Source organism: Ovis canadensis, chromosome 2 (assembly GCF_042477335.2).
Source record: "Ovis canadensis isolate MfBH-ARS-UI-01 breed Bighorn chromosome 2, ARS-UI_OviCan_v2, whole genome shotgun sequence".
NCBI classification, from domain to species: domain Eukaryota; kingdom Metazoa; phylum Chordata; class Mammalia; order Artiodactyla; family Bovidae; genus Ovis; species Ovis canadensis.
In genome coordinates this window covers 43,671,026-43,723,857 of record NC_091246.1, presented here as the reverse complement: position 1 = coordinate 43,723,857, position 52,832 = coordinate 43,671,026, and the positions used below count along the sequence as shown (strand labels likewise).

The 52,832-nt window shown below is 47.2% G+C and overlaps 1 protein-coding gene across 4 annotated transcripts; it reads left to right on the top strand.

Annotated features, from left to right (window-relative positions):
- The first annotated feature begins 287 nt into the window (after window positions 1-287).
- On the top strand, window positions 288-51,612 carry SLC39A14 (solute carrier family 39 member 14). 4 transcript variants are annotated; one of them, XM_069576017.1, is made up of 10 exons: window positions 338-491; window positions 1,420-1,468; window positions 34,193-34,470; window positions 37,737-37,923; window positions 41,311-41,480; window positions 43,413-43,535; window positions 44,259-44,447; window positions 44,598-44,805; window positions 45,890-46,074; window positions 48,506-51,612. In XM_069576017.1, the coding sequence occupies exons 3-10, from the start codon at window positions 34,207-34,209 to the stop codon at window positions 48,650-48,652; spliced, it is 1,473 nt and encodes a 490-aa protein (XP_069432118.1). In that variant the 5' UTR covers window positions 338-491; window positions 1,420-1,468; window positions 34,193-34,206; the 3' UTR covers window positions 48,653-51,612. The 4 variants fall into 4 exon arrangements, with proteins under 4 accessions (XP_069432116.1, XP_069432117.1, XP_069432118.1 ...); XM_069576018.1 differs by lacking the exon at window positions 41,311-41,480 and adding an exon at window positions 38,708-38,877; XM_069576015.1 differs by lacking the exons at window positions 1,420-1,468; window positions 41,311-41,480 and adding an exon at window positions 38,708-38,877 and having other exon boundaries at window positions 288-491.
- Window positions 51,613-52,832: the final 1,220 nt, after the last annotated feature.

Genomic DNA, 52,832 nt, shown 5'->3' with positions numbered 1-52,832 from the left:
GGAGCTTTCCCGAGGAAACCTCTGAAAGATGAATGGAATTTGCAGTAGGGTTAGAAGATGAAGCCGATAGAGCTAGGAGGTGACCTAGGATCTCAGCGAGCTAGGGGCTCGAGCTCAGGCTCCAAGGCGCGGAAAGACGCTGGCTTGCCCCGCAAGCCTGGGCAAGCCAAGCTCCTGTCGGGTCTAGCGGGTGGCTGGCAGGCAGCACTCAAATCGCCCTGCCACCGGCCGGAGCCCACGTGGCAAGCCCTGGGGACAGTGGGGTGGGGCGGGGCGAGGGCGGGGGCGGGCCCGGCCGTGACGCGCAGGGTATATAGCGGGGCATGCGCGCCACGCCGAGGAAGGACGCCGGCAGGGGGCTGAGGGCGCGCGGGCTCCCTGCGCGGGCACGTCGATCTAGCTGCGCTGCCGCTACCGCTGCTGCTGCGGGTCGCTCGGGGGACCTGGCTTGTGAGGGTGCGCGGGGCCAGGTGACGTCGGCCCAGCTTCAGGTGAGGGGGGAAGGACATGCGGGAGGGGCAGCTCCGTGCCCCGGGGATGGGGCATTGCGCGGAGGAGCAGTGCGCCTCCGGGGCTCGGGGTCACCGAGTGGGGGTGGGGGCACGGCTGCTCCAAGAACCCGAGCCCAGCCACGGTTTCGGAAGTCGCTCGGGCGGGCCCGGACGCTACATGGAGGCGACACCTGGCCGCGGTGCCACGACGAGGGTTCCTCAGTGGCGAGGGAGGGGAAGGTGCAGCTACGGCCCCTGGGACTGGAGAGCGCGGGATCTGGGCTCAAGAGAGGATGTCGGTATACGCACTAAAATGCTGAGAGGTGTCCTGGAGCCCATGGACTCGAGCACGGAGAAAAGCAAAGAGTAGACGAGCAAATCTGATGGGCAGCTCTCAGGATGGCTCTGATGGGACAGTAGTATCTAGACTTGGCTTTCCAGGAGCTGAGTGCCCACTTCACCTGGGCCAGACCACCTCGCAGCTGAAGACAAAAGCCCGGTGCTTCCCAGCTGGCCCTGAGCAAGAGCTGAATAGCAAAGGAGGGACTAACTAAACTCTGACCTGGCTCATCCTGTGGGCATGGGTTTTTAGCTATTTTTGGTTCCTACCGACCGGGTTAGGTGGTCTGGCGCAGGCTGCCCTCTCTTGGTGGGTTAAAGCAATGGGACAAAATACCATCCAAACAGTTATACCGTGTGATCCGGAGGTCCAGTTGAGTCACATTTTCCTCTGCTCTGGGTTGTCTTCCGTTCGGAGGATCTAGAGTCGGCTAGGGTCTGGGTATCCTGAGCATGTGAGCATGATTTGGTGAGGGGCTGACTTCTCTCCTGGGAACCTAAGATAGGGTGGGGGTAGGAGTAGCTTTGACCTGACCCTTCTTCTGGAGCCTGCCTGGGCTGGGATTTGCCTGGAGTCATTCTTTTCTAGGAACCCCAGGCTGCTTAGGTCTCCTGCTTGTGAAGCGGTTGGTAACCTGGTGAGTACTGGCCTAGCTACCTGGCTTCTGTCCACCTCTGCTCCTAACTTGCCCCATGTCTTGTGAATGGAGTCAGTGCTAAGGGCAGATTAGATCTGTGGTCTCTTATCCACAGCATCTACAATGAATCCTTAACTCTTAAAACAAGAGCCATAAAAACGGAGAGAAACTTGATGAAGCAAGAGAAAGAATGTCGAGAATTATAACTTTAGTAGGTGAAATTTTAAAAACTACACAATCCATTTCCTGTTGGATGCTCAGAGGTGAGTTTTTCATAAACTGTGATAGCCACTATATACTGGTACGCTTCCTGGTTTGCAGGTATGACTAGAGAGCACCAAACAGAATGATTGGCCCTGTCATTGAGGCAAGAACACTGCATTGAGGTACCAGAGCCCTGTGACTCTCAGTATTTCATCACTTCAGTTTGTAAATACGCAGTTCCTGATCTGTGCTTGGCTCTGCACTTGGCCACTGGAGAGTACAAAGAGGGTATGGGATCTGGCTCCTGGCTCCACTTGTTGGAGGGAGAAAGAACATCCATCCTTACATGAAGAATAAGGTAGCAACATAATAGAGGTCACATTGTTGTGTTTGGTCAAGTTCAGAGAAGACAGCACTCTACTGGAGATGGTACAAAGGTGGCAGAAGAATTACCAGCTTTTGAGCCACATGCATGTGCTTGCTTAGTTGTGTCTGACTCTTTGTGATCCCATGGACTATAGCCCAGGAGTCTCCTCTGTCCATGGGATTTTATAGGCAAGAATATTTAAGTGAGTTGCCATTTCCTCCAGAGGCTCTTCCTGATCCAGAAAGCAAACCCAGGTCTCTTGCGTTGGCAGGCGGGCTCTTTACCACTGAGCCACCTGGGGAGCCCTTTGAGTCACATGAAAGTGAAAGAAAGTGAAGTCGCTCAGTTGTGTTCGACTCTTTGTGATCCCATGGACTGCAGTCTACCAGGCTTCTCTGTCTGTGGGATTTTCCAGGCAAGAGTACTGGAGTGGGTTGCCATTTCCTTCTCCAGGGGATCTTCCTGACCCAGGGATGGAACCTAGGTCTGCTGCATTGCAGGCAGACACTTTACCCTCTGAGCCACCAGGGAAGCCCATAAATCTGTTCAAATCCTGCCCCATCACTTTCCAGCAGGAGACATTACTTCTGCAGACCTGTCCTCACCGCTGTGCAGCATGTTGTGGTTGTACCTGGAGCGTAGTAGAGGTTTGTTATCATATGAATCAACATTATCTTCTCTGGGGTGAAGTGGATGATTTAGGGGTCCTAGGAGCTTGGGTTGTAGGAATAGTGTGAGTCCAGGCTTAAGGTTGATTCATCTCGGGAATGTGGAGGCAACCTCGGTGACTTTCTGGGTAGGCTCCTTTTCTGTGGTGTGCCAGGCATTGGCATATTCAGTTCCACAGAGCCTTTTTTCCCCCACCTTTAGTTTTGCAAGCTATGCTGATTCTTTCAGGTAATGGAAGTACTGTTTTTCCGGACCGGTCATAGGCGGAAAGGACTAGCGACGTATGTGTATCTGCACGCATGCGCGCACGCGTGCGCATGCGCACTCGCTAGATCGGTCACTGGACTGGGATTTAGAACTGTTACACCTACTTCCTCTTTCTTACCTGTTTGTTTACACCTTAGTTCCAGGAGGAAGCCTCAATCCGGGTCCAGTATTTACAGGATATTGAGATCTAAGAGTTAGTGCCTTGAATAAATGTATATTTCTGGAAATCGGGACCTCCGAAATAATCTAGCCTTTTCGCGCTTGATGCCTGAAGAAAGCAACGCTTAGGCGTTTTTGCAGAACCGCCGATGGCAATAGGATATTGAACTTTAGGGACTTTGGAAATCTTCGAGTCTAGACCCTTTGTTTTACAGCTAAAGAAACTGGATCTAGAGAGGTTAACTGGTATTTCCAAGTCACATTACTTGCTACTGGCCAAGAGGCTCCATAGGGCCAGCGTGCATGCGTTCTCATTCGCTAAGTTGCATCCGACTCTGTGACCCTGTGGACTGTAGCCCGCCAGAAAAAGAGGTGCAACCTTTATTCATAAGTGTGATGATAAAACTGCTGGAAATCTCAGACATTTCATTGAAAACATGAAGAAAAAGGAGCCAGTTGTCCCTGTGCTTATTTGGGGGTCGGGAGTTCTCGGCTTGTGTGGATAGAAATTTATTATGGAGGACTCTTCTCCCTTCTCCTTTTTCCAGACTCCCTGGCAACACAGGAGGATGGGGAGTGAGTAAGGAAGGGTCATGCTGCTAGGGCCCTAGCCTGGACTCTCTGGATACAGTGGAACTTCTCTGAACTCTGAGGCCGGCGGGCTGGCAGACTGCCGGCCAGATAAGGAGTCCAGAGTGCACCAGCCAGGGGCTTCGTGCGCTGTCCGGGGCAAGCAGGACAGCCTCACCACAAGATCTCGGAGGCCCAGCTGTCTTCACCCTTACTGTGGCCATCGAGGCTCCCAGAGGGGACTCCTTATTGGGCCCTGGGTAAGAAGCAGCAGAGACCCCTGTGGACCCTCCCACGGGCGACAGGGAAGGTGTGGCCACAGAATCAGCCTGGAGAGAGCTGTTGGCATGTCCGCCCGTGGAAAACCAACTTACCTGCCTCTGATCTGACTGCATTATCAGGCCTCCTAATCTTTCTCCAACCTCAGGCCTGGGACAGTTCTGGGCTTTGGTGGAATGAGAATGTGACTGTCCTGAATTTATTACCATTGGGTCCCTAGAGGCTCTTAGTGTTAAATGTTATCTAAAAGTTGGGGATGTTTTTAAAATCCATGTTTTAAACTGTTCATTTTTTCTTAAAAGCATGTGCATGCATTTTTTTCTTCCCATTTTATTGAGATCTGACAACACTGTGTAAGTTTAAGGTGTACAGCATAATGATTTGATTTATATAGTTATGAAATGAGTACCACAGTAAATTTAATGAACATACATCATCCTAGAGGTAAAAGATAAGAGAAACAGAAAAAAAAATTTTTTTTTCTTGTGATAAGAAGTCTTAGGATTTAACTTTCTTCACGACTTTCACATATAAAAGTTTAGTGGTGGTTTAGTTGCTCAATTGTGTCCAACCTTTGTGACCCTATGGACTGTAGCCCACCACGCTCTATCCTTGGGATTTCCCAGGCAAGAATACTGGAGTGGGTTGCCATTTCCTTCTCCAAGGGATCTTCCCAACCCCGGGGTGGAACCTACATCTCCTGCATTGCAAGCGGATTCTTTACTGCTGAGCTACCAGGGAACCCCCAAATATGACCTGTAGCAGTGTTAATTATATTTAGCATGTTACACATTACTTCCCTAGTACTTACTTATCTTATAACTGGAAGTTTCTACCTTTTGACTGCCTTGATCCAATTCCCCCTCTCTACAACCTCTGTGTGCATATATATTTCTGTTTGCCAAAATTTTGATTTAGGGCTGAGGCTTTGTCTTTGGGTCTAGGTCTGCTAATTACACTTGCAAATTGTATATAAAAATCAAATCTGTATGTATGACCTGTGATTTCTGGTTTCTTTTATTACATTTTTTTTTAACCATATGTGAATTATGTCTCAATAAAACAGGAAAAAATTTTCCCTACGCTATATAGTCAGTAGTTCAAAGATTAGAAGGATAAAAAAGTTTAAAAAGCAACTACACACACATTAACTGCACCCCCACAAACTCCCACCCAGTACAGTAAAAAGTCTCACCTCTGCCCACCCCATCCCAGTTTTAGAAATGCTCTAAGTTAGCATTTTAGGCATTGTTTAGCACTTTGCTTTTTTCACCTAGCAACTATTCTGGATCTTTCCCTATCAGCCCAGGAAGCACTTTTACTATAGCTGCATATTATTCCAGGATAGGGAAGCACAATAGTTTTTAAACCAGCATGTGTTGCTTCCCTCTTTCCCCCAGTTTGGATTGTTTCCAATATTTTGTCATTATGTACAGTGCTACAGGGAATAACTTTACTAAATGGCATTTCCAATGTGTATGACTACAGAAGAAATTCGCAGAAGTGAGATTGCTGGGTGACAGGATATATACATCTGTTAATTAGTCTCCATTAAAAAATAATGATAGAGCAAGAATTTAAGACATTTGCAAATCAGTCCATGTGCAGAATCCTACTTTTTTAATGCACACACCTAATTTACAGAGGACGAGATGGTTGGATGGAATCACTGACTCAATGGACATGAGTTTGAGTAAACTCTGGGAGTTGGAGGTGGACAGGGAGGCCTGGTGTGCTGCAGGTCATGGGGTCACAAAGTCAGACACGACTGAGTGACTGGACTGAACTGAACTGAATTTAATCTTTTTTTCCCCCCATTTGTAACACATTTTTCGAGATGAGCAGTTCAAACTTTTTGATCCTAGGATTCCTTAGTCTTCCACTTATTGGCTAAACCTGCTATTTACCGTGTTAAAAATTAAAGCAAATATAAAAAGTTGTTTATTCATTTAAAATAATAGAAATAAGATAATTACATGGTAACATAAAATGCATGTTTTTATGGAAAATAACTTCTAAAAAGTCCAAAAAGTGGCATTTTTGTATTTTTGTATATCTTCAGGACTTCACAATAATGATTTATTAGATATAACAGATTATAGTAGATATAGAATAATTTTGCTGGTAAATACTCAGTGGAAGTCTGAAGAACAAACTGAGTTAATCTCTGAAAACACACATATTTATACCCTAAACTTCTACCTCGGAAATTTCAGAAAACTACACAGGCACACATTCATCATACTTCACATAGCCGCTGAAAAATGAGAGTGAAAAAGCTTTTAACATCTTAATTTTCTAATAAAACTAGTTTTTACCTCTCCAGCCTCCTCACGCAGTCTCAGTGTATCCAGGTGTCATCTAAGACCACGATATTGGGATTTGCCGTTTTAGAGCACTTAGTTTCATTTTTGTAGAAATCAAGTTTTCCTCTCTGCATCTATATTTCAGTTACTGTTTAAAACCAAACAGAACTGGCATAAAGAAGTTTGAAAAGAGGCACAGCAGACTCTCAGTAAATGAATCCTGGACAGTGACAACAGAGAGAGCCTCTTTGCTGCAGGGATGGGCCCAGCCAGCAGAGCTCAGCTGAGAGAGTGCCCACTCCATGAAGACAGGCAAAATACTGTTTCTGTTCCAAGGAGGCTTGTAAAATATGTGTTGAGATGAGCTGAGTACATGTTGGGAGCGTCACATGCTATTTGTGGCATTCTTTAGGCTCCATTGAGTGGAACAGCCAAGAGACACTGAAAGAGGCCAGTCGAAGGTGAGGCGACTGGGGGTCAGGAATGATCTGGGAAGGCTTCTAGAGGTGGAATTGAGCCAGGGGGTTCCTGACAGGGGAGCTGTGTGAATAATGACGTGTGTGGGCTTAGTTGCTCAGTCGTGTCCAACTTTGCGACCCCATGGACTGTAGCCCCCCAGTCTCCTCTGCCCATGGGATTTTTCAGGCAAGAATACTGGAGTGGGTTGCCATTTCCTTCTCCAGGGGATCTTCCCAACCCAGGGATCGAACCCACGTCTTCTGCATTGCAGACAGACTTCTTTTACTTCCCCATCAAGGAAGACCATGGATAGTGGCACTAAGATGTATGTTCCTGGATCACCAGGGTTCTGGGGTCTAAGGTACCAATAGTTTCTGGTAGGTATTAGCTGTTTATCAAAGACTTGCTGGTCTTTTCAGCCTTGTCTTGGGGTCAGTCTGCTCTTTTCCAGAAAAACACCATTGGCCCCAAATCAGCATCCTTTGCACCAGTCCACTTACTCCAGCCAACCTTGTGTCCTTGATTATCAAGAGTAATGCATACTTACTGAAAAGATAAAGAAGTATGGGAGAAAAAAGTGTAATCCTGAGGCTGTGAGGCAACCTCTGTTACTCTGCTCAATTATTTCCTTTTATTGTAAACTTAATTTTCAACTTACTTTAGACTTAAAAGTCACAAAGAATATAGCAGAGTTCCTTTATATCCCCTCACCCTGTGGTATAATCATCAAGAACAGGAAATCAATATTGGCACAAAACTTTAAACTGCAGGCCTCATTTAAATTTCACCACTGTTTCTGCTGGTGTCTTTTTTCTGTCCCAGGATCCAGTCTGCCATCCCACGTTGCATTCAGTTGTCATTTCTCTGCTCCAATTTGTAACCATCCCGTATCTTTCTCCCTTAGGATAGGGTCACGCATTTTTAGCAAGAATATCAACAAAAATGATGTCGCATCCTTTTAAGAGCATCATATCAAGGCATTCGTGGTGTTAGTGGTGATGTTTTCCTGGATCACTTGGTTACTTGGTGTCTGCTGGACCTCCACACTGGAAAAGTTATTCTCTCATGTTGAATCCTTCTCATGGTTCAAACCCCTCTGGCCAGGAGGAGCCTATCCCATTTAAGAGCTCACCTGATTAGTTCTGACTCATACAAGATCAATTTCCCTGTTTTAAGGTCAACTGATTTGGTCAGCTGACACCAACAAAACCCCTTTGGCAGATAATGTTACCTAATAACAGGAGTGATATCTCATATTTTCGGCTCCTGTCCACATACAAAGGAGAAGGTCATTGAGGCCTATCTTGGAATTCTGCCAACTCTAGCAGGAGAGTTTCAGATAAAAGATTGTTGTTGTTGTGTGTGACCCCATGGACTGTAGCCCACTAGGATCCTCTGTCCATGGGATTTCCCAGGCAAGGAATCCTGGAGTAGGTTGCCATTTCCTTCTCCAGGGGATCTTTTTGACCCAGGGATTGAACCCAGATCTCCTACATTGGCAGGTGAATTCTTTACCACTGAGCCACCAGGGAAGCCCCAGATAAAAGATATCAAGCCTTAATTCCAGCATCTAAGTATTAGTTTCCTATGCCCATCCTAACAAATGACCACAAACTCTGTGGCTTAAAAGAACAGAAATTTACTCTCAGTTCTGGAGGCCGGAAGATTGAAATCAAGGGGTCAGCAGGTCCACATTGCCTCCAAAGGCTCTTGGGGTACATGCTTCCTTGGCTCTTGCACCTTCTGGGGCCTCCAGTTGCTCCTTGTCTTGTGCCAGCATCGCTCTCCTCTCTGCCTCTGTCTCCACATGGTCTTTTCTGTGTGTCTGTGACCAAATCTCCCTCTCCTTTATCTTGTAAACATACTAATCATTGGGTTTAGGGACTGCTGAAGTTCAATGGTGACTTCATCTCTAGATCCTTAAATCATTATTTCTGCAAAGACTGTGTTTCTCAATAAGGTCACATTCTGAGGTTTTGGGGTAGACATGGATTTTGGGATCAAGACCATCCCCAGGAAAAAGAAATGCAAAAAAGCAAAATAGCTCTCTGAGGAAGCCAGACAAATAGCTGTGAAAAGAAGAGAAGGGAAAAGGAGAAAAGGAAAGATATACCCATTTGAATGCAGAGTTCCAAAGAATAGCAAGGAGCGATAAGAAAGCCTTTTTCAGTGATCAATGCAAAGTAATAGAGGAAACCAATAGAATGGGAAAGACTAGAGATCTCAATAAAGGACAGAAATGGTATGGACCTGACAGAAGCAGAGATATTAAGAAGAGGTGGCAAGAATACACAGAACTGTACAAAACAGATCTTCATGACCCAGTTAATTACGATGGTGTGATCACTCACCTAGAGCCAGACATCCTGGAATGTGAAGTCAAGTAGGCCTTAGGAAGCATCACTACAAACAAAGCTAGTGGAGGTGATAGAATTCCAGTTAAGCTATTTCAAATCCTGAAAGATGATGCTGTGAAAGTGCAGCACTCAATATGCCAGCAAATTTGAAAAACTCAGCAGTGGCCACAGGACTGGAAAAGATCAGTTTTCATTCCGATCCCAAAGAAAGGCAATGCCAAAGAATGCTCAAACTACTACACAATTGCACTTATCTCACACGCTAGGAAAGTAATGCTCAAAATTCTCCGAGCCAGGCTTGAGCAATATGTGAACCATGAACTTCCAGATGTTCAAGCTGGTTTTAGAAAAGGCAGAGGAACCAGAGATTAAATTGCCAACATCTGCTGGATCATGGAAAAAGCAGGAGAGTTCCAGAAAAACATCTATTTTTGCTTTATTGACTATGCCAAAGTGTGCCTTTGACTGTGTGGATCACAATAAACTGTGGACAATTCTGAAAGAGATGGGAATACCAGACCACTTGACCTGCCTCTTGAAAAATCTGTGTGCAGGTCAGGAAGCAACAGTTAGAACTGGACATGGAACAAGAGACTGGTTCCAAATAGGAAAAGGAATACGTCAAGGCTGTATATTGTCACCCTGCTTATTCAGCTTCTATGCAGAGTACATCATGAGAAACGCTGGGCTGGATGAAGCACAAGCTGGAATCAAGATTGCCGGGAGAAATATCAATAACCTCAGATATGCAGATGACACTACCCTTATGGCAGAAAGTAAAGAACTAAAGGGCCTCTTGTTGAAAATGAAAGAGGAGAGTGAAAAAGTTGGCTTAAAGCTCTGCATTCAGAAAACTAAGATCATGGCATCCGGTCCCATCACTTCATGGCAAATAGATGGGGAAACAATGGAAGCAGTGTCAGAATTTCTTTTTTGGGGCTCCAAAATCACTGCAGATGGTGACTGCAGCCATGAAATTAAAAGACACTTACTCCTTGGAAGGAAAGTTATGACCAACCTAGACAGCATATTAAAAAGCAGAGACATTACTTTGCCAACAAAGGTCCGTCTAGTCAAGGCTATGGTTTTCCCAGTAATCCTGTATGGATGTGAGAGTTGGACTGTGAAGAAGGCTGAGTGCCGAAGAATTGATGCTTTTGAACTGTGGTGTTGGAGAAGACTCTTGAGAGTCCCTTGGACAGCAGGGAGATCCAACCAGTCCATTCTAAAGGAGATCAGTCCTGGGTGTTCATTGGAAGGTCTGATGTTGAAGCTGAAACTCCAGTACTTTGGGCACCTGATGTGAAGAGCTGACTCATATGAAAAGACCCTGCTGCTGGGAAAGATTGAGGGCAGGAGGAGAAGGGGATGACAGAGGATGAGATGGTTGGATGGCATCACCGACTCAATGGACATGAGTTTGGGTAGGCTCTGGGAGTTGGTGTTGGACAGAGAGGCCTGGCGTGCTGCAGCTCATGGGACTGCAAAGAGTCAGACATGACTGAGCGACTGAACTGAACTGAATTCAACCCATTGGGCTTCCCCAGTGGCTCAGCAGTGAATAATCTGCCTGCAGAGCCGGAGTTGCAAGAAACAGCAGGTTTGAGCCCTGGATTTGGAAAATCCTCTGGAGAAGGACACAGCAACCCACTCCAGTATTCTTGGCTGGAGAATCCCATGGACAGAGGAGCCTGGCGGGCTGCAGTCCACTGGGTCACAAGAGTCGGATAGAACTGAAGTGACTTAGCACCCAAGCATACACAATCTACCTACTACACTCAGGACTCGGGGAACTGTCCTTTGTAAACTCTGGTTCACAGAGCTGCAAAAAAAAAAAAAAAAAAGATGGATTTGGTTTTAAAGACAGAAGGCAGGCCTGGCTGTTGGGGAGACCAGGGCCTAGCCTCAGGTCGCGCATTCCCCTCACGTTGCTAGACGTCTGAGAACCAGGTGGATATCAGTTACTGAGGACTCTGGCCTCAGAGTCCCTACATTCTAGACTCTTTGTAATGCCAACAACTTGTCTCTGTGCAAGGAGTTCTCACTGAGAGTTAGTTTCCCTGTAGGAAGGACACGGCAGAAACAGTGGTACCTGTTGGCCAGAGGGGGAACTGACTTCAAAGAGTTTAGATTAATCACAGGATGTTATAGTTAGTCTAGTCCAGCAGTCCTGACTAGACCAGAATGTCAGACTAGTACCCCAGACAAGAGGCAGGCTGATCTATCAGAGTTGAGTGTACAGTTACCTGAGTCTCACCCAGGAAGCTCTGATTCAGAACCATGGTGAGACTCTGCTCATGGGGGCACCCAGGTTAGGGGACCAGGCACACAGGAAGTCCTGCCCATGCAGATTAGAACTGGAATCCACTGCCAGACTCTTTAAGTAAAGGTCTTTAAAAAAGGGGAGAAAACTGCCTTCCAGTTGGTCATCATTAAGCCTTTCCCATTTCCTAATTTAACTCGAAAGTGAACTTTCTTCTTTTTTTTTTTTTTTGGCTTTTTTTTTTTTTGGAAACTTGGCTGCATCCAAGTTTCCGATCTAAGATTGAACCAGGCCATGGCAGTGAAAGTGTGGAACCCTAATCACTAGGCCACCAGAGAACCCTCTGAACCTTCTTCTTAAAGTAATTCAGGTTCATTGTAGGAAATACAGAGTAAAAAAGATAACAGAAGTCACCATTAAATTCACCACCAAGAACTAGCAATTTGTTAAACATTTCTCATCTTTTTCTGCGAATGCATACTTTGTAAGGAAAACAGGTTCTGCTATACATAGAGTTTTGTAGCCTCTTTTTTTCTTTTCACTTAGCATGTGATGTCTTTCCACGTCATTATCTTCCTGAATATTAACATTTATTGAGCCATTACTGTATATCTAGCATTGTATTTATACTTAGTATCTTATTCAGTTTTCTCATTTGCTCCAAGGGAGACTGTTAGTAGCTTTGTTTTCCTGAAGGAAGTGTCCTTGCTGTTGTGACTTGACTAAAAGCCTTGAAGCTAGTAAATGTGTGTTTCCGGATCTACACTGAGGTCTGTCGCACTTGGAGCCCAAGCTCTGAATCTCTAGTTGAACTATATATTCTGTTATGTGGATTACTTTACTTTTGCAATCACCTCCCTTTTTCCCCCTTAATTTGACTGTACTGTGCAGCTTGTGGGATCATAGTTCCCCTACCAGGGATTGAACCTGAGCTCTTGGCAGTGTAAGTGTGGAATCCTAACCACTGGACCACCAGGGAATTCCCAGCAATTCCCTTCTTTTGTTTGCTTAGATTGCTTGCCGTTTTTCACTGTTACGAGCCTTGCACTAGAGCAAGCTCCAAGAGAGTAGGGATTTTTGTCTTTTTGGTCATTGTTGTATTCCCTGTGCCCACAATAGTTGGTACTTGATAGATATTTGTTGTTGAATGTGTACTTCATTCCTCAGTTTTAAAATGCCTTTTTGTTCTGTTTTCATGTTTCTGAACTAGGGAGGTGTCTCAGTGATGTGTGCCTTTAATGTAGTATCTTTTTCAACTCTGAAAACCTGCCATTGCCACTTAGAGAAGTACTGCAGAATCTATCCTAGTAAGGTTATTGAGAAGATTAAATGAGCTAATGAAAACAAATTGCTTAGCACAGTGCCTGGCAACAAGAAATCCTAGCAATTCCTATTATTATAAAATTAGGGAAGAAAGGATTGTGGATGAGTTACAGGAGTGTTCAGATGCAAATACCAGAGTCCAACAAGGCTAGTTTACATGCAACAGCATATAAAGCATCTGGCAATTAGCCATAGGATGAGGCTGGGTTCCTGCTCAGTGGTGCCTGCAGGAGCCCAGGCTCTCTTCAGTGTATCTTTCTGCTCTGCCATCCTTGGCAAGTAGGACTTCCTTCTCGTGATCTTGAACCTATATTTCTGAACAGGAAAGAGGAAGGGAAAGAGAAGGCACCCTAGCCATGCTCTTAGATTCCACTGGTAGAGTGGTCCCCTGTGGCTTTTCTTTGCACAAAGGATGTTGTTGACTTCACCCGTTTCTTATCTTTTATAGACTTTACTGTTGAGGTTTACTGGGAAAATAGACTGTTCATTGAAAAACAACTGGGGTAATTAGCTAACTCCTTTTTTTGTTAAGTGAGTTTCTCTTTCTCACACTATGTCAAATTAAATTCTAAATAAATTAGAGATGTAAATTTTTTAATGCCAGAAGAAAGCAGGTATATATTTCTACAATTTCAGGGTGAGAAAGGGTTTTTCAAGCATGCTACTAAAAGCAGAACCCTTGTAAGAAAAGTGGGATATATTTGATTTGTCACTAAGTCATGTCCTACTCTTGTGACTCCCCAAATTTCTGTGTTGCTCTCAATGCTGGGGTGAGGGGGCAGACCAGAACCCAAACCCACTGTTCTATTCTCATTTTTACTGGACGCCTGGAAAGTTGGTTTGTGTGGGAGCAAGTGAGGTGGGCATGTGTGTCCTGCTAGTCAGGGGAAGCCATTGTAAGTCCCAGGGAGCAAGCTGTACTGCCGGCTACCCTCTTCCTTTCCTGGAAACCAGAGGGCTCCTGGCCAGCCCTGGGGACTTGCTCTTCTCAGAGCACAGAGTACGAGAGGCTTGGGGTGAGGTGGAGCTGTGCTGGCCGGCAGGGGAGCTGGCCCAGCCTTCCCTGGTGGAAGGCCCTGGATTCCCTCCCCACCTCTCCCCCTGCTCCCAGAAGACACACCAGTGATACTGATGAGCGTATGTAGATTTCAACACTGACCGTTTCCTATCTGAGAGGCTGGGCAAGTCCTCAGGATACCAGGCCGCTGGGAAGTTTCCAGGGGGTAGCAAACCACAACTGTTTTCTCATCACTGTTCCCAGCAAAGCACAAAATGTACAAAGTCACCCACTCCCCCAGACTCGGGCCACTAGCCAGAGTGCCCTCAGGGGCAGCCTGACCAGCTCTCAGAGCAGATTCTGTGCTGGTTCCTGTTGCTCCCGCCTCAGCCGCCTCCTGACATCCAGGGGTGCCTCCCGCAGCAGAGACCTTGACCGTGGGTAAACCGTGGTGTGCATGGCTCTGTCGGCCAGATTGCACCTCTGACCTTGGCTGCTCACACCACTCCCTCTTCTTGGCTGCAGTGGCCACGAGCCCCTCCCCCTGCATTTCAGGATGTGTGCAGCTGGCACAAAAAGAGGTTATGAGCAACGGGACCAGACTCGAGTTTCCATGACCAGCTGAGAAATTCTAGAAACCGCCTGTACTTGGGGGTTTCCTTTCCTTTTCTCTGTCTGCCATGGAGAGAAGTTAACATGGTATTCTTGGCCATGTGATCAGATGGTGGCCTGTGCTTGGCACGTTTGCTGCTGGGGTAGGGAAGGAAGGCTGCCTGTCTGCGCCTCTCACCCCACCTTCCTTTTGGATCCTCCATTCCACCTAATGTTCTACTTTCTTTCTTTCTTTTTTTTTTTTTTTACTTTACTTTTTTTCAATATTCCAACTCCAGATAGACTTCTCTGGCTCTCTGGGGGTGTATTCAGCTCTATTGATGCTGCAGAAGGGGGTGTCTCTTCCCTTCAAATTGCTAATAGTAGTTTAACTGAGGGTTGAGGCGAAAGAACAAAAAGGTTCTAAACTTGAGGACGCTACAACAAAGAGGGGCATGGGAAATTAACACATCATTCAGCAGATATTCTTTGGGAGACTCAGACATAGAAAATAGATTTGTGGCCATGGAGGAAAGGAGAGGGAGGGACAGACTGAAAGAGTAGTAACAGTGAAACGTGTACGTTGCCATATGTAAAACAGATAGCAGTGGGAATTTGCTGTATTACACAGGGAGTTCAACCGGCACTCTGTAACAAACTAGAGGGGTGGGATGGAAAGAGAGACGGGAGGGAGGTTCAAGAGAGGGGGGACATTCATGTACCGATGGCTGATTCAAGCTGATGTATGGCAGAAGCTAGCGCAATATTGTAAAGCAATTATCTGCCAATCAAAAATTTTTAAAAAGTTATTAAAGGAAAAAAAGTCATTCTCTGGGGGTTGTCTGGGTGCCAGGCACTGGCTTCTTTGGCCTCGGAGAAGAAAATAGGCCGAGTCTGTCTCCACTGTTGTGGAGTTTACAGTCAGTAGGAGGAGACAGATAATAAACATGTAAACAAAACGAAAGAAAACTGTTAGATAGTGATATATGGTAAATAAAACAGGGTGTTGGGACTTGGAAAAAATAGCCTTGGGAGCAGGCTATTTTTATTTTTTTAAACCAGGTGGCCCTGCATTTTGAGGAGGTGACATCTGAGCTGAAACTTGATATGAAAATCTAGGGGAGGGGCATTCTTGGCAGAGGGAATAGCAGGTGCAAAGGCCCTGGGGTAAGAATGCTTTTGATGTGCTAAAGGGACAGAAAGAAGGGTACTGGATCCTGATGAGGTTGGTGGGGTCAGCAAGGGCCAGATCTCACAGTGACTTCTAGGCCAGGAAAAGGGATTTAGATTTGATCCCACTTGTTTTTGTTTGTTTGGTTTTTGACTGCAGTGTGTGGTATGCAGAACTTTAGTTCTCTGACCAGGGATTGAACTCATGCCCGCTGAAGTGTAAGCGTGGAGTCTTAACTACCAGACCACCAGGAAAGTCCCAGATAGGGTTTCACTTGTGCTGGGAGGCCATCAAGGGTTCAAAGCAAAGAAAATGCCGTGATCAGATTTGTATTTTTAAAAAAATGACACTTTCATTGAGCTGTACACTTTAAGACTTGGGTATGTTACGTGTGTGTATGTTATACTTTTAAAAGAGAGAAGGGACTCTGACAGTTTGGGGGGTAAATGCCCAGAGGAAGCTGAAATCTGGTTAAAAGATTTGATTTTATTTTAGTATTTTTATTCCACCAGCATTCCGGCATTTCTTTCACTCAGATTCCCTGTCTTTAGCTTCAGGCAGTCCTTCCAGATCATCTGGAGAAGTCCTGAAGGATGAATTGTCCTTGAGCAGATGGCATTCAAAAAGCAGTTATTGAAAGCTTGTGGTATACACTTGGCATTACTGTTGCTGTGGTTCATTCACGTCGTGTACTATTCTGTTGTGAGAGTCGGTTAGTTTATTTATCCACTCTCCTGCTGATGGGCTTTTGGGTTGCTTCCAAAGTTTTTGTTATTGTGAATAGTGCTACCACAAGACTGCTCATATCTGTCTTTTATTATTTTTTTTTCCCCTCTCTGTTTGGGTTTGAGAGTCACCCAAACTAGAGGATGTCTGTAGTAGTAATGTTAGTCAATTAGTTGTGTCCTACTCTTTGCAACCCTGTGGACTGCAGCCCGCCAGGCTACTCTGTCCATGGGATTTTCCAGGCAAGAATACTAGAGTGGGTTGCCATTCCCTTCTCCAGAGGATCTTCCCGACATAGGGATCAAACCTAGGTCTCTTGCATTGCAGGCAGATTCTTTACCATCTAAGCAAACTAAAGTCAGAAACCCTTTCCAGGTGGCGTTCCGATTGTCCCCCTGGGGTTGGGGTTGGCAGTAGAGGATAAGCCTTTAAGTCTGGTTAGAATGTTGATCCCTTTTTAATAGGCAAGCAGTTGGTAGGGGGTGGGGGAGGGCAAGTGGAAATTCATCGTGACGTTAGGGAAGTCACTTACCGTACCGGGTTGTCCAGAGACTGCCTCCTGAAAAGGGGGAGCTTGTCCATGTGGCCCTGATCCATATCTGAGGATGATAGCCAGAGATGTGGTTGCCGTTGTTCTGGAATCCATCTGAGTATACTCTTGACAGTCTCTCTTGAGCTCTGGTCGGGCAGAGTTGGGGAATCAGGAGGGCAAAGTATGGGAGTCCTTATGCTATCCTCACCTCTGAGAAGATAGAGCTTTGAGATGACACTTGTCCTTTCCTGCTCTGGACCCTCGGCCCTAAATGCTGCATCTTCAGTGCAGTGTATCGCCCTGTACTCTAGAGAAGTGAGGTGATATCTGTGTACCTATGCATTTGTATTTACATCTTTGTGCAGCAGATCCTCCCAGCCTCCTAGGATTGTTATGAAACAGCTGAGGAAACTAACTGAAAGTGTTTGGAGTGTCATTCTGAGACAGTTACAGCACTGAGACAGAGAGGTTGGAGTGAGAGGAGGGCAGGGTGTGGCTTCTGCTGGGAAGGATTTGGAATGGTCCAGAGATGCTACTTTTTCCTACAGTTCATCCTTTTTTTATTTTTGGCTGTGCTGGATCCTCTTTGTTGCTCCAGCTTTTCTCTAGTTGCAGCAAGTGGGGGTGACTCTTTAGTTGCAATGCGTGGACTTCTCATTGCCGTGGCTTCTCTCGTTGCAGAGCACAGGCTCTAGCGTGTTCGGGCTTTAGTAGTTATGCAGGGGCTTAGTTGCCCTGCATCATGTGGGATTTTCCTGGACCAGGGATTGAACCTGGGTCTCCTGCCTTGGCAGGCAAATTCTTTACCACGAAGCCATTATGGAAGCCCTGTGCTTTTTTTAAAAAAAAAAACACACACACACACACACATCCAAGCCCTTCACACTTGTGGAAAAAGTGCTTGGAACACAGGCGGACTGTGTTCAGCTTTCTGACTGTTGGCAGAATCAGATGTTAATTAGCCTTCCCAGGCCTGGTTCTGTGGGCAGTGTGGAGATAGAGGGTGCAGGGGTGAAAGGGACCAGGGATAGGTGTTGTGGGTGGAGCCCAGGGTCCCCGCCAGAGAGCAGTGAGCTGAGGGTGAGAGGTGATGGGAGCCTAGTTGCAGGAAAACCCTTGCTTGCCAGGCAGAGGGACTGAACTTTGCTGTTGGTTGGGGGGAGTGATGGAAGGTAGGTATTTTAACAGGAGAGTGATATGATCATTGGAGGGGATGGGATGGGGCGGATGTTAGTGACCAGTGAGACTGGTGCAATGGTTTCTCCTCTGAATCCCAAGAAGAGGAGTCCACACTGGAGGTAAAGGATGAGAGAGGGCCTCTCACCTCAGTGATCTCATGGGGACGGCCAGTGTCCTTGGACCAGGGAATGAGCCGTGTGGAAATTTGAGAAGTGGGTGGGAAAGTGGAGGAATATGATTCAGGAATGTCATTACTCAATCTTCCCCCTGTCTCATCACCTTTTTCTCTCTGATTTAGAAACATGGACTTTTCCCCTCTTTTTCCCAATTACCCTCTTTTCCCAGAGAGTAGGGCTCATTTGTGACTCATGCTGGCAAATGTTTATGGTCACTGAGAAATCTCAGACCCAAGATGTAGCCTGTGCCTTCCTGCTGGGGCCCTGGGCCTTCCTGCTGGGGCCCTGGGCATGTGCTCATGACACCACTTTGGGGAAGAAAACTGGCAACCTGATGACCTTCCTCTGAGAGTAGAGGTCCTCAGACCTCTGTGTACATTGTTGTCCCCTGGAGAGCTTCCTAAAACACAGATTGCTGGGCTCCACCTAGAGTTTCTGATTCAGCAGATTTGGGTGGTGCTAAGAATTTTTTCTTCCAAAAAAGAAAAAAATTGTCTGAAGGGTAGGGGAGAGAAAATTTATACTTTCAATAGGTTCCCAAGTGACGGTATTGCCTGCTGGTTGTGGAACCATGCTCTGAGAACTACTTTCCTGGAGAAATTATCACGCCCAGTTCAGCATCTCAGCTGTAGAGACTGTCATAGTCAGAGCTTCTGAGGAAGAGCGAGGGGACTTGCCCCGGCTTAAGGATGTGGGTAGGGGGAGATAGTGGTGTAGCAGGATATGATGTGAAGAGCCAACTCATCGGAAAATGTTAGTTGCTCCATTGTGTCTGACTCCTTGCAACCCATGGATTGTGGCCTGCTAGACTTCTCTGTCCATAGGATTCTCCAGGTAAGAACACTGGAGGGGGTTGCCATTTCCTTCTCCAGGGAAATCTCCCCAACTCAAGGTTCAAACCCACACCTCCCACTTGGCAGGCAGATTCTTTACCATCTGAGCCACCAGGGAAGCCCAGGAATGCTGAGAAACATTGAAGGCAAAAGGAGAAGGGGCAACAGAGGATGAGATAGATAGCATCACTGACTCAATGGACATGAATTTGAGCAAACTCTGAGAGAGGGTAGAGGACAGAGGAGCCTGGCCTGCCGTAGTCCATGGGCTCAGAGTCGGATGAGACTTAGCAACTGAACAACAAACAACAAGGACATGAGTGACAGAAGAAGGGTGGGCTGGTTTCAGGACAGAGAGTCTTTATGCAGGCCGAGTAGTGGAGCTGACCTGGGGCCTGGCTTCTAGTAGAGAAAGGTTCCTTGCACCAGAGAAACCCAGCCCTGAAACCTCCGCCTGCTGCAGCCACAGGTCCTGTGAAGGCTCACTGTCTGGGAAGAGCCCACCTCACTGCCCAGAGGGCTCAGAGCACTCCTCTTACCCATTTTGGGAAGAAGGGAACATAGGAGACTTCTTGTGAGAGGCCCTTGGTGGCACATTCTGCCCACAAGTGATGCTGCCCAGGCGTTGGAGTTGGCCTTTATAAATGGCCCTCCTGCTACAGCAAGAGAGTTGAAGTCTTAGCCTGATTGAGGAAATGATATAGGGCAGGTTTGGGGGGGATTGTTTTCAAACTCACTCGCACCTTTGGTTAACAGGACAGTGATGTGACTTGTTTCTCTCCTGGTAACTGCTAAAGCGGAGCCTTTTGGGGTCTTTATAGGCTTCCCTTCCCTGGTGGCTCAGTGGTAGAGAATCTGCCAGCCAATGCAGGAGATGTGGGTTTGATCCCTGGGTCAGGAAGATGGAAATGGCAACCCATGACAGTATTCTTGCCCTGGGAAACCCCATAGACAGAGGAGCCTGGTGGGCTACAGTCCACGGGGTCACAAAGAGTCAGACACGACTTAGCGACTGAACAACAACAACAACAGTTCAGGTCTTTAATGGAAACTGCCAAACCAGCAGCCCCACGAGGCAGGGAAGCACCCCAGGCAGGGTTGAAGTTGGGAGAACAAAGTCTTGCTATTTAGACCAGACTGGGTACTGTGTTCTCCTTCCTGGGGTCCCAGCTCTCTTCTTGCCTACCTCTGGTTTGTTCTCCATACTGCAGCCTGACCAGGATAATAAAAACATAGATCTGCTGGCGCCTTAGCTGAAGATGATCACCACTGCCCTCCAGATGGGTTCAGCCACCTTAGCATGGCCTACAGGCCCTTCCCTGTCCTGGCCCCTACCACATCCTCTCATGTACGCCCTGGCCACACCACGCTCTTTAAGTTCTTGGATGCGCCATCTTGGCCGAAGGATTCCAAAGGATGCTCTGTCTTCCTGGAACATCCCGCCCCATCCCCACCCCATCACTTTTCACCTGGCCCACTTTTACACATCATTCTGTTGTTCAGTCACTCAGTTGTGTCCGACTCTTTGCAACCCCAGGGACTGTAGCCCACCAGATCTCCCTGTCCGTCACCATCTCCCAGAGCTTGCTTAAACTCATGACAAGTGGTCCACTGGAAAACGGAATGGTAAACTGCTGCAGCATTCTTGCCTTGAGAACATGTCCTGTAGGTGTCAGCTAAAATAACGTCTCTTTCTGGAGGCCTCCCCTGACCCCGACACTAGATTTGACCGTCCTGCTGTGTTCTTCAAGCTTCCTTGGCTCCTCATCATGACCTGTGGCGGATGGTGTCGATGGGCTTGTTCCCCAGGAATCCGCGCTGAGGCAGCCCTGGTCCTGGTGTGTTTACTAACAGCACTTTCTTTCACTATTGTGTACATTACTTTGGATAATAAATTATGGTCTAAGCTACTAAATGTAGAGAAAAAAACAACACTTCCCACAGACATCTTTCCATTGGAATTCCCAGTGTGATTTGCATTCTGCCAATGAGCCACATTGGATCTAGTCTTGAATATGTGGATATCCTCTTGCTCGTGATGGACCTGGGATGTCCATGTGCTGGTGTGGATTATGGTAGCTTCCTTGTGCCATTAGCTTCCTGATGGCAGGTCAGGGCAGCAGCAGAGGGCTGACTCCGCTCTGATTTTGGAACCAGCTCCTGGGAGCTCAGTCCAGTCTGTTTCTTCCACTCTCCCCATGATTCTCTGGGCCATTTTAACAAGTTATACAAAGTCTCTTTCTGCTTAAATTGTCTAATTGAACCCCAATCAGTACACAACCCTCGTCATCACTGTGCTTATAAGTTGGTTGTTGAATTGTTTGCTTTGCAGCTCTGTGAGGGCAGGTACCAGGCATTCTCCAACATTATTCTTGGTATGAAATCTGTAGGCAATGAATATTTGTTGAGTGAATGAACTGTCGGAATGACTTTTTTCAAATCGCAGGTGTAGCTAGCCTTTTGTTCAATGAATATAAATCATATTGAAGGAATGGGAATTGTTTAGTCTAGAGGAATAAATGCTCTGGACATCTGACTTCAGATAATGTATGAAGGCCCCAAGGCGGTAGGGATGGGGAAGGGGTTAGAATGTCTGAAAGGAGGCAGTAAGTTCTATGTTCATCAAGCTGTAAGGGTGGTGCAAGCTGACATTAGTTAGGTGAGAGGCTGGACTTGGCATCTTCTAGCTGGAATTTTCTACTTCTGCCCTCTTGCGTGCCCAGCACTAGTCAAGCATAAGGGGAGGACCCCCTTGCCTTCATGGAACAAAATTCTGCTGGGAAGGCTCCCTAAGAGACCAGATCATTAGGAGTTCAAAGTAGTTGGAGATGAGTTCTCAGAGAGTGGTCCAAGAAGGCTTCCTGGAAGAAGAGGTAATCTGAGACTCAATAGGTTCCAGTCTAGGTGAAGGGATTGGCCTGAGAGCTTGGAGGACAGGGAGCAGAAGGAAGAGACCTAAGTCCATGCTGTGTTATGACCTTAAAGCTCTCTCTCATCTATCAGAGTGCCCCTGAGAGGCTGGGCATTTCATAGCCTGATCATGCTGGGGGCACATGGTAGGTTAGTGGCAGGCCTCAAATTTGAACCCAGGCCTGCCCGACTCCTCATGCTGTCTGATGATCTAGCCACTGGCACATACATTTTACTTATGCATTTGACCCTGAGTAATAAGTTGGGAAGTTCTGCTTCAAGTGGGTGATGTAAGTGGTGATTGTGAGCACCTTGTTTCCTAAGCCACATGCTGGGCCCCGTGGTCTGACAAACAGGAGTAGACTTAGAGGACAACAGGTCAGAATTTTGCAATGGAGTGTCTGGGAAATGTTGATGGATGAATGATGAGAAGAGAGGTGGGGCTGGGGGTGGGGGTCCTGCAGGCTCCTCCTTACCCGGCTGCCTGACTCATTTCGTTGGTTTTGGAAGGCTTCCTTGCTCCGTCAAGCCCAGGCTCTGCTGGGACGGGGGGAGCCTGGCAGATGCACAGTCCTCTGCTGGTCCAGCCCTCAGGGCTCAGCGTGTGGTTAAATCAGCCATCCCAGCCGCCTGTGCTGGCTGCCCAGGGCCCCAATGCCGGTCTCTGCCCTACCCAACCTCCCCTGACAGGCGCTGACACAGTGGGGGCTCAGTAAATATTGGTCGATGCGCGGCAGGCTGCTGGTTCTAATTTTGTTCTCTGCTTCTGGGTCACCACTTTTTTTTTTTTTCTTCTGACTTTTCTCATCCTGCCTCTCCCAGCACCGTGAGGTTTCATGGGGACAGTAAGTGGGCCACCGATTCTAGGTACCCCCCGCCCCACCTCCACCCTGCCGGCTCTCTTGTACTGTCTCTGGAAATCCCCCACCCTGGGTGGCCGCTGGCTGAGCCACAGCCTGAGGCTAAGGTTCTGGGAGTGTGAGCTGGAAGCAGAGAGCACATCCTTTTAGGGATATAGGAGAGCGGTTACGTGGGAGGGCCAGGGGAGGCTGGAGAAGAATGGGCCTGTTGAGCCCTGGGCCTCTTGGGCAAGGCCAGGGACTGGCTTTAGGCTGTGATATTTGCACTGTATTTCAGAGGGTTTTGGCTTGTCTGAGAGGGGAACGGCTTCCTGAACCATGTTCTTTTGGTGGGTGGGAAGGACCACAGGCTGGGTAGTTTTTCTCAGAACTCCAGACACCCTGTAGGGGGTCTTGAGCACCTTGCTGTGAGACTGTTGGTTTTCTCATGAAGTCTATTGAGACTGACACAGAGGACTGTATCATTATTAGCCTGACCATAAGTACTGGGAGAACACTCATTATTTATAGAACACTGAGCAGTTTTTGTAGTCAAATTATTAATTTTACAGGTTCTAGGTTTTGTGCCATACTTAGAAAATTTGATCCAACTCCTTGGTTATAAAAATAATCACCCATGTTTTCTTGTATTGTTGTACCTACACAACGCATTGGGACACATCAGTGATGCATTTTTAAAAAGTGAGGGGAAAAACCCAAACACTGCAAATCCCACCACTCAGAAATAGTCTCACTAATATTAGGTGAACATTATTCCAGACAGTCTTCCAGGCATGCTTACAGATAAATGGATATAGAGAAATAGACATAAATGCTCCTGTAACATAGGGGGAATGGCAAGTTAGGAGACTGGGATAAACATATATGAGCTGCTGTATATAAAACATAACTAATAAGTACCTACTGTGTGGCACAGGGAGCTCTCCTCAGTGTTTTGTAATAACCTGTATGGGAAAAGGATCTGAAAAAGAATATCCACTCTTTATATATAATGTATAACTGATATAACTGATTCACTTTGCTGTACACCTGAAACCAATACAACATTAAGTCAACGATACTCCAATAAATTTTTTTAAATACTCCTATAAAAAGAGTATTAAAACTTTCCTGAATGAAACTGAAGAAAAAGAAACTGTAGTAAATTTAAAGGAATTATTATTATTATTTTTTACAGCTGTTTATCATGTAGGAGGAATATCCAACCATCTTAATGCTTCTCAAAGGGTGGGTTACTGACCGTGTGCATCCAAATTACTCAGGGTGGTTTTTTTTTTTCATTGTAAATGTTTATTTATTTATTTATTTTACAATATTGTATTGGTTTTGCCATACATCAGCATGAATCTGCCACGGGTGTACACGTGTTCCCCATCCTGAACTCCCCTCCCACCTCCCTACCCGTACCATCCATCCTAATCATCTCAGTGCACCAGCCCCAAGCATCCTGTAGCCGGCATCGAACCTGGACTGGTGATTCATTTCTTACATGATATTATACATGTTTCAATGTCATTCTCCCAAATCATCCCACCCTCTCCCTCTCCCACAGAGTCCAAAAGACTGTTCTAAACATCTATGTCTCTTTTGCTGTCTCGCATACAGGGTTATCGTTACCACCTTTCTAAATTCCATTTATATGTGTTAGTATACTGTATTGGTGTTTTTCTTTCTGGCTTACTTCACTCTGTATAATAGGCTCCAGTTTCATCCACCTCATTAGAACTGATTCAAATGTATTCTTTTTAATGGCTGAGTAATACTCCATTGTGTATATGTACCACAGCTTTTTTATCCATTCATCTGCTGATGGACATCTAGGTTGCTTCCATGTCCTGGCTATTATAAACAGTGCTGTGATGAACATTGGGGTACACGTGTCTCTTTCAATTCTGGTTTCCTCAGTGCGTATGCCCAGCAGTAAGATTGCTGGGTCATAAAGCAGTTCTATTTCCAGTTTTTTAAGGAATCTCCGCACTGTTCCCCATAGTGGCTGTACTAGTTTAAGCTGTGAAGAAACGTCTTCACAGACTTGTGAAGTCTTGTGTCTTTCACAAGAGAGATGATTTGCTAAAAGACCCCAGAAAAGGCATTAAAAAAACACAAAAACTTGTGGGTCATATCTATAATTACTTGTTTCCATTTTAGACAGTATTTATTGACTCTGCTATGAAAAATGAGGGCATCAGCATTTTCACAGTTTTCCCATCTCCTTTCCATCTCTTAATTGTGTTAATTCTATTATTAAATTGTCCATAATTATAACATTTAGATTCTGTTCTGTAACTGTAATCCCCATAGTTTTTAATTCTTACTTGAAGGATTTTAAAGCTTACCTATGGTTTTTGTATTCCTGGAGCCCTTCATTTTTGTTTCTCCAATGAAATTTTTCTTTTCGTCATTGTTTAGCAGCGACATTTAGCGGCATTTCATTATCATGTCGTTTCCCTACTCCCCACCCCAGGAAGGGGACTGAAGTCTCCGACTTATTTCATACTTGACAATTTCTGCTTGTTGTTTTTACCAAATCTGTAAGATGCTGGACATCACAGCTGGAAATAACGTTCATTGGTTTGTATTTTCTTTCTCTAAGAATTCTATAAACTTTGTTACACTTCTTTTACTAAATGTCACTATGGAGAAGATGAGAGCAGTCTGAATTTTCTGCCCCTTAAGTTTTCGTATATCTCACAATTTTTGGAAGAAAATACTTGGGGCAGGGGGAAGTTTCTTCTGGTGGCCTGGAAAAAGCTTCTTTAAGTTCAGTAACTTAGCTGGGCAAAGTCCCAGTATTGAACCTTCTGTGTAAACTGTTTGTGAAGTACTGTGTGTCATTTCAATGGTCGGTCTCTGTTTTTCCTCTCATTTCAGGGAAATCCTGAGGTTTCTTATCTTTGAACGTATCTTCGGTTGTGGTCGTGGGTTCTCTCTTTCAGGCACGTCAGGAACACCAGTTATCCCAACGTTGGTGTCCTGTCACTACATGCTTTCATTTATCTTTTCCATCCACGTTCACCTTGCTTACCTCAGACCTTTTGTCAGTATTTCCATTTGAAATTCCTGGCAGAATTCAGTTCTCTGTTCATCATAATCTGTGTACTAGTTTATCAGTGATGTTTTCTTGGTCTTTTTTTTTTTTTGGTCTTTTTTTTTTTTTGCTAAGCCTGCATCTCCTTTTGTTTTCTTCCTGCCTTTGAGCCCTGGCTTTATTGCGTGAGTGTTCTAATTGAGTAATTTCACAGAGTGAGGCTATAGTGAGGGATTGCTGTCTCCGGAGTGGTAGTCTCCTTTCTGTTGCCATCTTTGGCCTGCTGTCTCTTCTCATCGTGTTCATGCCAGTGCTTTTCCGCTCTCTTGGCCCTAAAATAAGGTAGTGACTTTCTTCCCACCACGTCGAAGCGAGTTTGTCCCCCTCCTCAACGACAGCAGAACCAGGGGCCGAGCATTTGTAGGGTGTTCTCTGTGGAGCCTGAGTTAGACAGGTGGCCGGATTGGGCCTCTGTTCTGGGATTTTGGTGGCGCTCCAGTGGCAGGGTTCAACCCTGGGTTACTGGGGAAGTGCTCTGTCGTGCTGAAGGAGGAAGAGGGCCCACTGCAGTTGGACAGTTTCCCCAATTCAGCCTGTGGCCTTGCAGCCCTTACTTCCCTTAGAGGGAGTCAGCCCATTGTTCTCGTTCCTCTGTCACCCGCTTCTTTGTTTTCCAGCACCTTTTCCCACTACTCCCCACTGGAAGGGGAAGAAGACTTGGCGGCAGGTTGCCTGACTCTGCATCTGGGGAGGGTTAGTTAGAATCCTCCTGCTTCCTCCGGGCCCAGCCAGGGCCGGGAGACGAGCCACAAGTGGTGCCTCCTGCATTCCTTTCCTTGCCTCTGGTTTGGAAGTTATTATATCAGATTATGCCTCTTTCCTTGTTTGTTTGCTTGCTTGCTTTTGGTAACTTTGGTGGAGGGTGGGGAAGGAGGCTGTATTTATTATTTATTTTTTATTTTTTAACTCAAAAGTTAATTATCGGGGAGGAAAAATCATGACTCCATTTCAATTCCCCATCTTAATTCAGAAATCTTTATTTTTATATAGTGTTTCAACATACATTAGCTTTCCTAATACACAGAGCTCTGGTTTTGCTTTCCTCTGTCCAGAATAAGGAAACTGACCTAGTGAGATCAGTGAGATACTTGTTCAGCTGCTCAGTCGTGTCCGACTCTTTGCAGCCCCATGACCTGCAGGACACCAGGCTTCCCTGTCCTTCATTATTTCCTGGAGTTTGCTCAAACTCATGTCCATTGAGTCTGTGATGCCATCTAACCATCTCATCCTCTGTCGCCCCCCTTCTTCTCTTGCCCTCAGTCTTTCCCAGCATCAGGGTCTTTTCCAATGAGTCACCTCTTCCTATCAGGTGGCCAAAATATTGGAGCTTCAGCATCAGTCCTTATAGTGAATATTCAGGGTTGATTTTCTTTAGGAGTGACTGGTTTGATCTCTTTTCTGTTCAAGGAGATCAAGAATCTTCTCCAACACCACAGTTCAAAAGTGTCAGTTCTTCAGCACTCAGCCTTCTTTATGGTCCAGCTTTCACACTGGGACATAACTACTGGAAAAACCATAGCTTTGACTAGACAGACCTTTGTTGGCAAAGTGACGTCTCTGCCTTTTAGTTGAGGTACTTGGGGTCGCTGCATATTGGATCCCTTCCCCTAAGCCCAGTGGTCCTTATGTTGCTGAAGCTGGCACTGTCCTGGTTACTAGCACTTGTGACTCTGAAGACAAACGCCAGGGTTTCTGAGCCCTCAGAGTCTCCACCTCCACCCTGAGGCCTGGCTTTGTCTTTGGTCTGCAGGCTTCAGGGGTTTTTATGCGCCTGTCCTGAGGTATAGGTATATAAAACATACGTAGTCGTATATGTGTCCTCGTGGCTCACCCAGACCACCTGCGTCTGTTCACCCCTCAATAGACTTTTGTGAGGACTGTCCTCTGGGGAGACATTCCTATTAGGCTGACGGGCCACAGTCCTAGAATGGGGTGAGGAGGGGGATTGGAGGAAGAACAGTCTATGTGACCATTTTCTATAGCAAAGACCTGGCAGTGGAGGGCAGTGGTGGGGAGAACCCCCGGGAAGGGGGGGGTTGGTGGCAACTGTCTTATGGTTAGTCGCTAATGCTCACAGCCCTGGAGGATGTGCTAAGGCCACAGATACCTCAGAGACCGCACCGCCACCGCCCCCTGCCTCGCCCCGACTGCTGTTTATCTGCAAGAGGAATATAAGAGAACTCGATGCCTTTCTTCTTCTTTTTAAAAAATATGTATTTATTTTATTTGGCTGTGTTGGGTCTTAGTTGCTGCATGTGGGATCTAGTTCCCTGACCAGGGATCAGACCTGGGCCCCCTGCACAGGGAATGTGGAGTCTTAGCCGCTGGACCACCGGGGAAGTCTGCTCAATGCTTGTCTTTACATCCTTTGAATTTCAGACAAGAAGGAGACAGTTGAGACGGCTAAAGATGATTCACTTAGGCCAGTCAGTGGTGCAGCCGAGGACTTTGGGAGCCATCCTTCCTGTCACTGTCTCCTCCCTCTTTCCCCTGCTCCCTCACCTGCACCTCCTTTTTATCTCTCCAACCACCTTGGTCCTTCTTTGGTATGAACCATCCATCTTTTCCTGGTTTTAACTGAAGTGCTTTGTAAAAGCCCATTTCCGACTGCCCTTGCACACATGCTGCCCCTTGGCCTGTCTTACGATGCACTGTGCTCCCACACGGCTGGTGCTTTAGCGGGCACCAAGCAGGCATAGGGCAGGTAGGGTCCCAAACACATCCTTTGCCTGTTTCCTATGGCTTGCCAGGTGGCCTTGGAAATCGCTGTGCCTTAGCCAAGTTTGTCTCTGGGAGCACTAGATCTTATCTTCCATGTTCCATTCCTCAGCCCAGAGGAATCTGAGAGGGAGAACAGCAGCCCACGTGGCCAATTCGTGGTCAGGGAAAGGACTGGATGTTAGAAGGGCCAGTGGCTCCCAGGCCCCCCAGGTCTCTGTTGCCCATTTTGCTCATATCAGTGTCCAGCCTCTGGACCAAGCAACATGGCAAGGCACTACTCTGTCCACACAAGGAGAAGTAAATGTTTGCTCATCTCTGAGACGGAGTGGGCATGGAGAAAGAGAGGCATGGTGAATGTAACAGCAACGTATGCTACAGGACAGAGCGCCGCATCCAGGCAGAGGTGCTTCTGGGCCACAGGAAGGGACGATGGATGGGCAGGTAAAATCCTGACTGAGCCTCCTCCAAGGAGGGAAGGAACTTCTGAACTTCCACAGTGGGTTGAGAGCAAGTGTGTCCTGTTGACTCTCGTTCCCCCCGCCCCCACCCCTGCTGCTGGGGGGAGGGTTAGGTCTGGCGCCTTGAAGACAGACCTGAAGCACTAAAGTAATTTACTTCTTTGAACCTGAGCCAAGTGAACAAAGGGGTGGAGCAACTCCAGCTTCTGTTCAGAGGGGGAGCCTGGTCCTCTGAGCCAACAGCATACTCAAGCCTTTGTCTCTGTAGCTTGTTTTTAATGCCTGGCCCCACTTGCTCTTCTTGCTCCTCCTGAAAGGAAGGTGGCCCTGGGGCAGCTGGCTCAGCTCTCTGGGGGGAAGGCGGGGTCTGGGGGGAGCAGCCCACCTGGGACCGCTCATTTCCATGCCCTTAACAGAGCAGGCTTGAGCTTCCTCCTGCAGCCGGGCCACGCATCGAGGACCCCTTCCCAGCCTCACCATCCAGCCACTCTAAGAGTGTATGTATTTTCTTCCTTTCTTCTTTGTTTCCTCCTAAGAATCACTTATAAAGTTCCCTCCCCCCCCACCGCTCCTGCCTTAGAATAACTTCAGTGTCCATTGGAGCAGAAAGCTCCCCTCACGTGTCTGCCAAAAGGCCAGGGTCACTGGGGTTTGAAGTGTCTTTAGTGACTCCAGGATCCCTGGACCAAGACTTCTTACTACCCTCCAGTTGTTTATAGATTCTCCTCTGACTCTCAGGTGGATTGGGGTGGGGTGGGGGGGTATGTCTGGCATGAGGGCCAGGCAGGAGGGCTCTGCCATCACTCTTGGTTGGGGGTCTCCTGGATTCCTTAAAGAGCAGATGCTGAGTAGATGCTTACCGTCACATCCATGCCCATCCAGGTACAATTACAGTATCTTGAGCCTCTCATCCTTGAAGTGTTTTTGCATGTCTCTTATTTCTTTCTTTAAAAAAAAAAATTATTATTTATTTGGCTGTGCTTGGTCTTAGTTGTGGCACATGGGGTCTTCGATCTTTGTTGAGGCATGTAGGATCTAGTTCCCTGACCAGGGATTGAACCCCAGACCCCTATATTGGGAGCATAAAGTCTTAGCCACTGGACCACCAGGGAGGTCCTGTGTCTCTGTCGTTTCTAAGTATTCTGAAGTTGCTGCAGATTAATTGGATTGCTTGGTTTTTTGGGGGTGGGGGAGCCAAAAGCAAAGATAACTTTATTGGGGAAGCCAACAGTCTTGGGGAGAAGCTGGATTCCTGTTCCAAAGAACCAAATCCCCATTTGCTGATCAGGGAGCAAGAGATTTTAAAGGGGAAATTTCAGGAATGCACTGGTACAGAGGGGTGGCTACATACAGAGGGGCACAGTCACCTTGAAATGTTCATGTGGTGGTCTGATCAGTGTCATCTTGAATGTTTTAAGTACAGTTAATTTTCAATTTCAGGGTCAGTTTGTTCCCATTTCCTTGAGGTAAACTCTCTAGATTGTGTAAGATGGAGCAGCTTACGTCATGGCTAAAGTCTGGTCGTGATTTAGTCAACTTCTTCCATCTGGTGGGGGCTCCAGTATTAAAGGATATGGCTTAGATTATAATCTGTAGCCCTTGCAGACGTGCACGCTAAGTCGCTTCAGTCGTGTCCAACTCTCTGCGACCCTATGGAGCATAGCCCACTAGGCGCCTCTGTCCAAGGGATTCTCCAGGCGAGGATACTGGAGTAGGTTGCCATGTCCTCCTCTGTGATGCATTGCTTGTTTTAAACTTACAACATGGCCTGTCCCCTGAGACACACTTGGGCAGTTTCCCTCCACGAGTCTTTAGGGCATCTTACACCTGGGTTTGGGGTACTTACTGGGACTGATAGAAACTGGGGTAGATCTGCCCAGAGACACACAGGCTTTGATGGCTTCTCCATGAGACCTGGGGCGTGTATGTGTGTATCTCCACACAGCAGGGACAGTGATTAAGTGTGCCCTGACTTTAGTGTCACTCAGACCCAGCTTCAGATCAAGAAAATTTGATTTCTGGCTTCATTGGTCTACTTACTGGCCATGGGTCACACTCCCTAATCCCTAAGCTTCATCTGTTGTTGCTGAGTCACTGAGTCAGTTCAACTCTTTGCAGCCCCATGGACTGTAGCCTACCAGGCTCCTCTGTCCATGGTATTCTTTAGGCAAGAGTACTGGAGTGGGTTGCCATTTCCTTCTCCAGAGAATCTTCCCGACCCAGGGATCAAACTCATGTCTCCTGCATTAGCAGGCAATTTCTTTACTACTGAGCCACCAGGGAAGCCCTCATTTGTTAGGCAGAGATAAGTGTTCTACCTTCTCTTAAAGGCATTGGTGAATTAGATGCTTCAGTAAAGTACTGGGACCGCTAGCAGCTTATCTCATCAGCTGTTTGCCTCCCCTTTCCTAAACCATGCAGCCCTCCCCTACTTTGTTTTAACAGCACAGCACATGCCTTAGACAAATCCCACTATGGTCCCGCAGAAAACAGACTTCTTTGTACAGCGAGGTTTAGCTGTTTTAGACTTAAGATCCACCCTGCTAACTAACCATGATTTAACTTTGGTGCTTGGTAAAGATTTGAGAGTTTTTAGTCCCAAAATAGCACTTTTATAAACTACCCTCTTGGCTGGTGCCTAATCCATTCACTGGTATATACTCACTGGAGTAATGGTTTACATCCCAGATTCTGCTGTGTGCCTCATGTGTGAGACCTAGAGCCTAGAATGTCCCAGCTGTGCTTGCAGTTGGAACTTGTGTCCTGTGTGCGTTGCAGGCCTGGTGCAAAGCCAGCCACAGTGCTTCCTTTGGCAGCTTAGTATCTGAGAGGGAATCGAAGTGGGGGAACCCTGCTAATGATTAGTCATATAATCGTCATAGCCCTGTTTTATCGAGTGCTGTCTTGCGTCTAGTTGCTTGCCAAAGCTCATGTCATTAAGTTTTCACAATAGTCCAATGATGTGGGTACCAATTTTACAGATGAGAAAACCGAGGTGTGGAGAGAGGCCACATAACTTGGCCAAGGTCACTTCTGGGAATCAGCGGCATGAAAATTCAAGCCAAGTCTTTTGACCCTGAGGGCCATAGTACACTGCATCACTGCTCACAGTGATTCTAGAATGTTGACTCTGGTTAGAGAACTTGCCCAAGATCACACACCTGGTAAATGGCAGAGTTGGGCTGCTAGCAGGCCTGCCGTTACCCACTCTCTGGTGCCTCTATCCACACCAGGCACTGTGCCAGAGCCCTGGGTGCCCAGGGAGATGTGGAAGTGACTGAAGCACCCGGGTTCCTGGGCCCCAGATTAAATAGGAGGTGCACTTCCCCCTCCTGGGATTTATTTCATAAATTAAATTATGGGAAATGACTAAGGGAAATGATTAACTAAAGGGGGAATGATTAACTAAAGAAAAGTTTGTCAGTTGTGCTACCAGAAGGTTTCGTCTTTCTCTGTTCTTTCTCATTCTTAACTCTGTTTACATAATTGTTCCACTTCTTTATTTAATGTTAAACTCATGATTCTGCTTTTTATCGCTGCATACTGTTGTGTGAAATCGATATAATTCACTTGACCACAACACATCTTTCTGCCAATGGCTTTTTTATTTTGGGATTGCTTCTATTAGTGTAAATTCTAGAAGAAGTAGAATTATTAAAGGATTGAGATACACTTATTATCATATAACTTTTCCAGAGTCATTTAGATAGCAGTGGAAGTGGTTGTTTAACCTCACTAACATTTGATTTTTCATCTTTTAAAAAAAATGTTTTGCTATCTTAATAAGTAGCAAAGTAGCACCCTCCATCTTTTAAATTTATATTAAACCAGGGAGACCAAGTTTTGGGGTTTTTTTGGTTTTTGTTTTTAATTGGCTGTACTGGGTCTTCTTGCGGCTTTCTCTAGTTGGGATCGAGTGGAGATTACTCTCTAGTTGTGGTGTGGTGGCTTCTCTTGTTGCGGAGCATGGGCTCTAGGGCATGCGGGCTTCAGTAGTTGTGAATCACCAGCTTAGTTGCCTTGAGGCATGTGGAATCTTCCCGGGCCAGGGATCAAAAATCCATGTCCCCTGCCTTGGCAGGAGGATTCTTAACCACTGGACCACCGGGGAACTCCAAGACTAGTCGTTTTCATATTGGTTCCCTAATTTAGGTAGTATAGAAATAACTCTGGCATGTTTGATGGTGTATATTTTCCCCAGTCTGCTGCCCCCCCACCTTTTAGTTGTACTTTCCCTTTTTTTTTTTTAGATTTTTCCTTTGAAGGATTTCAAACATATACGAAAGTAGAGAGGGTAGTATAATGGATTCTCATCACTTAGTTCCAACTCATGCCTAGTTGTCAACTCATGCCTAATCTTAACTCATCTGTACTCTAATGCAAATATTCCCTCCTTTGTTATTTTGAAGCAGATCCCAAGTAAAATACTTAATCCAGGATAATCTCAGTATCTCTGAAAAGATACAGACTTTAAAAGAAAAACATAACCACATGATTTGCCTGGTGGTCCGCTAGCAGAGTTCACCTGCCAGTGCAGGGGACCTGGGTTCCATCCCAGGTCTGGGAAGATTCCGTGTGCAGTGGGTAAACTGTGCACCACAGCTACTGAGCCTGCGCCCTCGAGCCTGCACTCTGCAGCAAGAGAAGCCACCTTCATAAGAAACCCACGCACGGCAACTAGAGAGTAGCCCTCTGCTTGCCGCAACTAGAGACAGTCCATGTGCAGCAAGGAAGACCCAGCACAGCCAAAAAAAAAGTTAATGAAAACACACACACACACACACACACACACACACACATAGTTTTTCTTTCCCTTTAAAAAAAAAAATTACATATAATTATTTGACTGTGCTGTGTCCTGGTTGTAGCACTGGAGATCATCAGTCTTTGTTGTAGCATGCAAACTCTTAGTTGTGACGTGTGAACTCTTAAGTTGTGGCATGTGGAACCTAGTTTCCTGACTAGGGATCGAACCTGGGCCCCCTGCACTGGAAGCCTGGAGTCTTAGCCACATGGACCACAAGGGAAGTCCCTACTTTTTAAAAATTTAGTCAGACCTGTTGAATTTGTTTTTATTTTCTGTTACAAAAGAAGGACGGTTCTCAAAAGTTAGGCAGAGACTTAGAGAAGGGGTGAAGAGTCAGCTTTGGTACTGACTGGATCCAGAGTCTGAGGAGAGACCCTTCTGTCTGGAGCAGCCCTGTGGGTCTGGTATGGAAGGAAAGGGTGGGTCTCTCACCTGGCTCTTCGTTCTTGCAGGCTCATCCATCACCATGAAGCTGCTGTGCCCAGCCCTCCCCAGCTACTTCCTGCTGACCCTGCTCAGCATATGGACCGCTGCTTCGGAGGCTCGTGCTGTGTCCACAGGGATGCCCACCATCAGTGCAGCCTCTTTTCTGCAAAACCTTATGCATCGCTACGGGGAGGGTGACAGCCTTACCCTTCAGCAGCTGAAGGCCCTGCTCAACCACCTGGATGTGGGAGTAGGCCGGGGCAACATCTCCCAGCCCGTGCAGGGCCCGAGGAACCTCTCGACGGTAAGGCCTTCAGCTCCACCCGGCACTGACTCTACCCTTTCAAGGTTCACAGTCTAGGTGGGGGCCAGGTGAGCCTTGATGACAGAGCAGAGGGGCCACTTCTTGCCCTGCAGTCTGAGTCAGCTGGTCTGAGACTCCAGCTGCACCTCACAACCTTCTCCATGGGTGTGTTGAAGCCCTTAGCCCAAGGCAGCTATGCAGTAGGGGCTGCCCACCGTCCAGACCCTGCCACAGAGCTGTACTGGGAGCTCCTGGAACTGCTGCTAGGCTGGGGCTCCTGGGTCAGCTTGTGTTTCTAACAGAGTTTTTGCAAAGCCCTTTGTCCATCATCCTGGGTGAGCCTCAAAGTACCTCCAGGTGCAGGTGGCAGATCATTATATCCTGTATACAGTGAGATGAATGCTCAAACTACCGCACAGTTGTACTCATCTCACACACTAGTAAAGTAATGCTGAAAATTCTCCAAGCCAGGCTTCAGCAATATGTGAACAGTGAACTTCCTGATGTTCAAGCTGGTTTTAGAAAAGGCAGAGGAACCAGAGATCAAATTGCCAACATCCACTGGATCATGGAAAAAGCAAGAGAGTTCCAGGAAAACATCTTTATTGACTATGCCAAAGCCTTTTACTGTGTGGATCACAATAAACTGTGGAAAATTCTGAGAGAGATAGGAATACCAGACCACATGACTTGCCTCTTGAGAAATCTGTATGCAGGTCAGGAAGCAGCAGTTAGAGCTGGACGTGGAACAACAGACTAGTTCCAAATAGGAAAAGGAGTACGTCAAGGCTGTATATTGTCACCCTGCTTATTTAACTTACATGCAGAGTACATCATTAGAAACGCTGGACTGGAAGAAACACAAGCTGGAATCAAGATTGCTGGGAGAAATATCAATAACCTCAGATATGCAGATGACACCACCCTTATGGCAGAAAGTGAAGAGGAACTAAAAAGCCTCTTGATGAAAGTGAAAGAGGAAAGTGAAAAAGTTGGCTTAAAACTCAACATTCAGAAAATAAAGATCGTGGCATCCGGTCCCATCACTTCATAGGAAATAGATGGGGAAACAGTGGAAACAGTGTCAGACTTTATTTTTATGGGCTCCAAAATCACTGCAGATGGTGACTGCAGCCATGAAATTAAAAGACGCTTACTCCTTGGAAGGAAAGTTATGACCAACCTAGATAGCATATTCAAAAGCAGAGACATTACTTTGCCAACTAAGGTCCATCTAGTCAAGGCTATGGTTTTTCCTGTGGTCATGTATGGATGTGAGAGTTGGACTGTGAAGAAGGCTGAGCGCCAAAGAATTGATGAGTTTGAATTGTGGTGTTGGAGAAGACTCTTGAGAGTCCCTTGGACTGCACGGAGATCCAGCCAGTCCATTCTGAAGGAGATCAGCCCTGGGATTTCTTTGGAAGGAATGATGCTAAAGCTGAAGCTCCAGTACTTTGGCCTCCTAATGCGAAGAGTTGACTCATTGGAAAACACTCTGATGCTGGGAGGGATTGAGGGCAGGAGGAGAAGGGGACGACAGAGGATGAGAAGGCTGGATGGCATCACTGACTCGATGGACATGAGTCTGAGTGAACTCCGGGAGTTGGTGATAGACAGGGAGGCCTGGCATGCTGCGATCCATGGGGTCACAGAGTCGGACACGACTGAGCGACTGAACTGAACTGAGCTGAGAGATGGGCTTCCGTGGTGACTTAGACAGTAGAGAATCCACCTGCCAATGCAGGAGATGCAGGTTCAATCCCTGGGTTGGGACAATACCCTGGAGAAGGAAATGGCAACCCACTCCAGTATTCTTGCCTGGAAAATCCATGGACAGAGAAGCCTGGCAGGCTACAGTCCATGGGGTTGCAAAGAGTGGAACACTACTGAGTAACTAAGCAACAACAATATACTGGGATACAGCAGGGACCGGGATTAAGACTTGGGTGTTTTAGCTTCTGATTCTCTCTTCTGTCTTCCATGTCATCTTGGCTAATCAGAGTCTGAGGCCGCGTGTGGCAGCCAAATATAAGTCACCCTGCAATGTCTTCATACATGTCCTCTGTTCCCTGTGCTGAGTGTTGTGAGAAAGACAGAAAAAATGAGTCATCTTCAGGGAGTTTACCGTTCAGATGGGGAGCTCAACCAACTAAAGACAGAGTTAGCTGATACTTAGATGAAGTGTTAAGAGGCTGTGGGTTGGAGAGTCATTTTCAGATTCAGAAATGACAGGAGTGGGTGAGTATGGGCTCACTGGTCAAGGAAGCTCTGTAGGTGGGGTGTTCTGGAGCTTCACCTTGAAGGAGAGCAGAGTTCAGAGAGGTCAGGTGGCCAGAAGTGGGGGACCATGTGGCGTAGATGTGGAACCATGGGGGCATGGTGTACCTCTGAGTCAGAGGGGAGCCTGCCCCGGATTGGGGCTCTTGCAGCCTGACCCCAGCGGCCTTCTGGTGCAGCACAAGGATTTTGGGGGTCACCAAGTCCAGCCCCCAGCTTTGTAGACCCAGGAAACCCTCCTTCATCAGCCCTCCCAGAGGGCTGGCTCGTTAGACACAGACCCACGTAAAACCACACTCAGTGAAAGACTGACGTGTGAGTGTCTAATTAGAAGTGAAATGGCAGTGTTTCAGGTGAATGGTATGTGAGAACCACTTAGCTGATGCCTCCCAGGGAACTGAGAGCCCAAGCCCACTGGGCAGCCCACGCCTCTCCCTGGCAGACCCTGAATCTTCAGGTACCCCTCCACCCTTCCCCAGTCTCTGCCAGCACATTCTGCAGGCTACAGACATTACTGCACATGGCCCAGGAGACCCCTGTTCCCGTAGACACCTGTGCTCAGTGGCTCTGGAGAAGCATCTGAAATCTGCATTTTACTATAACAGCTCCCAAGGCTATTATGATGTGGAGCCACATTGGGTATCTGGGAGAAATCTTCAGGTATGCACAGAGGCATGTTTTCCAGCAGCCACACCCTGGTCATAATGATTGGAATTCAGTTGTTGCCAGAACTTCTGGGTAGCCATTCATAGATGGGCGTGTGGAAGGCATGTCTGGGTGGCCACCTCTTAAGTATAAGTAATCTCTTAAGATTACTTATCAGTGTTTTAAGTTTAGGGACTACTTTGCTCTCATCCTTGGAAATTAGCCTGCAGATTCCATGAAAGTTAGACAGGTCCGTCTTCTATTCTTCATCTTGGAGGGCTCCTCAGGGGCAAGATGTGACCTTGGGTCCTAAGAGGCTTTCTGCCCCTCCCTCTTGGTTTCAGTGCTTCAGTTCTGGAGAACTCTTTGCTGCCCACAACCTCAGCCACCAGTCGCGGATCGGGGAGCGTGAGTTCCAGGAGTTCTGCCCCACCATCCTCCAGCAGCTGGACTCCAGGGCCTGCTCCTCCGAGAACCAGGAGAATGAGGAGAACGAGCAGACGGAAGAGGGGAGGCCCAGCTCGGTGGAAGGTGAGCCGGGACGGGGAGGCAGGGCCTGGTGTCCATGCTTGTCAGCACAGGGACCACCGGGCTGATCAGATAGAGCAGCTTGCTGAATGATTAACCGGTTATCTTCCTCTTATCATCATCAGGAGGGGTGAACTGAAGTAATGTCTAAACTGATAGCTCCCATGCTCACGAGACCAGTCCAGCACGTCACCAGGCTGGGCAGTGTGGCTGGTGAGCAGTCAGGGTGAGGCTTTTGGACCACTTTTCCCTTTCAGTTTTTATTAAACTACCAGGGGGCCAATGCCTTGGTTTTTTGAGTTTAGCATTTAAGGCCTTTCACAGTCTGCCCTCATCCCCCTTCATCCACCTACCCTCCTCCTCTGCCTGGACCTCTGCTCCAGCCACAGTGGTTTACGTGTGTGCACGTGGCTCCCTTGGGCCTGGATGGAGCTCCTACAATCCTGTCCTGCTGGTGTGAGCTGCCAGCATTTGGTACCTGGCACATGCCACCTGTGTCCTGCCTCACGTCATTATTTAACTCCTGTGGTCTTTAGCTTTTCATGGGTTCACCTGCCCCTCCATCTGAAAGGTAAGCTGCTTTGGATAGCAACTTTGGTGTATGTTTTCAGGCTTCTTCACAGCACCCAGCAAGAGACACTTGGCAAGCATTTACTGATGGGCTGGTGGAACTCCGTCTGCCCTGGTTGTGGCTGAGTTCAGAATGGGGGGTTGCACGCACCCCCAGCAGCAAGAGCACCCCCGCCCACAGTAATGGCGGCCCTCGTCTGTTCTTGTTCCTCCACAGTGTGGGGCTTTGGTTTTCTCAGTGTCTCACTGATTAACCTGGCCTCTCTCCTGGGAGTCCTCGTCCTGCCCTGCACGGAGAGAGCATTTTTCAGCCGTGTGCTCACTTACTTCATCGCCCTGTCCATTGGAACGCTGCTTTCTAACGCGCTCTTCCAGCTCATCCCAGAGGTGCAGTAGAACGGAAGCGTGCGCGTCCTCTCTCCCCGGGGCGTCCCTGCCCCAACCTGTGCTCCAAGGCCCCTGACAGCCACCACCTGAAACATTGATGTCTTCTTCTAGTCAAGGGACCCGAATGACTTCTGCCTCTGAATCTCCAGGGCCTCCTGTCACTCCTGGGGCACCCAGGTCGGCCTCTGGCCTTTTCAGGGGTTGTCAGATGCAAGGCTGTTAGCACTCACCTGCATCACCACCACCACACCATCACCGTGCTGGGGATCTATAGCCTCCTTCCCCAGTCAGTGCCTTTCCTAAGCCCTGTTGGCAGTGCTTGAAAGGAAAGTGGTCAGTGGTGGCTGCCCCTATCCTTCGTCCTCCTGACCCCTGCCATTCTAAGTAGAGGCCCTGGCAGTACTCAGGTGTGGCCACCAAGAGATGATCCACCTGGAATGAGGTGGAAGGAAAGAGGTTACCAACTGGAAAGTGGAACTGGCTTTAAAAGATCCTTTTTTTTAAGCAGGCCCTAAGCCACACAGTATGGGCTTCCCTGGTGGCTCAGTGGTAAAGAATCCACCTGCCAATGCAGAAGACACGGGTTCAATTGCTGGGTCGAGAAGATCCTCTGGAGGAGGAGATGGCAACCCACTCCAGTATTCTTGCCTGGGAAATCCCATAGACAGAGGAACCTGGTGGGCCGCAGTCCATGGGGTCACAGAAGAGCCACTACTTAGGACTAAACAAAAACAATCTGCAGGACACAGAGCCAAACACGGAATCAAGACTATGAAACAAAAGCAAAAGTGACCTGCAGCCCTTCACACCTTGCATCTCGACTTCTTCCTGACAGGAATGACTTCCTGGCGCCCTGACTTGACTGTTTTGAAATACTCGTTAATTTTGTTCTTTAATTGTCACCACTGAGGAGCTTAAAAAAAAAAAAAAGGCCCAAGGTGACAGTCTGCCCACCTGTCAACTCGGGCAAGGACGTGCAGTGGGGCAGTGGTTGACATCTGCCCCCCCACCTCCACTTTGAGAATGTTGGCTTTGCCTTCCATAGGCAGCTGCCCGCCTTTCCCAATCAGAAGACTTCATGGGGATTTCCCTGGTGGTCCAGTGGCTAAGACTCCGAGTTCCCGATGCAGGGGGCCTGGGTTTCCTGGTCATGGAACTAGATCCTATATGCTGTACTAGCAACCAAAAAAAAACAACCTCTATGGGATGCTGGCCTTGCCTTACTGTTCCTGCTTCATGATAAGAGAAGAAATTTGGTTTAACGTGAACCATCTTGATGCTATGTCAGAACTGCACCTGAATCTAGCAAGCACTTCTCAGGGCAGGCCTCATCTTGGGCTATTTTTTTTCCAGCTCTGGAAATTAAATTTATTAATTTTTTTTTCAAGATCAGAAATGACATGCTGTGTTGCCTATTGAATAGAAATACAGTAATGGTGCATGCTCTACCCCTGGACTCACAGGGGAGGCCTCGTCCTGGCTCGGTTTTGTCCTGCCTGGAGTATGTGACCCTGAGAAATGGAAGAGGAAATATTTTTTGGTGGGGTGATCTTGGAACTCTGTTCTCTATGCTGTAGCCCTCTCAAAGCAAATGGAAACAAACAAAACCTGAGGGAGTTCTCTGGTGTCTAGTGGTTAGGGCTCCGGGCTTTCACTGCTGTGGCCTGGGTTCAGTCCCCTGTTGGGGAACTAAGATCACACAAGCTATGCGGCCAAAAGAAAAAACAAGCAAAAAACATAGAGGAAAAAAATGGCAAGAAAACCTGGGCTGTTAAGAGAGTGAATTCTTCGGGCATCGGGCCTTGTTTATCCTTTCTGCCCTGCACTTCTGACCTGGTTGCGTTCTGTGCAGTGCAGACCAGGTGCGAGGAGTGTCCGTGTGCCTGCAGCGTGGGCAGACGTGCAAACACATGCAGCACAACAGTCTCTTCCCGGGCTCTCGTTTCCTCTCTTGGACAGCCCTTGAGTCCAAAGTCCGCCAGGCAGCCTCTGGCCTGGCCTGGGGACACTTCGGCTAAGAGGGCAGCTGCCCCGCCAGGCACAGCAGCAGGCAGGTGGGGACACTTCGGCTAAGATGGCAGCTGCCCCGCCAGGCACAGCAGCAGGCAGGTGGGCCACCAGGCAACAGGGGCAGGAGAGAAACAGCGTTCCAAGACCACCTCAAGCTCCTCCCCCATTTCTCCTGAACTTGATTGAAAGAAATTTCATCAGACTTGAATCACTAACAAATGTTCTGTTTCTCTCTCCCTCTCTGCTTGTCTCTCTCTGATTCTTCTCTTTTGTCTCCTTGTTAATATCTGTCAACCAAACGCCTCCTGACCACTCCCTCCGCCCCCACCACCACCTGCCTTCCCTCAATGGTGGCTGCCATACCCTGGGGCGTTGGCCCTCGTCTCTGTCCCGGGTGGGGCTGGCTCCCCTACTCCATGGCAGTTTGGGGATACGGTCTCCTCTGCGTGACCGTCATCTCCCTCTGCTCCCTCCTGGGGGCCAGCGTTGTGCCCTTCATGAAGAAGACTTTTTACAAGAGGCTCCTGCTCTACTTCATAGCTCTGGCGATTGGAACCCTCTACTCCAACGCCCTCTTCCAGCTCATCCCTGAGGTATGACGAGCCAGGGCCCTCTCGGGAGCACGCCGCCTCCTGGGGGACTGCGGGGTGCAGTGGGAGGACCCCCCCCCCCATCTCCACGGATGGTGTAGCGAGGAGATCTCTCCTTTTGGAAAGTGAAGACGGGACGCAGACACGAGCAGGGAGAGGCAGTTTGAGCAGGGAGTAGGTCTGAGAGCTGGTACAGACCCCAGCTCCACTTGTGCACTAGGGGAGGTCACCTAACCCCTCTCTGCTGCAGTTTCCCCATGCAGAAAAGGGGGAAAATAATAGGCTGGACCTCAGGATGAGGTCATGAGGGTTCTGTGAGTTCATGTTCGTAAATCACCTGGTGCTTGCTACCTACTGGGTGAAGAGAGATAGTGGAATTAGGTCACATGATGGCCCCCAGTTTGGAGCTTTGGAAATCAAAGGATTTCTAAAACCAGAATCAATAGGTCTCAGTGAAAAAAAATTAGTTCTCAGTAGGGCATAAACTTCTAAAGACCCTCTGTCTTTTGCATCAGAAAGTAAGCTGAACCCGGCAATCTGGCCTCACACTTGTTGACGGCCCCACTGCCCCTTCACCTGGGCTAACCAGGACACCCTCCATGGCAGAGGAGGAGCCCTATGCTTGTAAGGTTTAGCAGGGCCAAGAAGGAGTTTCTGATGCCGTGTGGTCTCCTTGTAGACCCGCTGATGCAGGAAGCAAGCATGAGGTGCTTCACTGTGGGTGGTCTGACAGGCCCGGACCAGCCAGAGGTGAAGCAGAAAGATGATGCCCTGCGCTCCTGTAGCACTTCGTTTTCCACGCTGCGGCTTTGTGTTTCCTGAGTTGATCCTCAGATCGCTTCTGCGATGTGTAGGAAACAAGGCCTGTCTGGCCTGTTTAACAGATGCAGAACCCGGCCTGCACAAGAGCTCATGTCCTGGTTCTTTTAGTGGAGAACTGTTCGTTGCCTCTGTCCACTCCACTTTTCCTTAATTTGACTCTCTTGGAAAGTTGGCCTGAATGAGTCGTTTCTATTCTAGAACATGACCTTTAATGTCTCTTAGAAAACTATACGGGAGTAGAGACTGCATTTTGTCTCTTTAAAAGAGAAAAGAAAAAAAACACTTATTTTTTAAGCAACCCAGAGTTCCTGGTTCTGATAGCCACTTTTATCTGGGGCCCATCCATGAGATGGCTGGTGTTTGCTCATGAGGCCCGTTTTCTATCAGAAAACTGAGGAGCAGATCAGCAGACACTTTCTCAAGTTCCCCCACCTGCTGCACACAAGTTAGGAGCTTCACTGGGAATGGTATTCTCCTAACTTCTACTCCTGTCTGCTTTCCCAAGGATTTTTTTTTTTCCTGCCAGAATAAGTGAAGTTTCAAGAACCCAAAACAAACTTCCCCAGGTTGATACATGCAGTAATACTGTCTGCTCCCTTGGCTTTGTGGTCACTGGGAGGTCTGCGGTCAGAAAGATGCTGCAGTTCTTACTGTTCCATCAGGGAAAGGATTTCCCATTTTAGAAGGTTTAATTATGCCATCTCCCTGTGTGTTTACATGCAGGTCATCCAGGGAGACTAGATAACAACAAAAATAAACACAAGTGTCTCCTCCTTAAATACGGAATTTGCCGGCAGAGTCTGCCCTTACTACAAAGCACCAAGAGAAAGTAAAGACAGGGTTGTTGTAAATGTTCTGCAGCCTTGTCTGAGGCTGTTCTTGCTGAAAGTAAAATTCGGAAGACGATCTGACGTCAGAAAATCAGCTAGAGAAAACCCAGCAGGTCTGGTGGCATGACATGAGGAAAACATCAAGGGTTAGATTTTGCTGGAAAAAGATGAGGTAGATGGCATAGTTGTCCCAGTCTCTTCCTTTCTTGGAGTCAAGGAGGTGGTGAAAGAGAGGAGAGGGGACCAGGGAAGTTCAACTCATTTTGTTTTCCTGGGTCCACAGGCTTTCGGTTTCAACCCCATGGAAGACTATTACGTCTCCAAGTCTGCAGTGGTGTTCGGGGGCTTTTATCTCTTCTTTTTCACAGAGAAGATCTTGAAGATGCTCCTTAAACAGAAAAACGAGGTGAGGCCTAATTGTTGGTAAAGGAAGTGCCTCTCGGGAGAGCATCTGTCTCAGAAATGTGTCCCAGGCGTGCTGTTAACCTCAGTGCTGATCCAGTGAGCTTACCTGGATCTTCCCACCATGGATTCAAACCTGCAAACTTCCTGAGTAGATAAAACCCACCTCACCTCAGAAAGGGGACAAGCAGGGGCAAGGGCGAACCAGAAACCAGGTCTGGCCTGTGTGCCTCCTCCCAGGCAGCAACTTGCCCTCTTTAATCTTATTCTAGATTATTTCTTTAACAGATTTTCAGCCTTTGAGGAGATGTAGGAAGGGCACCATATATGAAGTATGTCCGCAAGGAAGTGAGACCAGTTTTTATGGTGTAGTTCCCAGAAGTTGCCTTTGGTGCCTGGCTCCTAGTTTCCCCCTAAACAGTTGCTGAATGGGATACAATCAGCCATTGTGAGGAGCCTCCCTAAGCACCTGTGCTGTGCCTCCTGCCAAGAATAAGCACTGGCCCCTCAGTCACTGCTCTGAGATCCATCTCATGCCAGCCCCACGCCCCACCCCGCCCCTTTCAGCTTTCTCCATTACCTTGCCCTCAGCTTCTGTCTCCCCATTGCCTGCTCATGGTTTCCCAGACAGTGGGAGTGAGGTCCTCCCGGTGCTCGTGACCCGTGCTGGGTGGATGGCTTTGGTGAGCGTTGCTCTGGTTTGACCCCCTCTGCATGGTGCCTCCAGCATCATCACGGACACAGCCATTATACCTCTGAGACGCTCCCCTCCCAGAAGGACCAGGAAGAGGGGGTGACAGAGAAGCTGCAGAATGGGGATCTGGATCATATGATTCCTCAGCACTGCAGCGGGGAGCTGGACGGGAAGACCCCCGTGGTGGACGAGAAGGTCATCGTGGGCTCCCTGTCCGTCCAGGTCAGCAGGCCGTCCTCTGCTGGGGGATGCACGTGGGGATTGGGAGGTGGGAAGGGCTTGCACGGTAACAGCCTTGATGACTCAGGCCTGCCCTGAAGGTCTGTCATCCACCCTTTGACCTGGGGGCCTTGGGGTCGGGCTTCCCGGCAGGATCTGCAGGCTTCCCAGAGCGCTTGCCACTGGCTGAAAGGCGTACGTTACTCAGACATCGGCACTCTGGCCTGGATGATCACCCTGAGCGACGGTCTCCACAACTTCATCGATGGCCTGGCTATCGGCGCCTCCTTCACTGTGTCCGTCTTCCAGGGAATCAGCACGTCAGTGGCCATCCTGTGTGAGGAGTTCCCACATGAGCTTGGTAGGGGCCCGGGCACTGCCCCCACCCCAGCCTGGTCCATTGTGCTGCCTCCCCGCAGCCCTTCAGAACACAGACCATGTTCAGTGAACACATTCTATGGGCTATGTGAAATCAAACCACTGATTCTCAACAGCCAAATCAGTCACTGAAAATCGATCATTGGATAAGGACATCCTTGGAGGTCCAGTGATTAAGACTCTGCACTTCCACTGTACGGGGCACAGGTTTGATCCCTGGTCAGGGAACTAAGGTGCTGCGTGTCACACAGTATGGCCCAAAAAACCCAAAAAATTGATCATTGGAAATGATGGAGTTTTTACCAGCATGTTTGTTTCCCTTTAGTCCTATAACCTGTGGCTTAGTTTCCTCACTTCTACACTGGGATTAATAGTGGTACCTAGCTCGTTGATTCATTGTGAGAAACATGGAAGAAAAAAAAATATAGTGAAAAGGACTTATGGCATGCCATTCACTAGACTTAAGTTTTCAGTTTATCGGTTATCTCTTACATCCTATTAATATTCCTAAGGCTGAGCTGCATGTTTGAGGTCTGGTGGGTAGAAGAAAGAGATGAGCCAGTTGGAAAGTCCTTGGTTTTATCAGAGGGAAAGTGTAAAAAGCCTAGATTTTTTTGAGGCTCAGATATTCAAGGTCATATCCTGGCTTTGCCATTTATTGGCTTGTGAATTTGCGCAAATGACTTAACATCTCATCTTGATTTTTGTTTCCTAAAAACACCATGCGTTACAGTTTTGAGGAAGGAAGCTCCTTCTATCTCACCATCAATCAAAAGAGAAATGAAGCCATTGCTAGGTGGTTTTCTCTTTCGAAAATTCTGTGCATTGTGTTCAGCCTCTAGGCTGGACGCATATGGCCAGCCTCATAGATGAAAGCTTGCAAGCATCCTTGGTGTGGAGGTCAAGGGGCCCTTAGTCTGTCATTATGAGCTCTAGTCTGGGGCTATCAGGATTTTCACCCAGACTCCATCCAACGTTTAGGCAGTCTGTCCTCATCAAGCTGTGTGTCCCCCAACCTAATATAACTCTTGTGTCCACACCCTCCCTTCTCATCTTCCCTGCTGTAGGAGACTTTGTCATCCTGCTCAACGCCGGCATGAGTCTCCAGCAGGCTCTCTTCTTCAACTTCCTCTCCGCCTGCTGCTGTTACGTGGGCCTGGGCTTCGGCATCTTAGCCGGCAGCCACTTCTCTGCCAACTGGATCTTTGCACTGGCTGGAGGAATGTTCTTGTATATTTCGCTGGCTGATATGGTAAGTCTTCTGTAGTTTTAATGCCTTGTAGGCAAAACTGGATCAGGTTATTAAGTTAAGTTCATTGAGTGGGATGACAGCTAAGGTGCATTAGTTACTTTGTTTTTAATAACAACTTTATCAACAAGTCAGTTCATGTGTGTGCACGCGAGCTAAGTCGCTTCAGTTGTGTCCAACTCTTTGCGACCCTATGGACTAGTAGCCTGCCAGGCTCTTCTGTCCATGGGATTTTCTAGGCAAGAATACTGGAGTGGGTTGCCATGCCCTCCACGAGGTCTTGCCGACCCAGGGATCAAACCCAGATCTCATATGTCTCCTGCATAGGCAGGTGGATTCTCTACCACTCGGCCATGTGAGAAGTCCAAATTTGTATACCACACCATTTACCTATTTAAAGTATACAATGCTTTTTTTTAAAGGGATATTAGATTTTTAAAGGATAAAAAGCCTATGTTCCTTGGGCATATGTCACTGAAGAAAATGATCTATCTCAACTCCAGGGTCCTTACCTAAGTATCTTTTAGATATTCATAGATAAATAGAAAGAAGGAGGCAGGAAGGGAGGGAAGGAAAGAAAATTACCCATAATTATTCTCCCTCAGAATACCACCACTTGGGTTTATTTCTTGTTTCTTCACAATGCAGCATGTTTGTTTTTAAACAACTAATCACACTGAATATACACTTCTGTATCCTAGTTTCTTTTTTCACTTAATACATCCTAGACGTTTTTCATGCTGTATATTCTTTAAAGGCATCCTGTTCAGGGAATTCCCTGTCAGTCCAGTGGTTAGAGTGCCACACTTCCACGTCAAGGGGTGTGGGTACGATCCCTGTTTGGGGGACTAAGATCCAGCGTGGCACACCAAAACAAAACCAAAAAAGGCATCATCTCCACTGCTGGTATTATTTGGTGAGAGAATGTACTTGATCCAGAACAAGAATCACTGGCTCAGAAAGGCTGCATTAGTTTGAGGTTTTAATATATATTGCCAGGTTGCTTTCTAAAAAAGCTTAACCTTCCTTTACGTTATTAGCAGTGTCTGTCTGAAAGTGTACATTGTACTGTGCCCACTAACGTTTGAGTTTGCTAGTTTAATATCTGATTCGTTGCATCTTTTTCTCTAACGCAGTTGATTTCTTTCCTTAAGGGCATGACATGTTCTTTGGCGTGTTTGAATGCATTATGTTCTGTATCCTTGGAATGTATTATTTATTTATTTATTTTGGGGGAATGTATTATTTTAAAAAATCATGTGTTTGTTTATTTTTGGCTGCACTGGGTCTTCATTGCTACATGCAGGCTCTCTCTAGTTGTGGCGAGCTGAGGCTACTCTTCCTTGCAGTTCATGGGCTTCTCATTGCTTCACTTGTTGTGGAGCACAGGCTCTAGGGTTCACAGACTCATTAATTGTGAAGCACAGGCTTAGTTGCTCCAACGCATGTGGGATCTTCCCCTTCCAGGGCTGGAACCCATGTCCCCTGTACTGGGAGACAGATTCTTAACCATTAGACTACCAGAGAAGTCCTGAAAAGTAGTATTTTTGATGAGATGATGAGAGTACTGACCACCATGGTCCATCCTCAGCCAATGGGTTAGGATATTTTTTGTTCAATCCTTGGGTCAGGAAGATCCCCTGGAGAAGGAAATGGCAACCCACTCCAGTATTCTTGCCTCGGAAATCCCATGACTAGAAGAGCCTGTAGAGCTACAGTGCATGGGGTCGCAGAGAGTCGAACATGACTGAGCATGCATGCCTTGCTAGCCAGATGCAGGAGACCTTGAGTCATTGCGATACTTAGCTCCATTTTCAGGCCCCTTACACAGTTTCCCAAACAAGTGGCAGTTTTATTAGAGTGGCTATTTTTAACCAGCCTCTAAAAACATCCAGGGTTACATATATGTATAGTACTTTGTTTCACCTCCATAGTTGCAAAGCAGTGGCAACCACCTTGGAGAAAGGTGATAATGTTTAAGTTCTTGAAGTTACTGCTATTGATTTTCTTTGTAAAGCAGTCCTATATTTTCATATACCCTGGTGGCTTAGCAGTAAAAGAATCTGCCTGTCAATGCCGGAGACGTGGGTTCAGTCCCTGGGTCAGGAACATCCCTTAGAGAAGGAAATGGCAACCCACTCCAGTATTCTTGCCTGGAGAATCCTACGGACATGGCAGGCTACAGTCCACGGGATCACAGAGTCAGACATGACTGAGGAACTGAGCTTGCGTGCATGCATCTTGATTAAATATTATATATAATAGTTATTATAATAATCATGTACACTGATGATGTGTTATTTTCACATAAAATATAATAATAATAAACATTAATGATTATTCGATAGTGTATATAACTGAATTGTCTTGCACTTGAAGGAGCTGCGAGAAGAAAGGAACTGCAGCTCCCATGTTCTCTCCTTTTCTTTCCCAGTTCCCTGAGATGAACGAGGTGAGCCAAGAGGATGAACGCAAGGGCAGTTTCTTGATCCCCTTTGTCATCCAGAACCTGGGCCTCTTGACTGGTTTTGGCATCATGCTAGTCCTCACCATGTACTCGGGACATATCCAGATCGGATAGGGCCCCGCCAGGAGCCAGCGGGGTTGGCAGTCCGGCCCTGGGCTGCCCGAGGACGCCTCATCCAGGAAGCGCTTCAGAAGAGGCAGTTCTATTAAAAACTGTGACACAGACTCTATTCCTACATTCAAATGTCAGCTGGTTTTAAAAATGCTCTATCCAAGGAATAAGCTGCCCTGGTAACCAGCCTCTCGGTAGTGCCTCTGTCTCTTTCCTCTTCTCAACACAGCTCAAAAGACAAGCCTAACTTTTCCCTCTGGTTACCTTGGCCACTTTCTCTCCCAACCAGCACTGAGACATTCTGAATCCTTGGCCAGGTGACACAGAAAGAGAGCCAGGGCTCACAGCTTGGTGAGTAATAGTAGGAGGTGAACCTACAGTTTGGGGCTCATAAAATCTCAGTGTGTTTCCTGGGCCTCAGGGTGACCCATTTTTAAGTGAATTTGCCTGTTTCTTTTACAGCAAAAGTACAAAGGACAGGAATCGCTCTTATATTTTCAAAGTCTGTTCGGTTGCCTGTTCTGTCAAAGAGAAGTCAAAGCTGGAGTCAGATGAGTAGGGCTGGAGGAGAGGCAAGGACCCTTGTGTGTGGGCGAGGGGAGTGTGTCTTGTCAGGATGGCCACTTACTCCCACTGGGACCCTGGGCCAAAATTGGTTCTGCACCTGGTGTTTTGTGGTTGTCCAGGTGAGCAGCGAGTAGTTTGTATTGCCTGAACCTCCCCTCCTTTCAGATGAACACTGGCGGACACGGGAGGGCAGAGAAGAGACCTCTGAGAAATCTAATGGGTTTGTTACAATTCCCACGCCTCAGCCCCCACCCCCATCTCCTGAGAGACATTTCCACTGCCTCCCTGGCAGCACACTCTAAGCACAGTGACGACACCCGTGTTGGAGGGGAGACTGCACAAATTCACCTCCCTGGACAACAACTCGTGCTGCCAAGTGACAAGTTGACTTTCAGCACTGGAGTGCCGCTTGGGGGCTTCTTGACAAGGGTAATCAGAGGCGCAGTCAGGGCAGGCAACATTGAGGACTCACTAATGCCACAAGTAACAGTACACGCGATAGAACTCTGAGCTGGGAGGGGAGCATCCTTGGTGTTCACAGAATAGGGGGCCCAGGAGTTCCTGCGGCAACCAGCTGGGTCCCCCCTCCGCCCTCACCCCACACCAGAAAGGGCGAATCCTGTATGGAACTGAATATGAATTATGCTAATAACTCTTCAGAGAATGAATTGATAGACTCATGTGTGTGGGAGACCGTAGGTCACCTGCTTGCCCTGTGGAGCCCTCTCCACAGAGCTCCGGCTGTGAGGGGAGCTAGTCTCCAGGTTCACTAGGTGAATTGCTGTATTATTATCATATTGATAACGCAAGATTCCTCAGCCACTCTGGGGAGCCGACCTCTCCAGAAGCCTTCCTCAGTGGTGCCCGCGGTCGCAGCCCAGAGGCTGCGCTCGCAGACCGACCTGTGCGCATGGCTGACCAGCACTGGTCCGTCGCCACCACCCGAGCACATTTCTGTTCTGACAGGAAAGCTTTTCCACTCTACAGTAATTGAAAGCATCGACTCTGGGTTTTTTCTTTTTTTTTTTTCCTTTGGGAAACATCCCTCAAACCGGAACTATTCTTGAACATGAGCAGGAAAACCGCTGGTGATGCTTTACAAGTTTTTCTCATCTTGCCTGTTGACTTGGATAGATTAGAGAATGGGCGGAAGGAGGAAGAAAACTCAGTTTTCAAGATTCTAGATGAACTGTCAGGACAGACTTCCTGGTAGGATTACGGTCCAGTTTTTACCAAAGAACCAATTTGAATGTTGGAATCTAACTTTTTATACTGTCGTTATTATTGTCACTGTTAACTGTTTTGAAACAAATCCTTGTCTCTTCTGTTTCACTTTTCTCAGACTTGCTTTCAGGAGCTAGCAGGAAATAACACTCAAACCTTAGGACCTTAGACGATTTTGCTTCCCTTAATTTACATCAAAGTATTAACTTGATAATTTAGCATTCCCTGTAGATCTGTCCTTCCTTACAGACACTGGTATCTGTGGAGTAGAATCCTAAGTAAGCATTAGTGGGTTTCTAGTTTAGGAAAAGAGCCCAAAAATGTAACCTTGAGCAAATTTAAAAAATAAAATGTGAGCAGTAGGGTGTTTTCCCTTCTCGTGTACATCCATATTAAAAACTGACTTTGCTATCACAGACACCTTCTTCAAAGGGGAGTTGTTTTCAAACTGTAATTGGTCCAGAGGCCAGTCCCAGTTGGAGCTTAGAAGGGGTAGAGACACTGAAATTGTGCAACGGATTTGCCTCGTGAATCGAAAACGTGGCAGTTTCTTTTTGAAGTGTTGGGTTTGCTGTGTCAAGCGTTTGTACACATTAGAAGTCTGAGGAGTAGCAAGTTCTGAGGACTTCTTTCACGTCTGGCATTAGCGTCTTCAGCCTGTCTCCCTCTGTGGCCCACCTTTCTCCAAGGATAACCAAGAAAGTATGTGGAACATGCAGGAGCTGTGACTCCAGAGGAGGGCGTCTGCTGCTTTTCACCCTCCCCTGGCTTGGAGGTCTCCTTCTGTCCTTGCCTCCAAGGGTTTTTGTGTCTCGTGTCAACTTAGGTCTCCCTTTCACTGGTCCTTCACCCTGGGTTTTAAAAAGAAAGCTTCTCTTTTATGGTATCCTAAGACCTGTTTTTAGTAAATCCTCTTCCACATGGTAATATGGAGATAGCAATAGGTTGGAAATCTGCTTTGAAAGAGACGAAAGGTTGTCTGATTTTTGCAAAAGAGAGAGGGTAGCTTTCATTATTCATATTTTATGTTACAGTTCTGCAGTTCCATCACAGTATTTTTTTAAATGACTCAGGTGTTATGAAGATAAATTAGAAAATAAAATAAACTTAAGTTATGTGGACTGTAAATGTTTTTATTTGTAAGATTCTATAAATAAAGCTATATTCTGTAACTGTTGAATCCTGTGTCATCTTTTGCAGTAAGGTAGGTGTAATGAAAACTGTTGAACACAAGGTGGCGATGATGTCTCACTAACATAAAGCTTCCTTTTACTGGTCCACCTTACATTTGGAGAGGGGTTTTAGTTGGTAAAGAGTCTGCCTGCAATGCAGGAGACCCCAGTTTGATTCCTGGGTCGGGAAGATCCGCTGGCAAAGGGATAGGCTACCCACTCCAGTAGTCTTGGACTTCCCTTGTGGCTCAGCTGGTAAAGAATCTGCCTGCAATGCTGGAGACCTAGGTTGGATCCCTGGGTTGGGAAGATCCCCTAGAGAAGGGAAAGGCTACCCACTCCAGTATTCTGGCCTGGAGAATTCCGTGGACTGTCAAGTCCATGGGGTTGCAAAGAGTCAGACATGAGTGAGCGACTTTCACTTTCACTTTAGAAGGAACCTCAGATAGTGTAACATGCTCACTTTAAAATGATTAACTTATTTTTTAATGGAGCCCATGACTTTATCAGTGATGGACGGTGTCTCCTAAAAAGAACTTTCTGTCATACTGTTTCACTCGTACAAATCCATGATTTGAAACTTGGAGAATATTTGTTGTTCAGTCACTCAATTGTGTCCGACTCTTCGACTCCATGGACTGCAGCATTCCAGGCTTCCCTGTCCTTCACTATCTCCCAGAGCTTGCTCAAACTCGTCCATTGAGTCAGTCATGCCATCCTACCATCTCCTGTCATCCCCTTCTCCTACCTTCTATCTTTCCCAACATCAGGGCCTTTTCTAATGACTCAGCTCTTCAAATCAGGTGGCCAAAGTATTAAGAGTTTCAGCTTCAGCATCAGTCCTTCCAATGAAGATTCAGGGTTGATTTCCTTTGGGATTGACTGGTTTGATCTCCTTAAAGTCCAAGGGACTCTCAAGAGTCTTCTCCAACACCACAGTTCAAAAGCATCAATTCTTCAGCGCTCAACTTTCTTTATAGTCCAACTCTCATATCCATATGTGACCACTGGAAAAACCATAGCTTTGACTATACGGACCTCTGCCGGCAAAGTAATGTTTCTGCTTTTTAATATGCTGTCTATGTTTGTCGTAGCTTTTCTTCCAAGGAGCAAGTGTTTTTTAATTTCAAGGCTGCAGTCACCATCTGCAGTGATTTTGGAGTCCAAGAAAATAAAGTCTGTCACTGTTTACATTGTTTCTCCATCTATTTGCCATGAAG

What these genes read in the sequence shown, in the direction of transcription:
- SLC39A14 (XM_069576015.1), top strand. Translation starts at nt 34,207, where the DNA reads ATGAAGCTGCTGTGCCCAGCCCTCCCCAGCTACTTCCTGCTGACCCTG. An exon ending in GCCCGAGGAACCTCTCGACG is followed by an intron (nt 34,471 to 37,736) that starts GTAAGGCCTTCA and finishes TCTTGGTTTCAG; the next exon opens with TGCTTCAGTTCTGGAGAACT. An exon ending in TCCTTAAACAGAAAAACGAG is followed by an intron (nt 43,536 to 44,258) that starts GTGAGGCCTAAT and finishes TGGTGCCTCCAG; the next exon opens with CATCATCACGGACACAGCCA.